General features: G+C 36.2%; 1 protein-coding gene across 3 annotated transcripts; it reads left to right on the forward strand.

The window, feature by feature from the left end:
* The first annotated feature begins 8,555 nt into the window (after nucleotides 1–8,555).
* Nucleotides 8,556–47,695, forward strand: SNX16 (sorting nexin 16). 3 transcript variants are annotated; one of them, XM_059901386.1, is made up of 9 exons: nucleotides 8,556–8,727; nucleotides 10,440–10,687; nucleotides 10,775–10,914; nucleotides 16,620–16,706; nucleotides 23,925–24,073; nucleotides 39,518–39,587; nucleotides 44,133–44,269; nucleotides 44,790–44,909; nucleotides 45,653–47,695. In XM_059901386.1, exons 2-9 carry the CDS (start codon nucleotides 10,540–10,542, stop codon nucleotides 45,747–45,749), a joined length of 948 nt encoding a protein of 315 aa, XP_059757369.1. In that variant the 5' UTR covers nucleotides 8,556–8,727; nucleotides 10,440–10,539; the 3' UTR covers nucleotides 45,750–47,695. The 3 variants fall into 3 exon arrangements, with proteins under 3 accessions (XP_059757369.1, XP_059757367.1, XP_059757368.1); XM_059901384.1 differs by having other exon boundaries at nucleotides 10,440–10,914; XM_059901385.1 differs by lacking the exon at nucleotides 8,556–8,727 and adding an exon at nucleotides 8,749–8,953 and having other exon boundaries at nucleotides 10,440–10,914.
* Nucleotides 47,696–63,637: the final 15,942 nt, after the last annotated feature.

Below are 63,637 nucleotides of genomic sequence, written 5' to 3' on the forward strand. Positions count from 1 at the left end.
CTCAGACGACCAACACAGCCGGCATGGGAAAGGATTCATCTGATTGGTAATGCCGAGGGCATGTTCTGTACCCTAGCTGCCATGGAGGCTGAGAAAGCAAGTATACAGCAATTCAGAATTTTATAGGGGGAAATGGGTTCTGACCTCTCACCCAGATTCATAAGACTGGCATTCCCTAGACTCAGAAAGACACTCAGAGAGTTGGCATCCAATAAGGTCCGCTGCAGAACTGTTACAGGAGCTTCTGCCAACTCAGCCACCCACATGGTATGGTGCTCCTTGGGGAAAAGAGGACTAGGTGAACAAAACTCAAAGGGCTTGCTTGTCAAACTGTGTAACACTTCAGTATTCAAGCAAAAGTGAAAGAAAGTTCTCCGTTTCAATTGGCAGCAGGCTGCTGTCCTGTGGGTCTCCAGTTCAACAGGGGCAGGTAGCATTGCTGGAAGATCTCCAGCTTGCATCCGTGGTGTAAGAGTTTGACTCAAGTGACACTGAATGTCTCAGCTCTGTTAGTGGAAAGACTAGTGTAGAGCTGTCAATGCAAGCATGACTCCATCAGTGGCAAAAGCAGTGACAGCAGCTCATCCAGCAATGGTGACAGGGAGCAATGACCAAAACAGATTCCCGGGAGCACAGAAGATATCTCTTGGGGAGTTTAAGGGTATGTAGAAAAGGAAAAACTTACAAGAGACTAGAACTCCTTAAAATGAAGTGGGAGCTTGAAATTAGCAAGATTTGGGTATTAATGTTAACATCCAATGTCTCAGAGACATATGGATCACATATGCAATTGGAGAAACATCTGGCATCTTACTTCCTGGAATTAGAATGAGTTCTTAGGAAAAGGAAAAGGGAGTGCTTTTGCTAACTGGTTTCCATTTTCCTCCTACAGAACATATGAAGCAGCTTTCCTAGAATGCTCTGCACCCCCCCATGTCTACAAAGTTGTTTTCTTCTAGACATTCATATTCTCAGAGAGGTCCGATTTGATGCCTCAATGGATAATTGCTGCACGTCCCCCTACCCCAGCCACTCTGATCATATTACTCTATTTTATTGTCGTCAAAGAATATAAACCTAGATAAATCCTTAAAACTTATTTCTTGTTATGTCTATTGTCTGTCCCCACGTAAACATTCACCAAATGTGAACTCCATGAGAAGAGTGGCTTTGCATATGTTGTTGCTGACAAATTCCTGGAGGCTTAGAACAATAACTGGAACATATGGTAGGCAGGCAAAAAATATTTGTTGAATGAAGAGGAAGATCTGGCTCCTCACAGAGTTGAGGTTATTTGATACCACCTAAAAATTAAAACTGTCTGCAAGTCTTTATTTCAATTCAAACAACGTTGTCTCTCATTATTAAGCAATCTCTACATAAAATCCTCTATACCTTTTCTACCTAGGATACTCCTTTTCCCAACCATACTCCTCGTTTCCCATCCAGACACATCCTTCACCTGGTTAATTCCTTCCCAATCTTTCTGGCCCATCCAGTCTTTCAATAAGGAAGATGAGAGAAGTGAGACCTCAGAACCAATATCAAAGAGCAAATCAGAATAACAGTAAAGCATCAGAGGACAGACCAGGCACAGGAGAACATCAGTTTATCAAGACAAATTATTTTAGGAGCCAAACCTAGGATGCATGAATTATACTAGAGCTAGGTAAGAGTCAAAGAGAAAAAAGAAATGAAATCATCTGAGCCAGCTATCATACTGTTAAATGAAGTGAGGAACCCAGGAGTTCCTGGAACTAAGTCCAAAGACTTTGTTTTCAATCTATGTCTTGCCAAGTATGGCCCTCTGAGGGTCTAGGTTCTACCCCCTGCAATGACAGAGACGGACTGGCGGAGGAGAAATCTGAGCTTGGGCTTCAGAGACAGACAGAACTGGGTTTGAGTCCTAACCTTTCTAAACAAGATAACTTCTCAGAGAATAACTTTTCGTGTATAAAGGGCAAGCTATTCGGCCTTTCAGAGACTCAATCTGTAAAGGATCAATTATGATAATAGTACCTGACTCGTGGGATTATTTTGAGGGTTAAATAAGTTAATGTACATAAAATCGATAGTGCAGTTCTCTGCTCATAGTTCATTCATTCATTCAACAAGTATCTACATACATTACTATTAATATTGTCTATCTTCTTAAAGTAGTTGACCTACCGAGTTGACTCAAGATAATAATAATAGCTATTGTTCATTTTGCCAGGCACTGTACTAAGCACTTACCAAGCAAGATCATTTTTTTTATTTTTCACAACAACTTTATGAGGAAGAACGATTATTGTCACATATTACAGATGAAAAAAGTCGGAAGCAATCCAAACAAAAGACCACAGCAAACCCAGATGATTTAAGCCCTCCCTGAAGAGGCTGATATCCCACATAGGAGATGAGCAGGAATCCTGGTATTGATGGATCAGAGACTTGCTACTTCTTCCAAGGCTATACTTTTTCCCCTGAAAACTTTTTTTTTTCTTTTTTGAAAGGACCTCTTGCACACTGGGATGTTGAAACCTGGCACTGGGACCTCAGAAACCAGAATTCCTTCTCTATGTTTATCCCAGAAGTTGCAGCATATCTCAAACTTAATTAAGACAAAGACTTAAATGTACAATAAAACCTGATCCATTGGTCTGTTTAATTTTGGTAGTTTAGCTTTTTTTGGTTTTCATTTTATTTTTCCTCTGCATAATGCCTTTTACAGATCTTAACCAGGTTGTGATACTTGTTTGGTTATCTCCTTAAGGTTTCAAACGATACACATAAACTCATAAAGCATTAGATCTGAAGTGGACCTTAGAAATCATCTATCTAGTCCAGTGATTTACAAATTACTCTGAGCAAATGAAGGAATTATTTCTCTTTAAGCAGAGTTGTTTCACATTGTTTCATAGAGCAAATTTCCCTTTAACGTCTCTTTGAAACCAAATTCCACTGAGAATGTTTGTATGTGTGTCTGTTTCTCTTAAACCACCAAGCTGATCCAATAAGAAAACTTTAGTCACCCATTTTCATTCATTTATTCAGTCTAGCCCCAACATACGCCAGAGGTTCTGTGAGCCAGTGGAGAAGAAAAAGACATGTCCTATGCCTCAAGGAGCACATGTTCTAGTCAGGAAGGCAGTCATATAGGGATAACCACATCCAGTGGGGGCAAGACCACAGCAGAAGCTTGTAGAGAGGACTGTGGGAACATGGTGAAGGGGATTCAGACAAGCCTTTGCAGAGCAGGTCACCTAGAGCTGAGCCTCAGAAATGGGACGAGAGGAGTAGAAAAGGCAAAAGCTACAAGAAATACTAGCAAGAGAAAAAAATGAAACGGTTAGACTGGGAAATAATTGATATAGCTGGACTTTGAGATTCATTGCATGTGATAGGTACTCAATAAATAGCTGATTAATTAATTTACTAATTAATTAATCTGTAGGAAATAGACCATAAAGGAGATAAAAGTCATTACACGAAGGGGCTCATGGGCCTACTCAAAAAATTTGGATTTTATTCTCTAAACTAGGAATTGAAAATGCAAAAGTCTAGAGGGATATTATAGGAAATGTGAATAAGTAAGATAGGCCAGGTATAAAAAAACAGTTATTATGGAGACTTTACATGAAGTACCTGACTTATTCAGGTATCATATAAAATGCTGTCAACACATGGATGTCCAATATATAATCCTGGCCCTTAGGCTGCACACTTAACAAAGTACTCAAAAATAATGTGATGATTGTCTCCATTCATGTACCAAATACAAATACAATGGGTTCATAGAGGCGGTGCTTACTTAATTCCATCCGAGGAAATCGGGAAGGTATTACTCATGAGATTATATTGGAGATGGACTTGAGGGATGAGTAGGAGCTCATATCGCTATTTCCAGCTACATCCAAAGACCCTTCAATCCAATCAGGTTGGTCTCCTCAGTGTCCCACAGCACCCCACATTGTTATGCCCTTTCTCAAGTTTTTGACTTTGCCTAGGGTGCCCTTCCTGCTTCCTTTACTTATTCAATTCCTAGCAATCCTTAAAGGTCCAATGCAGGCCTTCCTCATGCATAAAATCCATGAAGACTTCCCAGGTATCAAATGTTAACTGAGAATGTACCAGGGGCAAGACACTATTGTAAGGGTGAAAGATATTTAGGACATAACGAGTGCAAAAGTGCTCAGAAAAGGGCGTCTTACTATGCATGGTAAGAAGTTTACCAGTTTGGGAGTCAAGAGTTCACTGGCTCTGAGATTGATTACAGGCAGAACTTTTACCTTCTGTTTTCCTCAGTAGTCTTAGCTCTAAAATGGAGGCTTATCTTCATGACCATTATGGTCCCTTTCAGTTCTAAGACTGTAACTGTGATTTGGTGAAGGAATTTGGTCTCTCTGTTGTATTTCCAGTAGGATTTCCACACATGCTTTCAAAATCTTCCTTATGTAATATGATGAGTGGAAAATCACTAATCAATGGTAGCAGTATTGAAGTCTCTTCTTTGTGCCATTATAAATGTCATGTAATTCCTACCCTGGATTTAGGAAATTGCATAGGTCACAAATTCATTGTAATAAAGTTGGCTATCATGCTGCCCTGTTACAACTTTGGACACCTCCTGTTACTCTAAGAACAGATCACTTGTGGTTCTTTTTCTGAACTCTTACAATTTCATGGCAGGGAGAAAATAAAGGGCAGGTGGAGTACAGATCCTGAATATTAAGATTACAGAAACACTGCCTATGGAAAACAACATACATGAATTAGGGAATCCATGAATATATCAAAGTAATAATTGAAAAAGAGTCATTTTATGTTTTTTAGTTATTATAAATCATTGAGAAGGAATTGTTTGCATTTTATCAGCTTTTACTTTGCACCTTCAGTTTGCCTCATTCCAACTTGCTGTATTAGTTGTACTCTTGGTTATAAGCAAAATAACCAACTCTGGCTAGATTTAAGGAAAAAGCAAATCTATTGGAAGAACACTAAGTTACTCATGAACTCTAAGGAAAAGTGGAGAATGGGGAAGAACCAGATCAACTCCAGGGATCTCAGCCGTGGGACTTCATGGACCACAGAATTTCCCTTAGTCTGACTTTAGCTCCTGTGACTTCCAGCCTGTATCCACACCACCCGCCCTCAAAATAATTCCTAGAAGAGAGCATCATTTGAACACAACTTGGGTCAAATATCCTCTTCAGATACAATCAAGTATGACAAAAAACTTTTGTTATAAAAGTATCATATTACGAACACGGCCACGAGGGCCCCAGCCTTGTAGAAGAGGGACAAGCTTCAGAGAAGGGGGAAATGTTGGGATCTAGGAAGCTACCTCAAGAGATGTCTGCCAATTGCACATACTTTCTTCTGTTGTGTTTTTTTCTACCTTTCCTCTCCCCTGCCCCTTAAACCCACTACCACCAAGTACCATTATCTATATATCATTGTATAAAATAGTACCTTGAGTGGGCTCAATACATCCTGCTAGATATATATCTTTTATATAAAATTAAAATACTGAAAGGGCAGAAAAATGGTCTTTACAAATTAAAGACCTGTTACTTTACAAATTAAAATGTATGCAATTCAATTTGATTTTGTGCACTGTATAGAGGCATCCAAGCTTAACTATCAATAAAATATTCCATACATAGAGATTAGCCATTAGATGTTGTCTGTGATAATACAACTTTTACTCTGACAACCACAGGATATTCTTTCTTAATTATTAAGGATGTTCCAGAGGCCAGAAATAAACCCATGCATATGTGGTCAATTAATTTTCGACAAAGGGGCCAAGAATATATTATACAATGAGGAAAAGACAGTTTCTTCAATAAATGGTGTTGAGAAAACTGTACAGCCACATGCAAAAGAATGAAACTAAACTACTATCTTACCCCATACACAAAATCAACTCAAAATGGATTAAAGACTTGACTGTAAGACCTGAAACCATAAAACTCCTAGAAGAACACATGGGCAGTAAGTTCCCTGATGTCAGTCTTGGCAATGATTTTTTGGATCTGACTCCAAAAGCAAAAAAAACTAGTAAGAACTACATCAAACTAAAAACCTTCTACACAGCAAAAGAAACCATCAAGAAAATGAATGGGAGAAAATATTTGCAAATAATTTATCTGATAAGGGGTTAATATCCAAAATATATAAATAACTCATACAACTCAATAGCAAAAAAGCAAACAACCCAATTAAGAATGGGTAGAGGATCTAAACAGACATTTTTCCAAAGGAGACATACAGATGGCCAACAGGCACATGAAAAGATGCTCAATATCACTAATCCCCAGGGAAATGCAAATCAAAACCACAATGAGATATCACCTCACACCTGTTAGAATGACTATTATCAAAAAGACAAGAAATAACAAGTGTTGGTAAGGATGTGGAGAAAAGGGAACCCTCTTGCACTGTTGGTGGGAATGTAAATTGGTGCAGCCACTATGGAAAACAATATGGAGATTCCTTAAAAACTTAAAAATAGAACTATCATATGATCCAGCAATTCCATTTCTGGGTATTTATCCAACGAAAACAAAATACTAATTCAGAAAGATACAAGGCACTCCCAAGTTCACTGCAGCATTATTTACAATAGCTATTATATGGAAACAACCTAAGTGTCCATCTATAAATGAATGGATAAAGATGTGATACACACACACACACATACACACACACACACACACACTCATAAAATGGAACACTAGGCAGCCATAAAAAAATGAAACCTTCCCATTTGGGACAATATGGATGGACCTTGAAGGCATTATGCTAAGTGAAATAAGTCAGACAGGGAAAAACAAATACCATGTAATCTCACTTATATGTAGAATTAAAAACAAAACAAAACACCAAGCTCATCAATACAGAGAACAGACTGGGGTTTCCAGAGGTGGGAGGTGTGGGTGAAATGAGTGAAGGGGGTCACAAGGTACAAACTTCCAGTTATAAAATAAATCAGCCATGGGGATGTAATGTACAGCATGGTAACTATAGTTAATGAAACTATATTGCATATTTAAAAGTTGTTAAGAGAGTAAGTCTTAAAAGCCTTCATCACATGAGAAAAAAATTGTAACTATCACATGAGAAAAAAATTGTAATTGTATGGCGAGATATTAACTAGACTTACTGTGATGATCACTTCACAACATATACAAATATTGAATCATTACCCTGTACACTTGAAACTAATATGTTATATGTCAATTATATCTCTTTAAAATTATTTTTAAGAAATATTCAGTTCATTTTCTAAAAGTAAAATTTAGACATTCATCTATACCAGATATTCTGGAAGATAAAAGTTACATATAGTATGTATATTCTGTATGCTCCTTTCAATAATTAGTGAAGGAAGTTCTTTTTGGACAATTCCAATGATTTTTCCTAGATCTTTTTTCTCCTCCTAACTGGGATATCTCTATGTCTTTACTTCTTGAAAGTTTAATATTCCTCAGCTTCCTTGATATTAGATTATCAGATTTCCCACATCAGAAGTATCTTTTGCTACCACCTGCAGTCCTGACCACAAGTGAGGAAAATATTGCAAAGCTCCTTTTTCTTTTCTTTCTATACCTTTATTAACTTACAGAAATCATGGATATAACTGCCACCTCACAGCCAAGACTCCCAAGTCTGTCCTGAAAACTACCTCATGTTTTAGTCTACTGTTTCTACAGAATTCTCTTTTTATGTCTCATTCACACTGGAAGAGCAATATTATCAACTCAAAACCATTATTATGCCACAAGCCAGATTAGCTTCCTATGTGCATTTTGAAATTACGACTATCAATTTTTCCGAGTCTTCGTAATATTCCAAAGCCTTAGAAATCATGGAAAGATTTTTATATCAAATTGCTCAATTCTAATGATAAACAGACCTGCAGACTGGTCTGAATTTCAGTATTTTACTATCAAAGAACGACTTTCCTGATAATCTTCAGCTCTTTAAATGTGCATGTCTAACAAGCCTAATACCATATTATTTGAGATAAAATTGCTCTCGAGATAGTAAAAAAACAAACAAAAAAATCCACCACTAACACACAAGAATTTCAGCAGTTCTCTGCCAATGAGGAGTTCTGAATTATGTAGGACGAATAGGCTGTAGCGGAGCATTCTACCTTCTCACTCAGAATCAACTGTCATCCCTTAAAACGCTGTTAATTCTGGAAACTAATCTGTAACCTAGTAGAACCAGCCCAAACTGGTGATGACTACAAGTCCCATGATGCAGAGCAGAAGCCCGGGTCAATGTTGGCCGCAGTGCCTCCCGGGAATTGTAGTCTTCTCATCACCTGTGGGGCAAACTAGGCACCGTAGTCTCCATTTCTCAAAAGTTAACTTACAAAAATAAAGCTATGGAAAAGAAGGTAAAATTCTTACCACAAAACTAGTTTCAACCTAGGTGCCAAAGACCCCTAGCCCCCCAACTCCTGCCTGCGCCTTTGGGGGGCCGGCGCCCTTTCCGTGACGTCACTTCCTGGAGCGGCGGCCCCGCCCAGCCCCGTCCTCCACCTCGCCGGGATCCTGGGCCCTGCGGCCCGGGCGGAGGCGGGCAGAGGCAGGGAGCAGCTGTTTTCTGGAAGGGGGTCACGTGAGGCCTCTCGGTGTGGTGGGTGGAGACAGAAAGCTGCGGTTAAGTAGGGTCGGATTTAACCGTCCCAGGGAAGCGCGCCCGAGCTGGATCGCGGAGCGGGCTAAGGTAGGGACCGGGCAGCGGGCGCTCTCCTGGGCGCTCGTGCAGTGACACCTGCGCCCCCGCGGTTGGCTGGCGGCGGGCCGGCTCCCCAGGAGGGTGGGCGTACGCGGCAGGAGCTTCAGGCCAACCTCAGGCCACCGCCAACTCCGCCCGGCGTCTGGGAGGCGCTGGCTGCGCATTGGGCGGCTGAGGCAGGACCGTCTTGGGGCCCCAAGGAGCTCCGGGAGCGGTGAGTCTTGCCATTCACCGAGCCGAAGACCCTTGGCCTGATCAGACACCGACCAGACACTCCTGGGGTCGAGCTAAGCCCGGGCTTCTGCACTTTGCTCTCGCCACCGACTTCTCTCGCCCACCGTGTTGCTCAGGCTCGGGACACTTCACCTGCCCTTGGTTTTCCAGAGTAGCCCTGAGATGTTCGTCCTCAGAGCATGTCGATGCCAAGGCAAAAGTGGAGACACTCTTAATGAGCCCAGTACGTTTTTCTTACGTTTGGGTAGCGCTCACGTCCTTGCAATGTCAATGGCTGTATTGGTCTGAGCGCCCCCCGCTCCAGCCTTGCGGCCTCAGGTATTCGAATGGCTAGAGGCGGGGCGACCTTACAGGCGGTGAGGAGGTTGAGATTTCAGACTTTTATTTACTTCTTTTTGGGGAGGCCATCTGGCGGAACCGAGCAGCTCAAGTTTCCTGAATCTTTGATGATGGGGAAGGTATCCCAGAGCCACGTGCTGGGTTAAAAATTTTATTTCAGCATCTGTCAGAGCCTGAGCGGCTTGTTTCCTACCTTTCTCACCAGTCGGGTTGCGTAGATGTAATTGGATAGGCAGACCTCTTGTTATGTGCCATTTCCCCGGTCTGTAGTTATCGCCATTTCTTAGTTTATTAGTTAACTTAGTGGTAAAGCTTTTTTCTTTGTATCATTACGAAATTATTCTGAGGCAAGATAAACTCCTCCTTTTGACAACAGAGCTTACTGAGTATGAGTTTTGAAGATTTGTTACGTACCTGCACTTTATGGCGTAGCAGAATTAGTGATGATCTAGAAACTGAAGAATATTTAAACTTTTATTCATTTAATCTTTTTGGATATAAGTTTAATGTTCTTTGGGGTTTATTTGATTAATGTAATTTGACTAAGTTTTTTTTTAAATCCATTTGATCCTGGGTTTAATAAACCGTTGCTTTAAGAACTGTTATTATTTATCTTACAAGGTGTCTAAGCTTCTGGCTCACTATCATTACTCTGGGTAATTGTTCAGTTACGCTAATTAAATCAGAAGGAAATATGAATAATTCTTCTCCCTTTCTTTCCTTCCCTTTACCCTTCCCTCCCTGTACTGTATTTAGTAGTGTCAGGATCATAAGCAGAGAATAAAGTTTCCGGACGGTCTTTATCACTTTTCCTCTTTCCAACTCATATAGATGAGATCAGGTTACAATGGACGTTATAGAAATCCATCACGAAGAAATAAAATGGGTAAAAAAGGATCAAGGTCAAGAAAAAGGGTGTGAATACTTCTGCTCTCCTTACCTTAAAAACGGGAGTTGTTAGAGATGATATTTTGGGATTAAAGGAAGAGGTTTGGGGCATGTTTTCATTCCAAATAAAGTAATAGAGTGTCACGAAATTAAAAGAAATGGATATGAGCATTTTGGTTTTTTTTGGATAATGCTCCCGATTAAAGACTAATCTTTCAATATGTTCTTCTCATTTTTAGGTAGTGAATTCCTAAGAAGAAAATAATGGATTGCATATTACTTGTTCTCTAATTGTTTGAACTCAGAAGTGTGCAGGTTTGTTGCAAAAGCCAAAAGAAGATGGCAACTCCTTATGTCCCAGTTCCTATGCCAATAGGGAACTCTGCTTCCAGTTTTGCAACCAACAGGAACCAAAGAAGTTCTTCTTTTGGGAGTATCTCAACAAGCTCAAACTCTTCCAAAGGCCAGTTAGAAGACTCAAATATGGGTAATTGTAAACAGACAGGTGTACCTGATCAAATGGAAAGCACTTCATCTGTCTGTAGCAGTCCCCTCATTAGGACTAAATTTACAGGTGCAGATTCTTCCATTGAGTATTCTGCTAGACCAAGAGAAAGTGAAGAACAAAATCCTGAAACAGTGAATTTGGAAGATAGACCTTCTACACCTATTATCCTGGGTTATGAGGTGATGGAAGAAAGAGCTAAATTTACTGTGAGTATTGATTTTTGCTGTACATCAGTAGAAGATGAAAAATTGATTAACCTGTGTTCTAAACTTGTGTTAAGTGATGTTAGCCTATACGTGTAATTTCTTGAACATAAAATTCAGATGGTTTATACCCCTTAAGTTGTCCTGCCGTAGTGAACTTTTGCTTTACTTGAACGAATTTTCACAAACCAGTCACAGCTGTGAAACTAGCACACAAATCAGGAACAGACCATTACAACAGCCTAAAAGCCTCCCCCCATGCTCTCTGTCAGTCAATACCCACTCTCCTGATAGCCTAGATTAATTTTGCCTATTTTTGTACTTTATGTAAGTGGAATTACGGAGTATGTGCTCTTGGGTATGGTCTCTTCAGCATTATGTTTGTAAGATTCATCCTTGATTTTGCACGTAATTGTAGGCAGCTCATTTTTATTACTGATGCTATTCCTTTATGTGAATATACTACAATTTATCCATTCTACTGTTAAGGAGCAGCGTTTAGATAATTTCCAGTTTGGGACTCTTACAAATACTACTGCTGTGAACCTTTTAGTACTTGTCACTCAGTAAACACATGTACTCATTTCTTTTTGATAGCTCCCTAGGAGTAAAATTGCTGGATCATCTGCCCAGCTGTAGAAGATACTGATGAACAATGTACCAGAGTGGTTGTACTAAGTTATACTCCTTTAAGTAGTGTATGAGAGTTCCAGTTACTCCACGTCTTCCCAACATGTGGTATTTTTCTGTCTTTTTCACTTTAGCTATTCTAGTGGGTAGAATGATACCACATTGTGGTTTTAATTTGCATTTAAGACTGTTTTTTTGGCCATTTGGATATTCTCTTCTGAAGTGTCTGTTCAAGACCTTTGTTCATTTTTCTTTTGGAAAGCCTTTTCCACTTTGATTTGTAGTTTTCTATGCATTTTGGGCATAAGTTCTTTTTCAGAACGTGTATTGTGACTATCATCTCTCACTCTGTGGTTTGCCTTTGTTAATGGTGCATTTGATAATCAAGAGTTCTTAGTTTTAATATAGTCCAGTGTATTAAATTTCTTTTATGGTTAGCACTTTTTAAAATCTGCCTCGGGCTTCCCTGGTGGCTCAGTGATTAGGAAAACGCCTGCCAATGCCGGGGACACAGGTTCGAGCCCTGGTCCGGGAAGATCCCACATGCCGCGGAACAACTAAACCCGTGTGCCACAACTACTGAGCCTGTGCTCTAGAACCCACGTGCCGCAACTACTGAGCCTGCGAGCCTCAACTACTGAGGCTGCGAGCCACAACTACTGAAGCCCGTGCACCTAGAGCCCATGCTCCGCAAAAAGAGAAGCCACCGCAATGAGAAGCCCGCACACTGCAACGAAGAGTAGCCCCCACTCGCCACAACTAGGGAAAGCCCACACACAGCAGCGAAGACCCAACACAGCCAAAAATAAATAAATAAATTAAATAAATCTATAAAAAAAATAAAATAAAATAAAATCTGCCTCCTCTTAGGTTACAAATATGTTGTCCTATGTTTCCTTCTAAAAGCTTTATTGTTGGACCTTTCACAGTTAGATCTGTAAACCATCTGGAATTGCTTTTTGTCCGTGGTGTGAGGTCAGGGTCAAGACACATTTTTTTTCTCCCTAAAGTCAAATTTTTATTGAAAAGACAACTCTTTCACTTCTGCATTTACTCTGTTGCCTACGTCATAAGTCAGGTGACCATAAATGTATGGATCTGATTCTGTGTTCCATTTTTCCCTGCTTTACCAATTCCACACTGTCTTGATTACTAAAGCCTGATGATAGTCTTGACGTCTGGTAACTTAATTACTCTAGCTTTGCTGTTCTTCTTCGGGATTGTCTTGACCCTTTGCATTGGGATTGTATTGAATCTATCTAGGGAGAACTGACATATTTACGATACTAAGTCTTTGAATCTATGAACCTAACCCATTTACTTAAGTCTTTAACTTCTTTTAATAATATTTTGTAGTTTTCAGGGCAGACGTCTTACATCTTTTGGTAAGATTTATTTCTGGGTATGGATGTCGTTTGAGGTTCTTGACATAATGTTTTCTATTTGTTCCTTGCTAGTTTATATATTTTGGTCTCATATGTTATTATATATTTATGCATCCAGTGACCTTGCTAAATTAAATTCATTTATAAGCCTGTTCTTTCAAACTGTTAGTTTGTTCTTTCTCTTGGATTTTCTTGAAGTAATGATTTCCTATTTATTTCAACATTTCATGCTGTAAGTTTATGATAGTATGGAAGGACCACCAAGAAAAAAAATACTGAAATAATTTATGAAGAGGCAATCTTTAGAGTTCAAATATTGTAAGACTGATGATATGATGGGAAATCTGCATGGACCTGACTTTTCTGCAAGTGATTTTTGGAAATTATAATAAATTGGTGGCTCATTTCCTTACATTGACCTACCTTCCATACGAAGGAATGAGCATTCATTGTGGTGACATGTGTGAAAAGTTCATAGGCAAATTTAAGGCAGTGATATATAAATATAAACTCTTTCAAGACAATACAGAGGAAGAAATAAGTGGCAAATATGAAATTAGTCATAGTCGTTTATTTATTAATTTGACATTTTTGGAGTACCTGTTATGTGCCAGGCCCTCTTCCAGGTAATGTTGGGACAACAACTCGACTGAGTGAATGAAAGATAAGTTTTTTTTTTTTTTTAATGCTAGTATGTCACATGGTGATAAGTGCTATAGGAAGGAATAAAACAGGGGAAGGAAATAGAGAGTTTCTTGAAACTGGAGTTGCAATTTAAATAGTGTTGTCAGTCATGGCCTCACAGAAAAGGTGTTAGCACTAAGATTTTAGCATGGGAATATCTGGGGGGAAAGCTTTCCAGACAGGTGGCATAACTGCCAAGACCCTTGTGGCTGACAGGAGAATAAGTAATGGGAAGAAATGTACGAACTGAGGTAACAGGTAAAGGCAAGCGAGTGTGACACCCAGATCAAGTAGAGTACATAGACTTTATAAGGCCTTTAGATTTTACTGATTTTACTAATTAGTAAAATTTATGAAGTAAATTTATGATTTACTAATTTTACTAATTTTACTAATGAGATGGGAATCTTGAAAAGTTTTAAAAGGAAAACTCAGATGATCTGACTTAATTTTTTTAAAGGCTCATTCTGGCTGCTGAATTGAGATTAGATTTTTGTGGGGGAAGATTAGAGGCAGGAGGCAGTTAGGTTCCTGAAGTAATCCATGGGAGACATGATGGTGGCGTGGACCAGGTGGTGGAAGAGGCCCTAAGAAGTGATCAGATTCTGGATATATTTTGAAGGTAGAGCCTTGGGACGTGGTAGATGGAGAAATCAAAGGTGATCCCGAAGTTTTTGGTCTAAACAATGTGAAGAATAGAGTTGCCATTTAACTAGATGGCAAATTTTGAGGGGAAGATCAGGATTTGCTTTGGGAAGTGCTAGGTTTGAGATGTTTGTTAGACATCAAAATGGAGACGCCAGGTATGTGTATGTGCATGTGAGTGTGTACACACATATATGTATTTTATACCTCTATATATTCGGTATTGTGTTTAGGGTAGAAGTCTAAGCTGGAGTTACAAGCTTGGGAGTCTTAGGTTTGTAAAATAATTTTACCTTGGTATATTTCTTTAAATTGATCTCTTAACTGAAGAAAGTATTAGGACAAACTGGCAAGATCTTATATAGAGTGTCAAGCCTTTGAAAAGTGTTTAAAAACAAAAAGTGACTAGGAGGGGTGGTGAGTAGGATCGGGAAAGAGTCATGAGGTGGACTTCTTTGGTAATGTTTTGTTTCTTGCTCTTGGTACTAGTTACATGGTGTGTTTACTCTGTGAAAATTCATTAAGTTATATACTTAAGATTTTTGCTCTTTTCTGTATGTATCTTATGATTAGTGTATACATCTACATTTGTTGTTGTTTACTTAAAACAGGGAGTACATAACAAGATAGACAGTACAAAGTAGTACATACTAAGTTTCAAATAAAGAGTAGAGACAATAACTGCTATTAGAACATAGAGGAGGCAATGATCAATACTGTCCATAAAGTTTTCATTGAAAGCACTACTTAAACAAGTAGAAAAGTAGGAGAGCTTTCTAGAAAAGATAAAATGAAAACCTCTTTGTTTTTCCTAGAGAAGCAGGAGTGTTTAGGGACCACTGTAAAGAGTGGCTTAGTTAGAAAAGGGCTCATTTTTTAAAACAGGAAAATAAAGTTGGTATGTATTATGAATAGATAAACCTAATTATCATATGAAGTTGACTTGTATCACGCATCAGTTATTCATAGTCAAAAGTCTTGAAGTCAATTTATCCCTTTTGTTTGAATTAGTAACTCCTAAAAAGAATGTTTTATTTGTATCCCCTTCGTGACTATTTTTACATCAGGACTGTCTGGAGACTTTACAGGGTATCCAAATAATTTTCTTCCTCACCTTTAAATGTTATAAAGATAAATTACTTATGTTTTACTTCAAAACAAAGGGATTCATCCTAACCCTTGCTGACTCCCTTCAAAGCTGAAAAAGAAGTCTGTAAGGGAGAAAAATCAAATGGTAAGGATGATCTACAGTCCCTAAATAATGAATTGTCTCTAGATCATCCAGTAGGATTATGATGAGTCATATTTGTAATTTAAAATTTCCTAGTAGCCATGTTAAGAAAAAGTAAAAAGAAACTGGTGAAATTATTTTTAGTAATGTATTTTGTTTGACCTAATGTACGTAAAATATAATTTCAACATGTAACCAGTATATAATCATTTGAATGATGTATTTTTACATCTTTTTTCATACTAAGTCTTTGAAATCTGGTCTGTATTACACGCATAGTACCTGTCAATTTGGACTAGTCACATTTTGAGTGTTCTATAGCCACGTGTGGTTAGAATGCAGCTCTAGAGCTACAATTGAAAGTTACTGCACAGCAGACTTTAAGAAAAAAAGTTACTCTTTTTAAGAGAGTTTCACTCATTCAATAGATAGTTACTGAGTACTTTTTATATGTCATGTATATAGTTTAGCTCAAAACACTGTACCAAAAACTACCAGGAGATGTTTCTCTGAGATTGTTATAAATAGTACTTCCAAAATTATACTTATAAAAAATAGGATCTAGCTTTTTCTTATATGCTTTTTAAAATATTGACTTGCTTCAACCAAGTTTTCTATTCAATAGCCTAGATAATTGTACATAATTATATAAATGTAAACTTTTATCTAATATGGGTATTTTTTACCTTGTATTTCAGCCTTGAAGATTAAAACATCTAATTTATTTGAAAACTTTGCTTGGCAGTTACTGAGTTTAAAAATTAAATTGACTGTATAAGACAAGATTATTCAAAGTTTTTTCAAGTATGATTGATTCTTTTATTAATTTTAGAATATATTAGCATAAAATATACTTTGGAGGCTGATAAGTTTATTTATTATTAGTGTGCAGCAAAAAAGCATTTTGCCTCAAATATGTCAGTCATGTTTCTTAAGAAAAAATCTTGCTTTTGGTACCTACATTTGATTATTTGAACATTTGATGGTCTAAATAATTTCTGATATTTTTTATATATTAATTGTATGATCTGGGTTGTCAAATAAAAGTTTTAAAATTATTTGGTTTGAATATTTAAATATTTTTACATAAATATATTTTAAAACTCTCTCTGTTTCTCGCTGTCTCTGCATAGGTATATAAAATACTAGTAAAGAAGAGTCAAGAAGAAAGCTGGGTAGTTTTTAGAAGATACACTGACTTCTCTAGGCTTAATGATAAAGTAAGTACTTTAATAAATCTAAAACTGACTTTTCAGTTTTGAATTATCTGTTCCTGGAGTTCTGCTGTTATATTTGTGTTTTTTCTTCCTTGTTAATTATTTGAGCGAAGTCAAGTCTTTGCTATTTCCAAACAAAATTAACTGTTTCATTTAACTTTAATAGTTCGAAGTCCCGTCTCTATGCATAACTTCCTTTTATTGGAAACAAAAAATTATTTTTAATATTAAAAATGTGAAAACCTTAAAATTGGCAACAGAGATATAAGTGATTATTTATATAATCTTGTGAGTGTGAAAAGATGTATATGTATAATAAGACCCCCTAAATCATATGACTACAAAAGAATGAACAAGAAAGAAAAATTTAGCACATTGTGTTAGTTTTCTATTGCTGTATAACAAATTATCACAAACTGTGGCTTAAAACTTACCTGTTCATTATCTAGAGATTTGGACTGCTCAGCTGGGTTTGCTGCTTAAGATCAAACAAGGTCAAAATCAAGCTGTTGGCTTGACTGGCCTCTTACCTGGAGGGTCTGGAAAAGAATCAGCTTCCAGTATCATTCTGGTTGCTGGCAGAGTTTGGTTTCTTGTGGTTGTGAGACCAAGGTCCCTGTTTCCTTGCTAGTTGTCAGCCAAAAGTTGTTCTTGGCTCATAAAGACTGTTCTTCAGCCCTTGCACATGGCCCTTCCATTTTCAAAGTCAGGAAGAGACTGTCAAGTCCTTCTTGTGCTTTGAATATCTTTGACTTTCTCTTCTGTCACCAGCCAGGAACCTTTACCCTTATAGAGCTCATGTGATAAGATTAGGCTCACCTAGGTAATTTTCCTTTCTTAAGGTCAACTGAATAGTAACCCTAATTGCATCTACAGAATCTCTTTTCCTGTGTAAAAACAAAACACAGAGGCAACACCAGGGGCAAAGGTCATAGGGCCATCTAGAATTCTACCCACTGCATAGACAAAGACGATAATAATAAACCTCAGTACATTAAGTACCCTTAAAAATAAGTAACAAAAAAAAAAATATAGAAAATTCAGCAAATGATATGAATGGGGTAATCCACAGAAGAAATATAAATGACCAATAAGTTACTATCACAAGTACTCCAAGAAAAGAAAATTAAACAATTTTTCACCTGTCAAGTTGGCAGGCTTTAAATGGTATTATCCATTGTTGGAAACATGAGTCTTCCTAGAGGACACCCTAAAGCTGAGCATAATTTTGACACAATCACATTTCTGGGATTTATCCTATATAATAAATTATGGATATGAGCAAGATTTAGCCCTAAGGATACTTATCATGATGCTTTATGTACCGTTGTTTTGTTCATGTTTTATTTTGTTTTTAATAGTTAAAAACTTAGAACCAACCTAAATTTCCAACACTAGGGAATTCATTGAGTTAATTGCAGTAAGAGTTCAGTAGAAAAACAGCAGCTGAGGCGTTCACAGAGCTGGAGAGAAATCAGGTGGGGCAGGTGGGGGTAATTGGTATTTAAGAAACCAAGAGAAAGAGCATTTTTCCAAAAGAAGCAAGTGATTTATGATACTTCTGAGAGGCCAAGTAAGCTGAACTTGGACCACAAATTATTCCCTAATTTTGACATATGTTTAGTAGAGGAAACTTTACTGGTCCTATTCTTTCCCATCTGCCACCTCCCCCCACCTTCTTCCTGGACACTCAGAACTTCTCAAGTTGGTATATTCTTAAAATGTTTGGTGGTGGGAAACTCCATTTATGTGACTTTGCAACTGCCCGGATGCCAAAAAGTTTCTACCATTTCTGAAAACCTCAATTTGAATGAAAAGGTAAAATATAAAATGCTAAACTATTTTATCCTTGATTAAGGTATTGTTAAGATGACTTTTTGCAACATGTCAAAATACTTAAAAGTATTATTTCTAATATATTTCTACCATTATATGTAAATTTTATTTTCTGTTTCTGAGTTCTTCTTATATTCACGATTTAAAAACCTGTAATTCTTTACTTCTGTTTATTTTTTTTTTAATGATTAAACAAACAAGAAGACCAAAGTGATTCATGAAGTTACCAGATACTTAAGTGGAATTCTTAGCTTTTTTATGAAATTGTTATAATTTTTGTTCATACAGTTTCTAATAGTTTCAATTTTGAGCTATTTCATCCTTTATGACTTCTTATTTTTCTTTTTAAGACTCAAATATTACTTAGTGTTTACTTCCCTTTGTCTCTCTAGATTCATCTTTATTGCCAAAATATTTATCTTAGGCAAGCTGAGATTTAGATAGCTCTTAAGCTTTTGAAGAAAGATGTTAGTAGAAGTTTAATTTGAATCTAGTAAATATCTCCTTGATACTCTGAGTTGGGCACTTAAAATTGATAAGTGTCTGTGTCAGTCTTCTAGGTACCAGCAAGAGCTCCACCCATCACCTGATTTTACTGGCAAGAATCAAAAATGTGTGTCAAACACCAGCAGCCACACAGTTTAAATGGTAGTTATTATTTTTATAATTGTTAAAAATAAAGTAAAATCTTAGGATCTTTCATTTTATAAAACCAATCATGAAGTATTTGTGAAATGAGTAGTTTGAGTTCAGCACTGTGCTAGGAATTTAGTATTATATAGAAACTATTTAGATCTGATTTCTAACATTGAAGAGTTTATGTTTTCCATTTATCTATACTAGGAGGAAAAAAATAGTCAATTGACAATATGAAAATTATTTAACATAGTTAAAATAACACTGTTTAGAAAGAAAATTTTCTGTAGAACGCTAGTCTTTTTTTTATTTCTCTTTTTTTAATTTCCTGGGTTATAATCTGGCTTCAGCTTCTCTAGGAGTTTTTAAGAGCCTCTTCTGGGAAAGTGAGAGGGCAAAGTCATGAGCAAGATCTGGAACACATAGAGCTTTTCAGAGTTGAGACATCTGGCAGGGTTGTAGGGCAGGCTGGTGATGAATAATTTGCAGAAATATGGCCATGAGAGTAGGGTTTTCTCTATATTCTACTTAAAAGCTCGCTATTTTCTACTTCCAATTTGCAGAGTAGGTCAAAGCTGAGTATTTCTGTGAGGTAAAATGATCATTCTCAGTTGGAATTAGAATTCTCTTAGAATTCAGAACCATTATCAGATCACTGTCAAGACAAGCCAAGCTCATATGAAAATCTGGGCTAAGCTCAACCAAGCATTTGATCCTCTCATTAAAAAGAAATTCAGTGGTAATCCTCAACATGTCTGTCTCTTGGGTCACACTGTCCTGAACTGTCCTGAACTGATTGACATCAGGCAGTTCATAAGTAGTGTCCTAAGTTTGCCTTTTACTGTCTTTCTGGGGTTTTTTTCACTTTTTTCCTTTGTTGGATTTTATTTCCTTTATCTCATGTCTTCTTTCTTGAATTACTCTTTCCTTTTAGTAGAACTAATCCCCTAGTAGCTTTTTGAGGAAGATTACATGGGATGTGATGTCTTTCAGACCCCACATGTCTAAAAATATTCAGTTTTCATACTTGGTTGAAATGTGGGCTAGGTATAGAATTATAGATTGGAATTTTTTTTTCAGAATTTTCAAGACATTAAGCTATTTTCATTTTGCTTTTAGTGTTGAGTATTACCCTTGAGAAGCCCAAAGCTATTCTCACTCCTGATCATTTGTATGTCACCTGTTTTTTTCTTCTTTAGAAGTCTGTTGAATCTTCTCTGTGTAATCTGAAATTTCACAATGACTTTTTGTAAAGTTCTTTTCTTCTATTATCTTGTACACTCTGGGGGCAACCCATGTGTTTCAGATCAGAAAAATGTTTTTGAACTGCTTTATTAATGAATTCCTCCCTTCTGTGTTGTCAGTTCCCTCTTTCTGTAAACTTTCTTGTAAAACAGACATTTGGGCTGGTTCCAGATCTTTTCCTCCCCTTTCTTTACTACCTTTTTCTTTTTTGCTATTTGGAAGGAGATGTCCTTATTTCTTTCTAAAACCATCTTTTTATTCTCTGAATGTCCCTGTTTTTGGTCATTTTATTCTTATTTCTTGAATGTAGTATCTTAATCCATTGAGTGTATTAGTGATTTTTTTATTTGTATTTTTATTATTTTATGTTTTTTTCTCCTTGTGCTGTCTGTGTTCTCTGAGTTACTTTTTTCTGTTTGTCTTTGTCTTCCATGTTAAGTAATAGTATGTAGTAATTCTTTCTGGTTGTCTGGTCATGATTAAAAGTTGGGTACTAAATGCTGATTGGAATCTCTTACTCCACGGGTGAGGCTTATGTTGACTTTAAGATTCACTGTATAATGGGGAAGGTGGGCTGTGCTGGAGAACTTCTGATGTCAGGATCTTAAGGTCTTTCCTGTTGGATTGATCAGACTCTCCAGAGAAGTGTTTTCCAATCTCCTGCCTTGTGCTGCCAGTTTGTGAGCAATTTGAGGGCCCTGTAAGTATAAACCTGGTATAAATTTTTCTACACTTTGGGTTTTCTTCACTCTCCTGAGTCAAATTCTACTCTCCTCTCTACTTTTTGGTTTCCAGTATGTTGTTTTATGTTTTTTTCTCTTCACTGTAGTTTTAGCAGGGCTGCAGAAAGAATTAGATGAGTGTACTCAGTTCTCCAACTTAATCCAAAAATTACGTGCATTACTTTTTTAAAGGCTTTTTTATGGAAACATCAAATGCGTATTATGATGTCATTTCACAGGAAATCTATTAATGTTTAATGAAATATAAAAACTAGCCTTTACTAAAGTTATTTCAAGCTAATGGATAGTTCCCAAATTGTCCTTTGTTCAAAATAAAGTTATTGAGTAAGCACTCATAATATAAACACTTTGTGAGGGCTCAATTGTGGAACAACTCACTCTTTTCTGAGGATTATTTTTTTAGGGGAAAAAAGTCTAACCATGCATGTGGACATATGTGACATTTAAATTTTAAAGCTTGAAATTAATAAAAAGACTATTTTTATTTTCTCCTTATGGCTTTTATTACTTTCATTGCAAACACAGTAAACGACCAGACTCCAAGGCCAAAATTATCTGTTTACATCTTGAAATCAAATCAGGGTTTTCAGTAGAAAAATCTAGACAGAATTTATGTTCTATATTTTTATTTAGCATTTTACCCTGTGAATTTTCTCTTTTGCTGGTCTTTTTTCTTACGTTGTGATATTTTGTCTTATATTTAAGTATAGAAATTTGAACAGTACATGATTTCATATCATTCATTTACTGAACCATAGATTGTTGGCTGCTTGTAATGTAGCAGGCATTATGCTAGACACTGGGGGTGCAACTATGAATAAGACAATCATTACAATGTAAAACGATTCTAAGTCTTAGCTGTACTTTGGACACTCCTGGAAAACTTTTTAAACAAAGTGTCTATATGAGTTCTTACTCAGAGTTCCTTGGGTGATTCCAATGTGCAACCGAGGTTTAGAAGACTGGTCTGGTAGAAGAGTCCAAAATTAAATAAATGTTACTTAATTTACATCGTGATAAATGTCATTTAAAAAATAAATTAATGATTTGAGAATGTGTGGCAGATTGTCTTTTCTAAAAATGTTTGCAGCAATATTCTCAGTCCCATATGCTCTTCCAGAATCTTGCCTCTGACTATCAAGAAGTAGAATCTGTTTCCTCTCCCCCTTGAACGTGGGTGAGCTTGTGACTGATCTAACCAATAGAGGACAGTGGAACTGATGCTGTGGGATGATGAGGCTAGATCATAAGAAGCATACAGCTTCATCCTGGCTTTCTCTCTTGGGATGCTCCCCTTTGAAACCCAGACTTTATGCTGTAAGAAAGTCCAGGATACATGGAGAGGCCACGTTAGGCTTGTGACTGACAGCCCCAGGCAATGTCTCAGCCAACAAGCAGCATGATCCAGTATAAATATGTGGGAACGAACTTCAGTTGCTTCCAGCTCCCAACTTCAGGTTTCCAGCTGAGATTCTAATTCATTGTGGCAAGACAACCCATCCTCACCATTCCCTGTACGAATTACCAGCCCACAGAGTCCATGGCCTAATAAATGGTTATTTTACACCACTGAGTTTTGAGGTAACTTGTTATCCAGTTATAGTCACTTGATCAGAGTGTGTAAAGAGAAATCTAACCGAGCTTAAAAAGTAGAAAAGTCTTTCCTAAGAAAGTAAAATTTAAGCCAAATATGCAAAATTGATCATAAGCCAAAATGTAAAAGCTAAAACTATAAACATCTTAGGAAAAAACATGGAAGAAAATTTTTGTAACCATGGAGTGAGCAACGATTTCTTAGATAGTATCTAAAAAACCATAAACCATAAAAGAAAAAAATGGATGAATTAGGTAACATTAAAATTTTTTAAATGTACTCTGTTAAGACTGTTAACGTGAAAAATCAAGCCACAGTCTGGGAGAATATATTTGTCATACATATATCTGACAGAGAACTTCTATCTAGAATATATAAAGAACTCTGACAACTTAATCAAAAGACAAGTAACCCAGTTTTTTTAAAGCAGAGAGTTCAGAAGATTTTTTTTTTTTTTAAAGTAAACTAAAGAACCATTTTGGGTTTTTTTGTTGTTGTTTTTTATTTATTTATTTATTTATTTTTGACTGTGTTGGGTCTTCGTTTCTGTGTGAGGGCTTTCTCTAGTTGCAGTAAGCGGGGGCCACTCTTCATCGCGGTGCACCGGCCTCTCACTATCGTGGCCTCTCTTGTTGCGGAGCACAGGCTCCAGACGCGCAGGCTCAGTAGTTGTGGCTCACGGGCCTAGTTGCTCCGCGGCATGCGGGATCCTCCCAGACCAGGGCTCAAACCTGTGTCCCCTGCATTGGCAGGCAGATTCTCAAACCATTTCACCACCAGGGAAGCCCCAGAAGATTTAAATAGATAATTCACCAAAGAAGATATGCAGATCCAAGCACATGAGAAGATACTTAACACCATTTGTCAAGAGAGGAATGTAAATTAAAGCCACAATGAAATACTACTACACACCCAGTGGAATGGCTGACATTAAAAAGACAGGCAGTGCCATGTGTTAGCAGGGACAGGGAGCAACCGTAACTCCTATGCATACACAACTGGTAGAAATCAAGAAATAAAACAACCAAGGCATAAAAAGCATAGCTGAATTTAATTCTTTTATTGTAAGCTTGTTATGTGAATAGTTTCACATAGTCAACGGGATAGATTTTGTAGAATTCATATAATTGAGTTGAACATTGTATCTTCTTTTTTCTTCTTTTTCAGTTAAAAGAGATGTTTCCAGGCTTTCGATTAGCACTTCCACCAAAACGCTGGTTTAAAGATAATTACAATGCCGACTTTTTAGAAGATAGACAATTAGGATTACAAGCGTTTCTTCAAAATTTAGTAGCTCACAAGGACATTGCTAACTGGTATGTAACAAATTGAATAACAGGTTATAACTGCATTCCAATAACTGGTTTAAACTAAAGAATAAATCTAGGACCATATATATTCAAGCACAAAAATATAAGGTAGGCGTATTTATCTCTAATAAAGCACTAACTGTAATTTTCTTGCCTTTTTTCAGCAAGGACTTTATTTGGTGTTTGATTTATATTAACACCTCCAAAAAGTCAGCAGAGTTGAAAATTCAGTATGCCATATATTCAAACCATGCAGCTATAAACTTGATTTTAGAATTTTAGTAATAACTTAAACAGAGTGGCTCACATATTGGTAGATATTTAGTTAAATAACACTATATAATTTTGATGATAATATTTATATGTCTCCAAAGTAATGCAAAAATATGAAAATTGTGAAGTCAGGTTAATTTATACAGAGGGTAAAGTGAAAATACCAGAAATCATTAAAAAGGGAAAGAAAGGACCTATATGAGTTTTTTGTATCTGAATATATTTACAAGAAAATTGCTATATGATTTAATATCATCTGGGTATCTAATTTTGGAACTTACATTATCAGATAAATTAGAACCATTTTGAAAAAAATTATAGAGCATTTACAATGAAGCAATAGCATATTGTATGGACACCTGTGTCCGTAACTATCTTTAGCAATTTTTCACATAGGAATGGAAAACAAATAAGAAAACTGCCCTTACTTTTTTCACCCTTTTTTCTTAGTCTTTCTTTTATGTATATCACCTTATATTACACATGTACTATGCATATACATATTGCTTCTTTTTTTTGAATTTTATTTTATTTTTTATACAGCAGGTTCTTATTAGTTACCTATTTTATACCTATTAGTGTATACATGTCAATCCCAATCTCCCAATTCATCCCACCACCACCACCACCCCCGCCACTTTCCCCCCTTGATGTCCCTATGTTTGTTCTCTACATCTGTGTCTATTTCTGCCCTGCAAACCAGTTCCTCTGTACCATTTTTCTAGGTTCCACATATATGCGTTAATATACGATATTTGTTTTTCTCTTTCTGACTTACTTCACTCTGTATGACAGTCTCTGGATCCATCCACATCTCTACAAATGACCCAATTTCGTTCCTTTTTATGGCTGAGTAACATTCCATTGTATATATGCACCACATCTTCTTTATCCATTCATCTGTCGATGGGCATTTAGGTTGCTTCCATGTCCTGGCTATTGTAAATAGTGCTGCAATGAACATTGGGGTGCATGTGTCTTTTTGAATTATGGTTTTCTCTGGGTATATGCCCAGTAGTGGGATTGCTGGGTCATATGGTAATTCTATTTTTAGATTTTTAAGGAACCTCCATACCGTTCTCCATAGTGTCTGTATCAGTTTACATTCCCACCAACAGTGCAAGAGGGTTCCCTTTTCTCCACACCCTCTCCAGCATTTGTTTTTTGTAGATTTTCTCATGATGCCCATTCGAACTGGTGTGAGGTGATACCTCATTGTAGTTTTGATTTGCATTTCTCTAATAATTAGTGATGTTGAGCAGCTTTTCATGTGCCTCTTGGCCATATGTGTGTTTTCTTTGGAGAAATGTCTACTTAGGTCTTCTGCCCATTTTTTGATTGGGTTGTTTGTTTTTATAATATTGAGCTGCATGAGCTGTTTATATACTTTGGAGATTAATCCTTTGTCAGTTGTTTCATTTGCAAATATTTTCTCCCATTCTGCAGGTTGTCTTTTCGTCTTGTTTATAGTTTCCTTGACTGTGCAAAACCTTTTAAGTTTCATTAGGTCCCATTTGTTTATTTTTGTTTTTATTTCCATTACTCTAGGAGGTGGATCAAAAAAGATCTTGCTGTGATTTATGTCCAAGAGTGTTCCTCCTATGTTTTCCTCTAAGAGTTTTATAGTGTCCAGTCTTATATTTAGGTCTCTAATCCATTTTGAGTTTCTTTTTCTGTATGGTGTTAGGGAGTGTTCTAATTTCATTCTTTTACATGTAGCTGTCCAGTTTTCCCAGCACCACTTTTTGAAGAGACTGTCTTTTCTCCATTGTATATCCTTGCCTTCTTTGTCATAGATTAGTTGACCATAGGTGCGTGGGTTTATCTCTGGGCTTTCTATCCTGTTCCATTGATCTATATTTCTGTTTTTGTGCCAGTACCAGACTGTCTTGATTACTGTAGCTTTGTAGTATAGTCTGGAGTAAGGGAGCCTGATTCCTCCAGCTCCATTTTTCATTCTCAAGATTGCTTTGGCTATTTGGGGTCTTTTGTGTTTCCACACAAATTGGGAAATTTTTTGTTCTAGTTCTGTGAAAAATGCCAGTGGTAGTTTGATAGGGATTGCATTGAATCTGTAGATTGCTTTGGGTAGTAGAGTCATTTTCACAATGTTGATTCTTCTAATCCAAGAACATGGTATATCTCTCCATCTGTTTGTATCATCTTTAATTTCTTTCAGCAGTGTCTTATAATTTTCTGCATACAGGTCTTTTGTCTCCCTAGGTAGGTTTTTTTTTTTTTAACATCTTTATTGGAGTATAATTGCTTTACAATGGTGTGTTAGTTTCTGCTTTATAACAAAGTGAATCAGTTATACATATACATATGCTCCCATATCGCTTCCCTCTTGCATCTCCCTCCCTCCCACCCTCCCTATCCCACCCCTCTAGGTGGCCACAAAGCAATGAGCTGATCTCCCTGTGCTATGCAGTTGCTTCCCACTAGCTATCTATTTTACGTTTGGTAGTGTATATACGTCCATGCCACTCTCCCACTTTGTCACAGCTTACCCTTCCCCCTCCCCATATCCTCAAGTCCATTCTCTAGTAGGTCTGTGTCTTTATTCCCGTCTTTCCACTAGGTTCTTCATGACTTTTTTTTTTTTCCCTTAGATTCCATATATATGTGTTAGCATACTGTATTTGTTTTTCTCTTTCTGACTTACTTCACTCTGTATGACAGACTCTAACTCCATCCACCTCACTACAAATAACTGAATTTTGTTTCTTTTTATGGCTGAGTAATATTCCATTGTATATATGTGCCACATCTTCTTTATCCATTCATCCGATGATGGACACTTAGGTTGCTTCCATGTCCTGGCTATTGTAAATAGAGCTGCAGTGAACATTTTGGTACATGACTCTTTTTGAATTATGGTTTTCTCAGGGTATATGCCCAGTAGTGGGATTGCTGGGTCGTATGGTAGTTCTATTTTTAGTTTTTTAAGGAACCTCCATACTGTTCTCCGTAGTGGCTGTATCAATTTACATTCCCACCAACAGTGCAAGAGTGTTCCCTTTTCTCCACACCCTCTCCAGCATTTATTGTTTCTGGATTTGTTGATGATGGCCATTCTTACCAGTGTGAGATGATATCTCATTGTAGTTTTGATTTGCATTTCTCTAATGATTAATGATGTTGAGCATTCTTTCATGTGTTTGTTGGCAATCTGTATATCTTCTTTGGAGAAATGTCTATTTAGGTCTTCTGCCCATTTTTGGATTGGGTTGTTTGTTTTTTTGTTATTGAGCTGCATGAGCTGCTTAATGGTGAAAAACTGAAACCATTTCCACTAAGATCAGGAACAAGACAAGGTTGCCCACTCTCACCACTATTATTCAACATAGTTTTGGAAGTTTTAGCCACAGCAGTCAGAGAAGAAAAAGAAATAAAAGGAATCCAAATTGGAAAAGAAGAAGTAAAGCTGTCACTGTTTGCAGATGACATATACTATACTATACTATACTATACTATACTATACTATACTATGCTATACTATACATAGAGAATCCTAAAGATGCTCCCAGAAAACTACTAGAGCTAATCAATGAATTTGGTAAAGTTGCAGGATACAAAATTAATGCACAGAAATCTCTTGCATTCCTATACACTGATGATGAAAAATCTGAAAGTGAAATTAAGAAAACACTCCCATTTACCATTGCCACAAAAAGAATAAAATATCTAGGAATAAACCTACCTAAGGAGACAAAAGACCTGTATGCAGAAAATTATAAGACACTGATGAAAGAAATTAAAGATGATACCAATAGATGGAGAGATATATATACCATGTTCTTGGATTGGAAGAATCAACATTGTGAAAATGACTCTACTACCCAAAGCAATCTACAGATTCAATGCAATCCCTATCAAACTACCACTGGCATTTTTCACAGAACTAGAACAAAAAATTTCCCAATTTGTGTGGAAACACAAAAGACCCCAAATAGCCAAAGCAATCTTGAGAATGAAAAATGGAGCTGGAGGAATCAGGCTCCCTTACTTCAGACTATATTACAAAGCTACAGTAATCAAGACAGTCTGGTACTGGCACAAAAACAGAAATATAGATCAATGGAACAGGATAGAAAGCCCAGAGATAAACCCACGCACATATGGTCACCTTATCTTTGATAAAGGAGGCAAGAATATACAATGGAGAAAAGACAGTCTCTTCAATAAGTGGTGCTGGGAAAACTGGACAGGTACATGTAAAAGTATGAAATTAGAACACTCCCTAACACCATACACAAAAATAAACTCAAAATGGATTAAAGACCTAAATGTAAAGCCAGACACTATCAAACTCTTAGAGGAAAACATAGGCAGGACACTCTATGACATAAATCACAGCAAGATCCTTTTTGACCCAGCTCCTAGAGAAATGGAAATAAAAACAAAAATAAACAAATGGGACCTAATGAAACTTAAAAGCTTTTGCACAGCAAAGGCAACCATAAACAAGACCTAGGTAGGTTTATTCTTAGGTATTTTATTCTTTTTGTTACAATGGTAAATGGGAGTGTTTCCTTAATTTCTCCTTCAGATTTTTCATCATTCGTTTATAGGAATGCAAGAGATTTCTGTGCATTAATTTTGTATCCTGCAACTTTACCAAATTCATTGATTAGCTCTAGTAGTTTTCTGGGAGCATCTTTAGGATTCTCTATGTATAGTATCATGTCATCTGCAAACAGTGACAGTTTTACTTCTTCTTTTCCAATTTGCTTCTACATCTTGCTTCTTAATGTGTGCTAAGCTCAGTGACTGCTTAAGATCTCTGCCCATCCCCCCTCACTTTCCTCTAATAAAGGAACTATAAGCCAGACCCCTTTTCTCATCTCCAGTTTCACATCTGCAGTTGCCTCCTTGACATCTCCTTCAGACAAACCTCAAACCTAGGATAGACTTCAATGCTTACTCTCTGACTTTTCCCCCAATATTCAGCATCATCCTCTACCTAAAACCCACAAGTCATCTGGACACATCCCTGCCTTTATACTTTAAACACTACTCGAATCTGCCTACTTTTCTCCATTCCTGCCATCGCCACCTAGTCTAGCAGTTTTCTCTCACTTTAATTACTCCTTTCCCATCACTCATCTTCCTCATCCACTCTTATTTCTATAGTCCATTGGAGCCACAGTGATCTTTTGTAATGCAGTTTAAGTCATCCTTTCTGGTCCCTGACCACCTGCGTGTCTTTCCAACTTCATGTTTTCTTATTCCTCCCTGCCCCCATTCTCTGTACATCAGCCATATTGGTCTTGTAATTTTTCAAAGTCGCCCGCTCCTTTGTCCCTTAGGACCTTTCAATATGCTATTCCCTAGAAAGGCAACATTTCACACTACTACCCTTGCTCCCCCAGCCCCGGCCTAGATAACTCCTTCATGTTTCAACACAGACTTTTAGGTAACTGGCTGTCTGGACCAACCCCTCACCTACCACCACCACCAAAAACTAGGTCAGGTCTTCTCATAGTATCTTCTCTACTGGTTCTGAAAGTCAACTCCTAATGCCCTAAGACACCCATTGCATGTAATGAATTAACTTCTCATTACATACTTCTAGGATGCTACTAGCTATGTACCAGTCTTAAGAGAATGAGAAAATAGTCACTCACATCATTGTCAGCAGGGTTTAATCCTGTCATGGAATCCCAGCTGAGAAAGGCTGCTTGGTACTTTACTTTCACAACATCTCAGTTTGTAACTATTTGTGTGATTATTTGATTGTGTTCTCCTACCAGGCTGTAAGGTGCATACATAATAGTAGGTCATGTGGCTGGTTTACCCACCATTCAGTGTGCAGTGCTCAGCACAATTCAACACAGAGTCCATGCTCAATAAGTACTTGTTGAATGAATGGCAGAACTGTTGATATTTGCTGTTGTACTATTTATAAGAAAAAGAGACTGAAACAAATATGACAAAACTTAGCAACTGTGTGTTCCAGCCTGGGTGGTAGGGAGGTGGATGCTCCCTACTTTTCTATAATTTTTTACATCTCTCCAAAGAAAAAAGAAAAAAAAAAAATGTTAGTGTTAATTCAGATACACAAAGCAGGAATAGAAACCAACAAAGTCTAAAATCATAGAGAAAGCCTTTGAAGAAAATATATTTTATACCATACCATAAAAGAAGACTTTTACACCTAAGAAGTCAAAACATCATATCCCCTTTCTCTTATTCCTTATTCAGTAAACCTTTATGTCTCTATATTGCAAATATGGTAAATTAAAATCAAATTTATTCTATAAATGACTATACTCTTTTTATTTAATGAAATATTAAATAGTATGAACCACGTTGATGAACTCATCTTGTGATTTCTTGATTTTTTTAAACATTAAAAGCGTATCTTAGTTGAGATGTATCTTTTTTTTTTAATTATTGATAATAGATCTGTGTCTGTATGGTAAACATTCAAGATCCTGTTTCTAAAATTGCAGTCCTTAGAACAGTGATAATGATCGTGTTCAATTTATAAATAGGTGTTTCAGGGAAAGAAAGATTTCTTGGTCAAATAAGTTGGGGAAAGGTTTCATTTGACATTCCTAGAATATTAAAGGTTCTAAAAAGTGTTGCATGAAAACCTCTATTGTGCCTCACATTTACTTGCTTACTTATTTTTGTCATATATCTCAGACATTTAAGGAATACAAGTAAGATAACTTAAATACAACTCTAAATAAGGTTTGTATACCTTGTTTGTTCTAGGGTACTATATTTTTTGCGAGTGATGAATAGCATTTTTTATTTCACAATTTAAGCAGTTTCTTAATAAATTACTGTTTAAAACATGACTTGGCAGAGGGAAAAGTTTTTAATCTGTATCCTAAGCATTTGCCCTTTGTCATACTAAGAAGGGTAAAAAGGAAGCTGAGGGTATACTTACTGAACTTAATTCATTTGAAGAAATTAAGCTTCTGTTTGAATGAAATAATGGAGTTTATGAAGTCCTACTTGGCATGATACAGATTATAAAAGTAAAAGGAATTCAGAGAAGGGGAAGATCAGTCCTGTTTGCAGTGAATCAAGCAATACTGAAGTAGGGAGTGGGGTTTGAGAATCTTGAACAATAGATTAAGATTATGGGTGGGAGGACAAATAATTAGAGAATATCCAGAAAGTCTGAGGTTGTCAAACAGCCATTTATGAATTCTTATAAGGGAGGAAAGGATAAAGACAAAATCCCAATACACATGAAACTACATATTTAAGAATCACTACTTAGAATATCAGTGAGTTTACATTACCTATTGGTATACCTGTTAGCATCCTGTTACAGTTGGAACGGCAGCATAGAAAATTACTATGTTTATATGGCCAAGTAATTATCTGATATTAATTCTTTATACAGTTCTTTCACTTTCTGTTTTGATTCCTTAGCACTTCATGACACAGTTATTTGTTAACCTTCATTTTGGCTAAGAGCTTGCCAGTACACAACTGGCAGCTCTTAATATTACAACTTCTCTAACTATAACAAAACAGAAGTGAAGTAAGAACTGAAGGGATGTTAAGAATTGTTGGTTTAAATGTTTTAAGCGAATGTTATTTTCAGATGCATTTAGAGAATACAAAGTAAGAAAACAGATTAAAATGTTAATATTTTTATGATAAAGGATTTATTATTGGTTTTTGTTTGATAAATGTTTATTTAGGTCTTACTATATATAAGGTATTACAGCTACACGAAGGTGCATTAGATGCTAATCCTTTATTCAAGAAAACCGAATAGGAAGAAGACACACCCAAAAGAACTATAATGGATAGAGCTCCATCTCTTTCAGAAGAGGAAGAGAGGGAACTTTTGACTGGGAGAATTAGAGGAGGCTTCCTAGAGGGTGATATTTCAGCTGGATTTTAAAGAATGAATACTATTTGAACCGACAAAGAGAAAGTAAAGAAGGACTTTCCAAATGAGAGGGAATATTATATCAAAATGCAGAAGCAAGCAGGCAAAGTCCTGTACCCGAAATAGCATGTAACTCAGCTTGTCAAGGTGAAGGATGTGTAAAGATGGATAGAGGGGGAAGTTCTCATATTGCATAATCTGTTATAGTTAAAATTTAGCTATTTATTGTTTTATTCTGGTTTGTGCTACTTTGAAATAATTACATCATTTAATCAGCACACCAAATATCTTACTATTCTCTGTTTTCAGAATTACTACACATATATCCTGATATACCACATTTTTCTTCTTAATTCTTTAAAATACAAGGGTTAAAAGTACATATTTTTCCTTATATTACCATTCATCTATAAGGAGTTCCATGCCAAAATTCAGTGTTTTAAATTCTACATCTGTTAAAAGAAAAAAAGTGCAGATAGATCTGGATTAACAGCAGTTCATGGTTTAAAAAATATATACTGTAGTATATAGTATCCAGACATTTACATGAGGAAACAATTGAAAGAAATAAGAATTTACCCTTTGAAAAAAAAAAAGTACTTGGAAGGACATGATAACCATCTTCACGTATTTGAAAGATTGTGATGGGGAAAAGAATTAATCAAATGATATTTAGCTTTAAAGCGGTGCTTCTCCAGCTATAGTGTGCATCTTGTTCAAATGCACGTCCTGAATTAGCAAAGTCTGGAGTGGAGATTCTGCATTTCTAACAGGTTTCTAGGTGATGCTGTTGCTGCCGGCCTAGGGACCTCATTTTGAATAGCAAGACTAACGTGTAGAACTAGGAATAAGTGAACAATTAGAGGAAGCCCCCATCAGCTCAGATAAAAAAGAGCTACATGTCATTTTAAGCTGTCTGGTATAAAAGTGTTCTGCCTTTTGAGAAAGTGAGTTTACCTTAAGCATCAGTATTTGAAGAGACTAGGATAGATAACTATCAGTGGTATTAAAGAGGGAATTATTTACATGAGATATATTGGATTAAATGACTTCTTAGGTCTCTTCTAGTTGTAAAATTCAATAAATCTATAATTTTTGAACAAGAATATGTAAAGAAACTATTTTTTATACATTTTCACATCTTCTCACAGGAAATTTTATTAATGTGTAAGTAGTTTTTATATGTGAAGATACTGTCAAGAGAGGTTGAGTTAGTCTTAGTATTTTTATAAAATGAAAGAATTCAGTTATATATGCAATAGTTTATATAATGACAGCGCATGAGAATGAACACATTATTGCTAAGGTTGGTTGGATGATTTTTACCACAAAATATTAGTTTGGTAGACCTTCAGTTATGGACAGTTTTTTTAATGTAATAAAGCTAAATATTTTGTATTCAGATACACGTAAACTCTTAACTTATTAAATTAGGTCTCAAAGACCTTATGCAAAATTCAGTTTTCTGGGCTTAGTAGTGAAATAATTTTAGGCAATTACTTAACTGACTTTTTTTAAACGTATGCATTTATTTTTTATATATTTATTTTATTTATTTACTTTTGGCTTTGTTGCTGCGTGCGGGCTTTCTCTAGCTGCGGTGAGCAGAGGCTACTCTTCGTTGCGGTGCACAGGCTTCTCATTGCGGTGGCTTGTCTTGTTGTGGAGCACGGGCTCTAGGTGCCCCGACTTCAGTAGTTGTGGCTTGCAGGTCTAGAGCGCAGGCTCAGTAGTTGTGGTGCATGGGCTTAGTTGCTCCGTGGCATGTGGGATCTTCCCAGACCAGGTCTCGAACCCGTGTCCCCTGCGTTGGCAGGCGGATTCTTAACCACTGTGCCACCAGGGAAGCCCTACTTAACTGATTTTAATTAGTGTTTCCAATTAGAAAATGAAGTAATTGGACTAAATGTTCTCTAAAAATCCTTTTTCAGCTCTAAGTTTCTCATATGCTATTCCTTTCATTGTGCTTCTTTATAAATCTTGAAGACATACCATCAGAAACAGCCAGATTCTAACCTTCTTTTAACTCTTAAGACATTTGGTCTTACATGTTGCTGTCCTAAGCTTACTCCCTCGTCAAACTAGGCATATCTATTAAAAACTAAACTCCATCCCAAATTTGAGAGTTGTGCTGTATTATTTATCTACAACAGTGGATAGAAATTTGTTCTGATGCTCTTAATAGTTTCATTAATTTTTTTAAGAGCAATTAGCATAGCTCTTACAAATAAATTCATTATTTTTTGAATATTTATTCTGTGCTATGCTAATTTATTCAGATTCTGTACAGCCCTTGAACTTGTCACCTACTTTTTGTTGAAGCAGACTGCTTGGTAAACAGAAAATACTAATAATACAGTGTAGTAAGTCCTATGAAAGGGATCTCTTCAAGGTGGTGTAGTAATGCATATAAGAGTACTGAACCGAGTAGAGTGTAGGGGAGGGGGATTTAGTCAGAGAAGATTCTATGAGGAGATAATAGATGAGCTAAGTCATGAATATGAAGTCTGAGTTAGCCAGCTGAAGGTGGGAAGGATGGGCCAGGATGACAGCAGCAAGCATGAAACAACATGATAGACATGAGGATGTACTATTACTGAAGTGTCAAATAAGAAAGGCAGTAAAAGCTTGAATGTACACAGGTGTTTTATGCCAACGCCAAGACCTTGGCTTTGTTCCCTCTTGTTAGAGGAGGCACAGATGGGTTTTAAGCTGGGCTTGACATAAAACATTTGTTTTTGAAGTATTTTTTGTATTAGAAGGAATAAAACTGAATGTAGGGACACAAGTGGACTAAAAGTAACTAGGTGAGAGATAATCAAGATATAAACTAGGCCCACAGCCTCACCTGCACATCCACCCCAGGAGGGTAAACGTGAGCCCTTCAGCTTCACACCCACCAACCCGTCTCCCTCACCGTGACCCTCACTGTCACCAGCCTTGATCCCTGAGTCCCTATCCTCGGGGTTGTATTTAATGTCAAATTTTTGTTATTTTCTTTTTACTGGTAGAGAATACTGAAAGAAATAGTAACTGATAAAACATTTCTATCTGAAATCCCTCAATTAATATTTTCATGCAGTGACTTTTTGTGCTTAATTTGGTTTTGACAGAAGTAGTATCTAGTATTTTTAGTACTTTTTTTACATAGTTCTTTATTGACCTTTTAATGAATTGTAGGCATTAGTTTTAGCTTTTTGTTAATATAAATTTTGAGATAAAGAGCTCATTTAGCTATTAAATTACTGGTCTTTTAAAATCATATCTACATACATTAATTTGTATTTTCTTACAAAGTTATCTCTGAGTGTGTGATGATATAATATTAACTTAATAGTCACATTTAATCGTTCGACATATTTGGAGAGAAGCTAAGGATTATCCATACTGTTAGATTAGTTATTTTTGAAATTATGTCAAAAATACTTACCAATGTATACATTAATACATTGGTAAACATACAATACAAAAACATACCCATGAAAGAAAAAAAGGAAGGTATATTATGAAATAAAAGGTGAAGATTCACTGGATGAAATAGTTTTTTAAGAAGTTTGAAAATTACAGTAAAACTCTTTTAAAGAAAACTTTTTCAAGAGACTCAAAGGAAGAGTTTAAGCTATAGGGCAAATTTGCTCTTATAAAAACAATGCTGAAGGGTACCATCTCTGGTTTCCTTATATTCAGGCAAGTTAAGTCAACAACTGATCACAATTTTTTTTTTTTTTTTAAATTTATTTATTTTTGCTGTGTTGGGTCTTCGTTTCTGTGCGAGGGTTTTCTCTAGTTGCGGCAAGTGGGGGCCACTCTTCATCGCGGTGCGCAGGCCTCTCACTGTCGCGGCCTCTCTTGTTGCGGAGCACAGGCTCCAGACGCGCAGGCTCAGTAGCTGCGGCTCACGGGCCCAGTTGCTCCGCGGCATGTGGGATCTTCCCAGACCAGGGCTCGAACCCGTGTCCCCTGCATTGGCAGGCAGATTCTCAACCACTGCGCAACCAGGGAAGCCCTGATCACAATTTTAAAGTAGAGATTTCCCAACCACAGTAAGAAGTTACTCTACGTGATAAAGAGAACAGAAAGATAGTCTTTCCATACCTTTCAATTCCAGATTGTTGGATTTTCTCTTAGATGGGTTTCTCTCCTAATTCTGATGTTTTTCTTACCTTCATTATCATGGTCAAATGGACACAAAAGTATTAAAGATCAAATACAGAAGAGAGATTAGGAGGTTGTATTGAACCTATCAGTGAACAAGTAAATAAATAATATTTTTTTTTAATTGACTTCTATTTAATCCATAGACCATTTAATAATATAGACTCTTTGGTACTTACACTTTATTTGAATTTACTTGATTTGTTTATAGATTGTACATTGATAATATATAAGAAATCACTGAGCAGAGCCATGGCACACGTAGGCAGTCAAATATTTATCTAATCTAAATAAAGTTCTCTAGTCAGTGATTCTCAAGAAGGGGTAAAGGCTTCCTTTTCTAGGGGGGAGAAAAGGTACCCGAATTTTTGAGAAAGAAATTGTCTTCTCAAACACTACCATCTGCCAAGACATTCTTGTGTGTCTCTTTCCTTGGATGGGAAAAGAGCTTAAGAGTATTAACTTTCTTCTTCCATCAACTCAGTCCTATTGAAACAGAAGAAATGTATTGAACCCCTGAAAAAAGTGTTTTGTAAATCACAGTTGTAGTGCCAGTTTTAAATTTCATTCTTATGCTACAGATTAAACAAAGTAGGGCATGGAATATAACCTTGGAACTGTAGTGAAAAGAAATTTAGAGAATCCATTGGATTTCATTTGAGTAGAACTCTAGTGAGCCATAAATCATAAAGATTTTTAGGGGAGGAGAATGAAATGGAATAACTACTCTAAAAAAACTTTCCTACAACTAGGTACATTGTCAACATCACTGTGGATCTTGGGCTATAAACCAAAGGTATAAAAAGAATTTCTGCTATAAACCAAAGGTATAAAAAGAAATACATATATCCCTTTACCCCCTTTTTCTTTCCTAGCAGCAGCATTCCAATAATTAGAGTAATGGTGAATATAAAAATGTTACTAATGAATGAGGAAATCTGAGTATAAACTTATAAGAAATAATGTCACACATTAAGTTGTCATACACTGAAAGTATTAAAAAGACTCTTCCATAAACTTCTTAGCACTTTCCTTTTCATCCTTAAAGGCTGTTCTCTCAGCGTTTCATCCAAACTTTTGACCTGTCAATCCCAAGATCAGTTTATTTCTTGTGCCTCATTCTGCCTAATAGTTGGTTTTCCGATATAAATAGTGGGTGGATAGAAAGTACAATATCTAAACCAAAAGAACGTATGGTGGACCTGTTCTTCTCTATACTATTAGACCAACTGCAGTATTCTAGAGACTTTGATTAGAGAAAGATACAGAAAAATTGAATGTGGTCAGAAAGAAGTGATCAGCAAGGGGAAAGAATCCAAATGAACCAAAACATAAGAGAAAAGAGTTTAAAGGAGAAAAAGGCACATATTTATACTCAGAAGACAGATTTAAGGTCCAGCTCTACCACTTGCACTGATGACCTTGGGTGGGTCATTTTACCTCTCTGAACTTTATTATCACTTGTAAAATGGAGGTATAATGCCTATCCTCACCTCACATGATTGTTGTGGAAATTGAATAAAGTAGGATATGTGAAAGCCCTGTGTGTGTAATGTACTTTGAAAATGTTAGACATGGTAACCATGTGAGGTGATAGATATGTTAATTAGTTTGATTGTACTTCATATTTCATAATGTATTTATATATCAAGTCAAGTTATATACCTTAAATATATATAATTTTTAATTGTCAATTATATTTCAGTAAAACTGGAAAAAAATGTTGGCTCCATGAATGCAGAAGACCATATAGGCTTTAAGTACTCAGTAAATTTTGTTACATGAAAAAAGAAAAGGAAATGTCAGTGTGTTAGTATTGCTTGTTAGAGGTATAAGGTTAGAGTAAACATAACATTCTTGACATATTTTTAGGGTTATCATGTGAAAGAAGACTTAGACTTACCTGAAAGGGCCCCAGAAAGCCAAACTAAAGACTCATGAATAGAAGCTTCAGTGAGAAAAATCCAGCTCAGTGAAGAAATAATTTTCTAGTTGTCTGTGTTATTCAAACTTAGGATGGTTTATTTTAAGAGATGATTATAGTCCCTATTTCTGGAGGTGTTTAGACATATTCTTGGCTGAACATATAAAAGCGATAATATAAGCAGCATACTATGGATAGTTCTACTAGATCACATTTATGATCTCTTCCATCTCTATTATTTCATGATTATGAATACTCAAGTTTTATCTCAGTTTCCCTGAGTGTTATGTTTTTTTATTATCTATATTATCAAGATTTTATAATCCAGAAACTTGCTCCTCTTTTTTTCTATTTTTGGGATCTTCTGGATTACTTTCTTAACACCACTTCTCTATATTCATTTTTTCCTTTGGAAAGATTTTACTAAAAATCCCATTTATCTCCTTATCACCACCCCCTTCATCATCATCCTTTAAGTTTCCACATTTTTGTTTTAACATACATATAGAGCTGTCTCTCAATCCAAGATTACTTTTTAGAAAGAGGAGTATTTTGTAACAAGGAAGTTCAGTTTTCTACCTTCTTAACCTGTTTCTGATAATTGAAAAGTATAACAATATCATATTATTTCATTATTATGAACTTTATGGTAATTCAGAAATGGGATGATCAGAATTCTTTCTCTTGAATTCTCTAGGGAAAATACTTAAGTAAATTAATATAATAAACATGATTACAAGAAAAATCTTTAACTTGTTTCATAGTAAATACTTTTTAGTTACTTTAGAATCATCTCCTGAAGAAGAAACAAATGAAGTATAAATTAGAAATTGTATTTCTTCATAAAAAGATAATGACTTTTTTAGACTAGTTCAAATTAATATTTCTTTGAAAATAATACTGTCTTTTCACCATTTACTTTGGTTTCCTATACCATTTCTGATTTATGTTTTATGTTGTGTAGTTTATATGTAACATAAATTCACAATCTATTTATGTTCATAAGATCTTAGAAATAACCTAAAATCTTTGTATCTTCTATAGATTTTATATTTGTATTTTGTTACTTGTGTGAAAACACATACTCCATCTTGCTTATTTTCATTTATCAGCAGAACCAACTTGCTTAAAACACTATAGCTAGCTTCAGAGTAACTTTTGCTTTCTGCTATCTTGCTATCTTTTGTAAACTTATTTGTACCCCAGCTAATTTTTTTTTTTCCTTTGAAAGCCTTGCAGTGAGAGAATTTCTTTGTCTGGATGATCCACCAGGTCCATTTGATAGCCTAGAAGAAAGCAGGGTAAGTGCTGTATTATATATCACATGAAAAAGAGGAACAAATAATACCATACAATAACTACATTGTTTCTTGAATGGAACAATAAACAGCAAAGTTATAATTTCAGACCATGGTAGTTTTGCACAGAAAGCTTTTAATGTTTGAGTCAAAGCTTTCTTTCATTGAAATACATGAACGTAATTCAGTGAAAAAATAAAAATTCATACATGTCCTATAGTCTATGAAGCCCTAAAATTAAATTCTACATTTATTCTCTTTATTTATACCGTTTCAGAAAAAAGAAAATTACTTGGAAATTTATTTTACATTTAAAAGTAACATTTGCATGCTGAGTTTTCTTCCATCTAAGTATCAAAGTAAAGAACCTACAGTTAAAATCAAATTTAAAAAACCAATCTTCAGAAGTAGAAGTCATTGTCTTGTTATCAATTCAGCTCAAGCTTAAGGCTACTCAAATTACGCTACTTGACGTGTTAAAGTAGCCTACTTCTTGAAGCAATTGGCTAGATTCAGCTAGGATTAGCTAGGATTTATGCAAGTTTTTCTTCCAAATGTTTAATAGTGTTTAAATGGAACAGATTTAATTGGTAGATTTGTAATGTTTTCAGTTAAACTGAGTCAGTTCTTTGTGTTAGAGGAATGCGATAGCTTTTTTTTAAACAGCTTTATTGAAGTAAAATTTTCATCCATAAAATTTGCTATTTGATATTTCATTGTAAATGTACAATTTAATAACTTTCAGTAAATTTGTAGAGTTGTGTCTCCATTACCATAATGCAGTTTTAGAAAATTCCATCACCTCAAAAAAAATTCTACAAGCCATTTTGCAGCCATTCCACACTCCCAGCCCCAGACAACTACTGATCTGCTCTCAGTCTCTGCAAATTTGTCTTTTCTGGATATTTCATATAAATAGAATCATACTGTGTGTGTGTATATATATGTGCATATAAGTGTATATGTGTGCCTATATATATATAATCTCATATATACAATATGCATAATATTGTATATGCATAGTATATACAATATGCAATAGTATACAGTATATATAATCTTTGCATCTAGTTTCATTCACTTAACATAATGTTTTTGAGCATCATCCATGTTATAGTCTCTCTCAGTATTTCATTACTTTTATTATTGAATGGTTTTCTGTTGTGCATATATACCACATTTTGTTTATCCAGTCACCAGCTGAGGGATATTTGGATTGTTTCCAATTTTGTGTTATTATGAATAATGCTGCTATGAACAATTTCAGAGAAGGCTTTTTGTGGACATATGTTTTCATTTCTCTTGGGTTGATCCCTAAGAATAGAATGTTTGGCTATATGGTAAATTATGTTTAACTTTTTTAAGAGACTTACAAAGAGTTTTCCCAAGTGGCTATGCCATTTTACATTCCCACCAGTAGTGTATGAGAGTTCCAGTTTCTCCATGTCCTCACAAACATTTGATATTATCTGTCTGTTGGATTATGGCCATTCTTGTAGGTGTGAAATGGTATTTCATTATAGTTTTAATTTGTATACCCATAATGATTTTTATGTTAATCGCTTTTTCATGTGCTTTTTTGCCATTTGTATGTTTTCTCTGACGAATTGTCTGTTTGAGCCTTTGGCTTATTTTTTTAGTTGGGTTGTTTGTCTTACTGAGTTGTAAGAATTCATTATTTTGGATACAGGTCCTTTATCAAATATATGATTTGCAAATATTTTCTCATAGTCTGTATGTGTCTTTTTATCTTCTTAATGGTACCTTTTGAAGTGCTAATGTTTTTAATTATAATGAAGGTCATTTTATCACATCCTTTATGGCTTATGCTTTTGGTATTGTATCATAAGAACTCTTTGCCTAACACAGGGCCACCAGGATTTTCTCCTATTTTTTTTTTCTAGAAGTTTTATAGTTTTAACTCTTACATCCATACTGAGCTAATTTTGTATAAGGTGTGAAGTGAGGATCTTAAGTTTCTATAGATATTAAAATGTGTCGGTACCCTGTGTTGAATTGTATTGGCACCTTTATCAAAAGTCAAATGAACATGAAAGGAAGGGTTTGCTTCTGCACTCTTCTCTTTCACTGATCGCATTACCTAGCCTTATGCCAATACTGCACAGTAGAAATGAGTATAGAGTAGATGAATATAGCGAGATGTTGATGAGGCAGTGGGGGAGGAGGAGAAGGGGAAAGTGGGAAAGACTGGGTTACCTGGGTCATAGAAAGTAGCGAAATGCAGTGATCTAAGATGTTTGCCTGGTGGCTTTGATGGTGAGGTGGTAGAGCAGATATTCCGTTGGGAGTGCATTTTGACTTACCATTGGTACATACAGTTGAAGGGGACCAATAGGCATATGAATGATATCTGTGTACTCAGGAAAGGTCTGGGCTGGAGATGAACAGAAAAAACAATTGGAAGTCGATAGCAAATAGTATAGGTTATAGTTGAAGTGATAACAGTAATTGCCCAAGGATGAGATACAGAGCAAGAGAATATATAATCAAGGACAAAACTCTGATGAATGCCCACATGCAAAGAACAAGTAGAAATCTAAGAAGTAACTGTAAAGTTAGGGGAACCAGGAAGTTTCACAGAGGACAATAAAAGAGGATTCCATTAATTTTTTTTTTTTTTTTTTTTTTTTTTTTACTTTTTAAGTCAGTAGTGACATGCTATGAAGTTGAGAAAAACAGTACTTTGGGTTTGACAGTTAGAAGTCATTGTTAGCATTTGCCTGGGTATAATTAGTAGAGAAAAGAGAGTAAAACTAATGATTTTAGCCATGAATGGGGAGGCTAAATTTGGATGATAAAAACTTTTTTCCTGGAAATCTTTTTTATTTTGAAAAGAACAAGATGAGTTAGTAGCTAGAGAGACTCCTATCAAGGGAGTGGTGGATATGACTTTTTTTTTTTTTTTTTTTTTTCACACACACACACTGTATTTTATTTTTACAAGAGTAAATAGACTGACACCAAGCATTGTACATGGATGACCACAACAAAAGCAACAATGATTGCAATTACCAAACATGAAACACACTCATACTATGTCATAATATTGACATTCAGTCCAGTAATCCTCCACTGTAACAGCTCCTTTACTTTGCAGTGAAAATTGATTTGTATATTCTTTGCCTCTGAGTCCTTGTGGGATTTTTTTTTTTTAATTCAGACAGAAAGTCACAAAAATTATACTCATCCTCATCAGTTCACTCAGTCCCATGTAATTAATTTTTTTTTCATCTTGATCTTTTGTTAGCACTTTTATGAGTTCATCAGTTTTTCATTAGAGTTCTGAAAATGCTGATTCATTCAGTTCAGCAGTACAGTCAGTTACCAGAAACCTGTACTTGTCAGAGTCTTTTCCATGAATTTCTTGAAGATGAAACCCTTTTATAGGAACATATTTGCAAAATCATCAGAGTACACCCAGAACTGTCTGTAAATGACAAAAGACTTAAAAATGACCACGGTTAAAGATTTGATGAAAGTTCATAATAATGCAGTTGTTTTTATGTGGAGAGATTTTTAGGGTTTGCTTAATCAACTTCAGTCAAATTGATTAAATAAACCTAAGGGCCAAAAGAGAGGGAAAGGTTGAAAATTTAAGAGAGGGTATATGGGATAGGGCAGGCTTCCAAAGGAGATTGGGCTTAACTTGAAGAGGCACATATTCTTGAGGACAAGAACGGAATGCAAATGTAGGTAGGATTCTGGGAGAGTAACTTTTTTTTTCTGGTATAGGAATAAAGATCATCTGCTGGGCTTGGGCTCACCAGTAGTAACATATTGTAGGGGATTTGCCAGGGGTGAAGTTTTAACGTAGTCACAAAGGAGACAGGGAACGATAGATAACTAGGAACAATTAAAAGAATTGATCAGCAACACTGAAAGCCTCATCAAGGTAAGTGACCCAGATTTTTTTCATGACATCATTCTTCATGGCAATATGATTTTGTTTTTTGTTTTAATCTATTTCAGTAGTGTTTAGCTTCCTGGGTATAAAGGATAGAATGTCTTTGAGTGAATATAGTAAAAGGATAAGCAAGGGAAAATAATATTGAAGGCACTATGAAGGAAATCGTTATTATAGGATGTGTCTTCTGAGCTAATACAAATGGAATCAATAGCCGCAGTTTTCTTTTTTTTTATTTTTTTTTCTTTAAAGTATAATCATCTAGGACTGGGCAAAAACAGGCTAAGGAGAATAGAAGCTAAAACAGTGGTTATTAGTAACTTTTTTCCCAGTTATACACTAGAGAGATATCACATATTCATTTCAGGCACCCTGGCTTACTACTTAATAATTCTCAAGAAAAGGGACTTATATTTATTTATAAGTTCCCCAGTAGGTACTAAAGTAGCAGAGACCTAAGAAGATGAGGGTGGAGAACAAATCATCTGGGTTGTATACACATTATTTTGGTTACCTATGTTCTTTGACTCTTCAGTTATGCCCTTGAGAAAGGTACTGCGTAAGTAATTAATGTTATTCTCTTTCTGCATATGTTTTTTATTTGCTGTTTGTTTGTTTTTAAGGCTTTCTGTGAAACTTTAGAAGAGACAAACTACCGTTTTCAAAAAGAACTACTTGAAAAACAAAAAGAGTTGGAATCACTGAAGAAACTGCTCTGTGAGAAGCAACTTCTTATAGACACGCTAGAAAACAGAATCAGGTGTGTTGTGATGCTTGCATTTTCAGTCTAATTCAGCTCGGTACTCTGGGCTAAATGCCCTTTGTACGTTACAATTTAGGAAATTTATGACTCCAAAAGTCTTAGACTCATGGTGTACATCCTTGTAGATTGGGAAAATTGTCTTTTTGATTATTTATTTAGAAGCCTGAAAATTTGAAGGACGGGAAATATCAGGAAAATAAAGCTCTAGCTGTTCACCAAGACAAACATTATTTTAACCTGTTTAAATAGTATCTTTGTTTCTAGGCATTTATGCCAACTTTTCACATATGAAAGTTCTAGTTTGCCTTCTTGTCAGCATATATCGAATTGATGTTAAAATCATTTTAAATTAATCATAAGTACTGATTTCACTGTTGACACCCAGAGTCAACAGTTTATTAGGTATATGACTACACTTAGAACAGCTGAAGGCTACTAAAGCTACATGCATTCAGAACAATAAATATATACCTATTTTATTCATAGAAAATAACTTGTTGCTGTACTTTACCTTTAGGAACTTATGTTTAGAACCTGAAGAATCACTGCTCGTGTCAGGAACAGAAGGTGAACAGATCCTAAAGGTGGAGTCCTCTGCACTTGAGGTTGATCAAGATGTCTTAGATGAAGAATCTAGGTATATAATGTTTGGTTTATTATAGCCTAATCATCTGAATAATTCGAGAGAAACAGTCATAATACTCTGTAGAGTATGTTTTTTTGAACTCAGTGTTATTGTATCATGAATCTGATGAGCAAACAGAGGAAGACTATAGATATTCTAGGCTGTCCCTAAAAATGAATCTTTGTCATCCAGCCTATAAATTTCATTACTTATTTTGAAGATATGTCTGAATTAACTGGGCTGTGACTCAGTTAATTCATTAATTTTGTAACCTTGACAAATTACTTTAATCTCTCTCAATGTCAGTCTTTTCCATGCAAAAAGTGGGACACTGTAATAGCAACCACCCTGTCTACCTAATAGGAATGATGAAAAGATGGTATATTTGAACACACATAGAATTTTTATTACATATAAATCCAAGGTCACCATTAATACATTAGTGATAGTGGTTAAGCTATAATTATGAGAACAAATTTTCTGTTGGTTAAAGGTCATTACAAACTAGATTCTTATTGAAAAGTGGTAGTTCAGAGAACTGAAAGAGTTAAAAATATATCTCCAAAGGTGTTATCTGGCAATGACAACTTTGAAATATTAAATTTCTGATTGAATATTTAAACGTTCTTTTTCATTAAATATTTTTCCATTAAATATTTAAATATTCTTTACATGACTTTAAAAATGTTTAAGGTAATAGTGAAGTGAAATAGCATGCATCCAGTCTCTTCATTGTGTTTCTCTTTTTTTTGCAGAGCTGATAGTAAGCAATGCTCAAGTTTTAGTGAACCTGAAAATTCCATATCAGACATAGAAGTGGCAGAAGTGGCATATAATGTGGAAGACTACTAATGCATCTCAAGTGGTTCCTTCCATTTTTACGTTCCTGCAGATTTAGAATAGAGTAGCAGATATTTAAAAAAAAAAAAAAGACTGAAGCATTTACAGAAAACAGCAAGATTGCACATGTATAAAGTTTACATAAAGAAAAATTTAAGTTATTGGTATAGGAACTATATTCACTGTTGCTTTACATTGTCTTTTAGCCAAACTTTGTATTTAACACACTAAAAAAAAATCTAGAGTTCTGTCATCAAGGCCCACATCCTGAAATACTGTGCATAAATTATTTTGTTGTTTTGCCAATATATTGCTCCAGACTAACGTGGGTGTGCACACTTTGTGTGTGTGTGTGTGTGTGTGTGTGTGTTTAAATCACCAGTTACATTAGTTAAGTGGACATAAATTGCATGTTGCTGTCTGTTGGTTATATACTTCCTTGTGTCTCAGACATGATATATTTTCATTAATGGTTTTAAATAAATGGTAAAGATGAATTGAGTTTTAAATGTTGACATGTTTATCATCTCTAAATAAAAGTTGCTTATCTGGAATGTTACTATTTAAAAGAAGAAAACTTTCTAGTACCAAAGGAGAACTCTTTGAAAGAGCTGTAATAACATAGCTAAAGTGATAAAATAGCCTTGATTTTAAAAGCAAATTCACTAATATCAAAATACTAAAATAAATGTTGTACCAGTGTATTATATGTTATACTTGTATATTTTCCACATAATCTTTATCTTAAATCTCTTCCCAAAGAATCAGTGGGTTTGCCTTTGTCAGAACACTACCTCTTTTTGCTAATCAAGGCATACCCTTTTGAAAATATACATTGTAAGCAAATAGGCAGTTATACAAAAAAATAAAAGAGAAAAAGCCATATATCCTGCAAAGTTCCTATGTCAACTCCTGGCATTGCATTTTTATTTCTGTATATGTGAATATGTTGCTATAATGTATTGATGCTGATTTTCTTCTTAATATATTTAGCCAAGTGATGCACTTTATGACAATTAAACTCTTGTGCCAAGTTTAATTGGTGAATTTCTTTAGTAAGTGGAGTTAGGAAAAAGAATTATGTAGTGCCTTCACTATTTCACTCTTTACAGAAGTCTCCTACAGTCTTTGAGTCCGCGTTATGAAAAAAATGTTTATCTCAGCTTTGCATATAGTTGTTGAAAGTGCCTTGTTTAATTTTTATAGTATGAAGTTATTTATTTTACATTTCTATTGTTTTGCATATTGCTGTTAATAAGCACTGTAATAATGTTGGCGTTTTGAAATCCCAGTTGGTATATTGAACTGCATATGCTTTCTAAAAACTGAAGGAAACTTATTGGGGAAAGAATAACAGTCTCCATTTTTTTCTTTCACTAGCTAAAAGCTTATCAGTATCTTGATGTACATATTAAGATGTGGTTGTTTAAAATTCTACGGACGTAGATTAATAGATACAATGGCTGTTGTCAACCTTTGATCTAAAAAGGAGACTGCTTTTTACCAAAGTACCAAAATTTTTTAAAGTCTTCATCAAAATGGACAGGTATGCTCTATCTCAATATTTTCCACAAACTGTATTAGAAATGTGTGTGCTGTCCGGGGAGACAGAAAGAGTATAATAAAATGGTCTACTTGTTCATTTCAAAATATTATTCTAGGCTTTAAAAAGGTTTAAAAAAGAACAATCATTTAAATTAATCAATATCATTTTTAGTCTAATAAAACAAGATGATAAATTCCAGATATTGTAGTGCTACATACATGTCTGTTTTAAAGTGAACCCTACACTTTCAAAATCTGGCCTTTCAGAAGATTGTATTTAAAACTTTGAATGGGTGAAGAAAAACTCTTGTTAATTAGGGAAACCACTATTGTTTATATTTAGAATTTACTTTTATAATGCATCTTATTCCCAGTGTTATACTCATTTAATAAATTATTTTTTCAGTACAACAGTAACTGTGTTGTTCAGATCTTGAATACTATTTTTCTCCTCCAGTTTCTATGTTCTTCTTCCTATCCCTTACGATTATTGTAAATTTAATTACAGTTAACTGCTGCATTTCACAGATGTGGAATGAGTCTGTGATTTTCTTTTTAAGTTTACACTTTATATTACTGATCATTTTAAGTCTTTGTAAATAGGTGCAGTGCATTTCAAATGTAACCAGTATTGATTAAAAATTTGAACATAACTGAAACAGAATTTTGTGGATAATCTTTTAACTTAACCTTTTGAAAATTAAGTCCACGTATAAAAAGTACAACCATAAAATTCAGCATTTTAGAATGTGTTCTATCTACTATACTTAGATTAGCCATTTAAAGCACATTTATTTAGAAAACCATGGTCCTCAGATAAATCATGTAGTCTACTTCACCTGTCTGTGAGATTAGAAAGGAACAGTGGCCTTAGGTCTAAGAATAATTAGTCTGGTTTTGAAATGGATTTGTATTACTTATAGGAATAGAGGAAGTTTTAGATGTTGTTAAAACAAGTTTGTATTCCCAACTAGAAAGAGAAAGGAATCTAAGTTTTATATTCTAGGAGACTTTCAAAGAGCTACATATTTGATCCACATTTTGATTCTTCATAGAATTAGCTTTACTCCATTGCAATTTGCTTCTATGCTGTTAGCTTCTACTAGCAAAAACAATCATCAAAACTTGTATTTTCAATACATGTGTTTTTAAAGCTGATGCATTCTCTATCACATTGTGTACCATTTATGAGAACTCATGGGAGAAAATTCTCGTAGGTCTCAGTTCCAGTAAAACCTGTGCGTCTCCTAAACAACTGATTTGTTTTTATCTTAAAGACTGTATTACTGTCATTCTCTTTTTTGTTTTGTTTTCTGGGGAGCTCTAAGCCAAATTGTGGTTCACCTGTAGCTACTGTATAGAACCTTATAAGTTATTGTTTTGTATAGTAAAGATGACTTTATTTTTCCCCTCTTATTTTCTCTTAACTGCAATTTTCTTCCCTATTTAAGTTCTTCAATTAGAACAGATGTATTTTTGTTCTGGTAAAGTCTCTGATTTTAATGATGTTTTAGACTACATTAGGTAAGAACTTGTCATAGCCTGTACTAAAACAGTTACTGCATCATGAAGTGATGCCAGTAATTATACAAATTATTTTAAAAGATGCCTTTAGTAAAATCAGTGAACATGAAATGCAAATTTAGAAATGCTGGCTAGTGGTAAGCTATTGGTAGGTTCTCGGCCAGAACACAATAAACTCAAATTATGGCTTTAACCATTGCCTCAAATTAGAGCAGACCCTACTTGCCACTTTCTTATATTTATCATTGATGGAAAAGTAGAACAGTGTTAATATCTCCACACAAAACAAACAACAATAAAAAAAAAATACAGCCAATGTATACTCAATAGATGAAAGGTAGTGTTTTAGATACAGGGAAGACTAGGTACAGACTTCAAATACCCTAGTGTAATGTTAGCAGCCCAGCTAATTGTAATCAAAGAGGCATTAGTGTTAGTCAGATGGTGGCTAAAGTCCTTTGCTACAGTGTGAAATATAAAGCCCACCTTGTGGTGATTAATCTCATGACAGGAAGACTCTTCTAGAATGAGCTGATCTGCCAGTCCAGTCTTCCGGTTCCCTCTATAGCACACACCATTCATTGACAAACCTGACAGATGCTTGCATTCCTCATCTCCTTTGCCACCTCCAAAATAAGAATTGGAGAAACTTAATACTTGTTTTCTCAGCTCCCCTTGCAGCTAGGTTTGAGCCTGTGACACATTATGGCCAGTAACACAAGTGGAAGTCTGCTGGTAGCTTCTGGGAAATCTCTTGCTTTTCCTGTAAGAAGGTAAACATGCTACTGACCCATCCTCTCCCCCCTTCCTCTTGTTTTGACCTCAGATGGTATCCAGAGGTACTATGAAAGCCATCTTGCAAACATGAGGTGTGACAAGCATGGGGGAAGAGTAAGAGAATCACAGAGACTAGCCACTTGTTAAACCACTCTAAATTATAGTTTTTTGTTAATTGTACCAAGATAAAAGCTATCTTAAATTTGGATTGTGGATTATAAGCTTAAAGAGAAAATAAAAGGCCTTTCTTCCTGTGATGATGTTGTATATTGGCAAAGAAAAATAAAGGAGAAAAAAAACTTTTTGAAAGCTAAAGGGGAGAGAAGCATCTATTAGACATATCCAAGGTCACTTTACATTTGAGGCTGCTTTTGACAAATCAAATATGAAAGAGAAAATCTAGTATTCTACATATAGGTATTAGTCTGGTGGGGCTACTATAACAAAATACCACAAACTGGATGGCTTAGACAATAAATTTACTCTCTCACAGTTCTGGAGGCTGGGTGCCAAGATCAAGGTGCCAGCAGGGTTGGTATCTGCTGAAGACTCCCTGGTTGCAGACAGCTTCTCGCTGTGTGCTCACGTGGCCCTTCCTCAGTGCACGTGCGTGTGGAGAGCAAGCTCTCTGGTATCTCTCGTAAGGACAGTAGTCCCATTGGATCAGGGCCCCACCCACGTGACCTCATTTAACCTTAATTACTCTCTTAGAGGCTCCATTTCCATATACAGCCACACTCGGGAGTTAGGGCTTCAACGTAGGAATTTGGGGGGGACACGAACATTCAGTCCATAACAGTATGGAATGAATATGACATCATTAAATGCTTGCAAAGATTTTTCTCAGTTCAAAAGATAAAAGTAGATAGCCTTAAAAAATATAGCATATTCTTTCATTTATTCATTCAACAAACACTGAGTATCTACTGTGTGTCTGCTCTGGGTTATAAAAATTATTGAGAGGCACATGATCCCTTCAAGGAGTTCAGAGTGATACGATTTTTTATGATCTCTATGTGGTGCGGCATTGAGGTAGATGTGGTGATATTCTTGATGAATTATGAGAATGAGAGGAATGGAAAGGGGGGCGAAGACTGGCAAGCATTAGAAGTCTAGTGCTTTAGCTGCTTCTTAAAGTGGAATGTGAAGGGCACACCAAGCCGAAGAGTCAGCTCCAGCCTATGCAGGTGACAAGTATAATTATCCATAATTCTTTTTCCCTTATCCTGTACATTAGTTATAGCTACAAAATGCAGAAGTCCACTTACCTGATGTGATAGATCAGAGACACATACTATGATACACATCTTAAACATATTATTTTAACTTAATGCACATAAGTGTATATTCATTTACCAATGTTCTAATAGAGGTTCAAGGCTTTTCTTTAGTATAGTTTCACTAGTGAGAGTTTCTGGTTCTCTCTCTTGCTAAGCCATATCCCTAATGCATTTTCTAAATCTTAGCTTTGGTTTCTGCAGAATGAAGACACGTATGAAGGAATCTGCGACAGGAAGCACATTTCTTACGGTTTTCTTTTTCAATCCTGTACTGCTATCTTACATACACTTTTACCAAGTATCATCTGACCTAATTTTTCCTCGAAATGATAATTTATTCTCCTATTTCACTGTTTTATATACTATTAATAAATTTATTTAAAATTAGTCTAAGTACAGCTGATACAATTTTGGAAACAAAACTGATGCTTGGTAATCACACAGCCCTCTTAGGAGGGAACAGGAGTGTGCAGGTGTTCTAAGAAGGATCCAACCAGCCACGAGCATCCAGCGTATCATGGGTGTCAATGAGCCCATTCTCTAGAGAAGATGGAAAACTTCAGCGGGTAAATTATGTATTCTAAATTTGGGGGTGGCGGGGAGATGGCTTACCTCATACCTTGAATTTATCCAATTCTCTTCATCTCCACTGCCATCTCCCTGGTCCAAACCACAAAAATATCTCAGGTGAACTACTGTGAGAATCTATCAACTGATCTCCCTGCTTCCATCTTTGCCCCACTATAATCTAGTCTCCCATAGTTGCCATAGTGTTCTTTTTGAAAAATGTAAATCACATAATGTTTTTATCTGTACTTAAAAACTTTCAAAGATTTCCTATCATGTTTAGTATTGTAACATTCAAACTCCTTTATGTGGCCTCCAAACATGGTTTTACCCTGCCAACTCCTCTCCCTAACACCAGCCCACATGGCCACCTTTCTGTTCCTTGAGTCTGTTAAGGTCTTCTGCCACCTAACCTTTCCATATCCCCTGTCTAGAATGCTGTATCCAGAATCCTAACTGTCTGGCTCTTCTCCAGATTTTAAGTTAAATGTTATCTTTTTAGGCAACCTCAAATAGTCCTCAAGACAGTCACTTCAACTGCAGATTTCTTACTTTCTTATTGTCTGTTTCAGAGCTTCCTCCAAAAGGAAGCTCTGAAGCTTTGTCTACTTTCTTCTAACCCTTGCCTGCCCCCACCACTACCAAGCTTAGAAAGATATGGCACATAGTAGGTGCTCAAAAATATTTATTGAATAATTAAAGACCTAAATTAGGGAACTAGTAGAGAAAATAGAGGTATTTGAAAGGAAAATTTAAGTCTTGGGGATTGACACTCTCTGTGGATTGTTGTGCTACCAACTGAGGAAGAGAGTGACGCAGGGAGGAGAAGGTTTAGGGAGGGGGGCGTAGATTCAGTTTGGGACACGCTGAGTTTGAAATACTATAGGTTATCCAAGTGGAGCTCTCCAGCAGGCATTTGGATACAATCCTCCAAAATTCAGGGGAACGGTGTGCCTTGTGGAACTCAAGTCAGGTTAATTAGGATTAATTGTTTTTCATATCCCTTGCCCATTGTACATTAGTCTAAAACCTATCAGGGACTCATATGTTTTAGTACTAAAATGAAGACCAGAAATGCATGACTCCGTGTGTACTATGGTGACAAGCATCACGGAAATATACCTAATGGGCCCAGGTGTCTCATTCAGTTAATTTGTTTCTCATCCCAAAAGTAATTTGTTATCAGAGAAGATCATGTTTTTCTTCTTCCTTCAGAGGGGATACAATAATGGCACAATATCACAGTTTTGTCTTGTTTTGGGCTAATTTTAATATTTAGTATTTAAAGCAAAGGTTAAGAAAAAGAAGAAATTCAAATATATAATAAAATGAGAAAAGTTTGACCTCACTAATCAAAAATAGTTGCTATATATATGTATATGTATATATTTTTTTAATGGTATTTTTACTAGAGTTGGAGAAATGAAGTCTGTGTATTGCTGGTGGCAGTGGGAATTGGTTTAAGAATAATATTTCTGGAGCTGATCTGACTACATACAGCAAAACTATTAAAAATGTTCATAGCCTTCAACCTAGGAATTACACTTCTAGGAACTTAAACCAAGGAAATATATGTGATATTTAAAGATCTTGCTTAAGGGATATGCGTCGCATTTATCTCAAACACTTCAACCAAAATTTCCACTGCTAAGGTGATTTATTAAATATTTTATAATAGATAAAAAGGTAGACTCTTTTGTACCCAATAAAGCAAGGTTGCAGAAGATTTAAAGATGTACATGAAATACCACTACTTGAAAGAAGCAGATTTCAAGACAGTATGGTCTCACTTTTATAAGGAAAAAAGGTATACATTTATGCATTGGTATACAGAAAGAATAAATATGTAAAATATAAGAATAATTAAAGATTAAATAAAGAATAAATATGTAAAATCATAGCCATGGTTATCTACTCGATGGAATTACAAAGGAATTTTATTTCCTTCCTTTCATGAATCTGTATTCTCTCACTTTTCTACATTAAGCATGCATTACTTTGTAGTTTTTTAAAATTATTTTTAAACTAATGGTAACTGATATGTGTTTAACACCACCATCTACGGTGTGTTTGACTCATGGCAAATTCCTCAACCTACCTGTCTCCTGTAAAAGAAAGATAGTGCCATTCAAACTATAGCACTGTGGAGGCCTAAATGGAGTGTGAAAACTCAGTCTATCACATAGTAGGCACTTATAAATGAACAGACTCTGACATCCAACCCTGTGTACCATCATTGTTGGCCATTCAGGTGCATACCCGTAAACCTGAAATACAGTGGAAATCCTTCATTAAACTGATATTGGTGGACAGACCGAATGTCATTCATTAACCATGTTATTCCATCATTTACCCTATATTTCACATTTTGAAGGCTTGAATAGGCTCTGTCTGGTTTACAAATGGTTTTTGTTCTAACCATACTTCCACGTGACCCATTTCGTAGGCGATGGTTTATCAAATTAAGCTTAAAATGCTTTTTTAATCTATAAGATAATGGAAATCTGTAAAATGTTTGCAATGGGGTAAATGTTTGCAATGGGGCAAAATGGTTTTGAACTGGTGATTAAACAAGAATAATTTAACAACAAATATTTATGTGGACATACAGGGCTTGAGGGAAACAGTTTGATTAGAGATGAAAGGTACGTGGAGACTTTTTTTATTGGAGTAAAATTGCTTTACAATGTTGTGTTAGTTTCTGCTGTACAATGAACTGAAGCAGCTGTATGTATACCTATATCCCCTCGCTCTTGGACCTCCCTCCCACTGCCCACCCCGCCATCCCACCCATCTAGGTCGTCGCAGAGCACCGAGCTGAGCTCGCTATGCTTTACAGCAGGTTCCCACTAGCTATCTATTTTACACATGGTAGTGTATTTATGTCAAAACTAATCTCCCAATTCGTCCCACCTTCCTCTTCCCCCCACTGTGTCCACATGTCCGTTCTGTATGTCTACGTTTCTATTCCATATGTGTGGAATCTAGAATAATGGTACAGATGAACCTAAGTGGAGACTTTTGTAAAGAATCTAATGGGAGATTTCAAAGAGAGCCAGGCCAAACACAAAGAGATGATACAGATTTGTAGTCTGCTCAAAAATGACAACTCTGACCACCTCAACTAAATAGCCCACCAAAGCCAACAGTGCAAAAGATTTGCCATAAGGATACAAAAATGGCTCTCCAAATTCTCCCAGGTTTCTCATGGAGGCCAACCTCTAGTTTGGTGACTCACGCAGCACACATGGGGCACAAGGTCACGGAAGCAAAGTAACCACTGGCTCCCTCCCTGCCTTCTGTACATTAGCTAGAGTGAAGCCATGTCAGCCCTAAAGGCCCACCTACTGCCATACAAGGTAACCCCTTTCAGTGCCATAATTATCTGACAATTAATTCTATTTTTAGTGTCTTCATGCATTCATGTTTCACAAAAGGCTATCAATCACCGGCTCTAATTTTATGCTCATTAATCAAAATAAGGGCTGTGTTTTTGCTTAGAATAGATTAATGATTTCCTTGTGATAAATGAACAGGAATTGGAAGACAGAGGAAGAAGTGAGAGATGGCCTATAGTTGAAATAATTAAAGTATGCATGATAAAAGAAGAACAAGTTACAACATTTGGGCTCATGCCCCGGAAATGAAGGAAAGAAGACCAGACAAATATGAATACATTGGACAAAGCTGGGACAGACAAAAGCAGAGGGGCTTTCCGTCTAGGAGGCTGATAATTCACTATGTCAGACTTCAATCCTTCAGAAACTCAATGATTTATTTGGTAGGGTCTTGGAGAAACTGTTTTTATAGTATATGAACAACTTTATGTTCAAAATAAGACTTTTACTGTATGTGCTGAAAGACATAAATACATTTAGAAATGTCTTTCACTTTTTAGCTAGGTAATACATTAATTCCTCAATAAAGGTTGATATAGATAACATGGATATATTTACAATGTCTTCCTCAAAGTATTTTGTAAAAACCTGTTGGGTTTACTTTTCTGAACATTTCATATCTACAAGATATTTCCTAATTATCTCCAGTTCTTGGAGCCCCAGAACCTTCCAAGTTCACTTACCTCTTAATCCAATACTAGTTAAGAATATACTTTAAGATTTAACAGACTTAAGTTTGAGTTTTGGCTCTGCTTCTTACCAAGTGGAGCAAGTTACTTTGCCTCTCTGAGCCTCAGTGCTCATTTAAAATGGAGATAATGATAGTGTTCACCAATTTGGTTTGTTGAAAGGAGGACATGTGAAAGGGTGTGTCAAGTGTGCAGCTGTGGACCTGGCATCTCCCATGGCCTGGAAATATCACCATAGCCCCGGGGCAGCATGGGTGTGGCATAGGTGCTAAGAATGCTCTTCTGTGCACAGGTAAAGCTGTGTGTCAGTCAGGCATTTCTGCCTCACCCAGTGCCCACCAAGCTGTGTTATAAAAAGGTCACAATTCAGTCACAGTCTGGAGACTTAAGAGGAGAAGAGAAAGCTACCTGCAGTCCTGGACTATCCATATTCCTACCTTTTATAGTTTTACTTGGTGATAGTGGGATCTCTGTGTGAATAGATATTTTCATGGAAATACACGTTTAATGCACTCAAGTTGACAATCAGTTGGAGCTCACCTCTCAAGGTCATCTATCACTCTGCTTCTCATTTCCTAGAGTTATATTAGCCTTTTTCAGCTTCTGGAGTGTTCTGCTTTCCTACCCCCTTACCTTCACACACAACATTATCTCCACATTTTCTTTCAATAGAAGCATAAAGCCAAAACTTAAGATATCTCAACTTCCTGCTTCTGCTGTTTTTCCAATAAGTTTTGTTTCATGAGTGATGCTTACAAATTGTTCTATAAACACTGAAAGTTAAAATGAATTGTCCAGTGTAAATGCATAAGGCAAATAGAGCATATTATTTAAGGACACAAAGAAATAGGGAAATGAAGGAAGTTGATCTATTTGTTGTCAGACATCAAATTCCCTCAGACTTATTCTTGGAAGCATTTTTCTTTTGGTTTAGTCTCACCTTTCAAATATGTCAGAGGAATAATATTGATTTAGTGCACTGTCAAGGCATAAAATCTGATATGATAGTCACTTCCTAAATTTATTTTCAGGGTACAGAATGGTCATCATGACTAAACAGACTGTATGCCTTGTGCCTTGGTAGGTTCCTTATTTTATTACATAGGGCGTTTTCAACTTAAAAATGTTTGAAAATAAATATTATTTGAATAACGTTATTCCATTCTTTTTTCACAAGCTTCTGCTGGTATGAGAAGAGATGTAGTCTAAGAAATTTGTATTTTGAGATACAGAAATAAGAATTTCCTTAAATTTAACCAATTTGAGATTCCTGCCCATGTCCATGGAATTTCTGGAAAAATGACAGCAACAAAGACACAATCTATGCTGGCCTTAGGTTCTGTCTAGGGAAATATTGCAGAAACTTTTTAGACATTGCTCTCAGTTACGCAGCACTTTGTAATCTGTATGAGTTCAGGCATTTAATCCACAAACAGTACTGGCCGTTTGCGTGGTAGAGCCTGTTCTTGACATGTGCTGCAATGAACAAGGCCCTTCCTGACCCAGCTACTTCTCCAGGCCCTCAACTCCAGACACGGTGAGCCCTCTGTGAGTCCTCAACTCCAGACATGCCATCTTCCAGCTCTGCATGGCATATTGCCACTGGGATGCCCAGGAAGCTGAACCCCTAGCACCTTGTACATTCCTCTAGTGGAGTACTTACTGCTTTGGGCTGTACATTTAAGTCCATTCCCCACGTAGACACTAATCATATGCATGCCAGAGGCTATATGGATATTTGTGGCATGTGAAAGGATTGTGACCAATCTTGGAAATTAAAAATAAGGTATTTGGACCTCAGCCAATTAATACTTTATCAACAACTCACAAGTAATATAGATTCAGAGAGTCTATTATAACTAGAAGTACTTTAGAAATTACCTGGTTTAAACTGATCCTCGGGCACAAATCCCATAGGTAACAAAGCTGCCTTTCCCCCAGAAGCGACTGTGATTTAGACAGCTCTCCTGCAGCGGTTGTGGCATGGAAGTTTGCAGACAGACTCTACTTCTCTAGATTCCAGTCCTAGAATGTTTATGCCTGAAGGAGCCTGTCAAGTCTTCTGCTTCAAATCCCTCATCTTACAGGTAAAAAGTCAAACCAGAAAGATTACCTGAATGCAGTGACTGAGTGGTAGAGCGTCATGGAAAACAAGTCTTTTTGGCTTCCAGTCTAGTGCTGCTTTATTGCATACAAACCTCTCCTGTGTTGGGTTATATCCGTAAAGACGACATGGATGATAGACCATAGCCATTATCTATGTGTTAACTTTCCCACAACTACTGGAGGGAGAGTTCTCAATTTTGTCCCTGATTCCAGGTTCCAGTTCTACCTTGTAGGCTTATGTTGACAGAAGAGGTTGGTGAAGAAGGGTCATGTGTCCCATTTTAATACCAACAAACAGGAGTCAACAACTTCCAGCCTGAGCCTGGCTGCACGCGTCCTATCCTCCTCCCTGACGTCTTTGAAAATCGGTGCCCATTCCAATGCCTGGAAGCTCATAGATAAGGAGAGCTGTTTCTCCGCCGAATTTACTGGAATGTTGAGCCCCTCAGGCGCTGCTGCAATCATGCAGTCCTGGTTCCTTTGTGCGAGTGAGCAGTGAAAACCCTGCTCCTCTGAGCTGCTTGTTAGAGAAGTTACCTCAATTGCGTGCATGGCTGAGCAAGGTTGTTGGGTCTTATCAATTCCTTGAGCAGCAGTCAACCAAGGCATCTCCCAGTTAGCACAGTACCAAGCCACCGGTGCTCGGGGAAGAGAGGGCCACCCCAGGCATCACTGCAAACTTGATGCTGTCACTGGCAGCCTCACCTTACTGGTGCCCAAGATGCCCCGGAGTGTGAGATGAAGCAGGAGGAGGGATTCCAAAGACGACTTACTTTCAGGCTCAGTTAAACCATATGGCATGCCTTGTTGCCTAGTTTATAAAGAAGCATTTATCAGTTCTAAAGTTTCAATGAATAAAATGCAAACTATTAGCGATTTTCCACGAACCGAGCTGCCTATCGCAGATTTTAGCCGGCGGCTTATCCTCGGCTTGACGATGAGCTTGGAGTGCCGCCTAGTGGGAACGATGCGTGGTAGCACTTGATAGCCTCGCATTCTGCGGAGGAAAAAACTATCAGAGGAGATGTCAGAGAGGCTACAAATTGAAGATCTTGGCGTCTGGCTGTTGTTTTACGGGTTGGCCAGACCTAAAGGAGATACATCCTAAGGAGATTTATCTTGAGAGACTATCTCATCTAAGAAAATATACTATCCGAATGAGTGAACTCATCCCAGCTAGATCTCAAATAGCCTACAGAGGAATGTATTTCATTTACCGTAGAATTTTTGGGGAATTTTTACCTTTATCTTCATAAAGTAAGAACATAAAATTGACCCTTGCCTTACCCATTTTTATATCTGAAATGCTAAAAGTCATTATCAACTATTTTTTAGTTGTAATAAACTTTGCAATGTATCCATTTCTATTAGTTTACCTATTTTTCACTTAGGATGCCAGCTACACAATGTTGAAAGGTGCCTGTCTCTAAACATTTTTAATAATTCTACTCCCAATATCACCCTTTTCATTTTTTCACATTCTCTTTATTCCTTTATCAAAACTTTTCTTGTGCTTTAATTCCTTTTACAGCTAGTTTTCTAAAAGTGGTATGTTTGAAAACTTTTTGTCACCTTATTTTGAAAAAATAAAATTCTTCCTCTTTTCTCCATATCTTCCGTTTGAGGGAGAGTTTGATTTTTGAAGAGAAGTGGCTTTGCTCAAATAATTGAAAGATGGAAAGCTGCTTCTTGGAAATAGGAATTTTTCCATTCTGTCAAAATATGTCACAGAAGCTAAAAAAACCTCCTGGATTTTCCATGTATCCCGTTCCTTCCTCAGTTGCAATTTCCACTAACTGGCTATTAGCCAGTCCTCTTCCACTCCACCCTCTTCTCTCTACGGCTGCAGTTTGCTGACTCCAAACTCTGACTCTTGTACAGATTACCCTCTGCACTCCAGCCCTGAAATCATCAATGGGCACTAAACATCTCAGCGTTGATGTCCAAAACCAAACTGATCCCCTTCCTCCCACCCAGGTCAGATCCACCTTCTGATATCCCTATTTCATAGAAAATGGCACAACCATCTGCTGAGCCTCTCAAACCAGTAATTGAGGGTATCTATGACCCCTCATCTAAACCCCATTGCGGTGCTCTCAGTTCACACCTCGCAGTGGGTCTTTCTGTGTTCACCTCACCTGTCTCCAATCTAGTCTTTATTTTTGTGGTAGACTGGACTTTGTAAAATGCAAGCTCATCAACACTTAAAAATCCTTCCTTGACTCCCCAGTACCTTCAGCATAAATCCAAATCCTATACTAGGATATTTGAGACCTCCATCACCTGGCTCCTATCAGCCTCATCTCTCCCCACCCTCTGTCTTACACCCAGTGTTCTGGCCATCCTAGACCCCAGCACAATCTTTTACAATGCCCTGCCTTAGCCACTGGCCGCCAGTTCCTTACTAGACCCTTCAGTCCTCAACTCAAGCAACAGCTTGTCCGGAAGACCAGCCTAAGGCATCCAAGCAACAATAGAACACTTATCACATCACATTGCACTGTCTTTTGATGTGCCAGCCCTCCCCCAACCAGACTTCTTGAGGGCAGGAATTGTGGTTACCCATTTTTGAAAACCTAATGCTCTAGAGAGTAGTTGTTTTACTTATTGGAGAAGTTGTGAACAAGATGACAATGGAGAATCTTTGTGACTTCTCATGTGCCAGGCACAACGTGGTTGTTACCTGTATGGTTATATTTAATCTTAATTTTGACCTTATAAAGATATTTTTAAATACTTATTTTACACATGAAGAAAACAAGGGTCAACAAAGTTAAATTATCTAAGGTGACTGTGGTGGAAGCTATAATGTACCTTCCACGTCCCCTTCAAGATATTACTGACTTTCTCATCTCCTTGAAGTGTTGTCTGTGGCCCTCCTCACCCCAAGACTATGCCTTTTTTCAAGGCAGCCACATTCAATAACCGATCGCCATGGGGGATTGCCTCCACTCAGATACCACTTCTTAGTGTCTCACAGGGTTAGCTAAGGCCTCCGTTTAGATTGCATTGCAGCTCAGCTTCTCCTTCTATCTAATCCTTTCCTTGGGTATTGATGCCAAAAGTACCCCTTATTAAACTTCCTGTGTTCTTTTCCATCTCAGAGTCAGCTTCTTAGGGAACCTGGCTGGTAATAGTCATACAGCTAGTAAATGATGGAGCCAACACCTGGACCAGATCAGCAGCCTACATCAGGAGCTGTGCTCGTGATCCGTTAGACTACGCCACCTCCTACGATAAACAAGCCTTGCTTATCTTTGTATCCCTAGTACTAAGCATAGGTACTCAACAAATATTTGTCAATTCACCTTTTTATCTGTTTTTTTGGCTTGGTTGGTTAGGGTTATTTGTTTACAGTTCTTGCCCTCAGGAACCTCACAATCTAGTCTATTGCCACAAAGGGGCGGGCAAATTATATTCTAAAGTTCATGATTTTAGGATCAGGTCAATAAATGATCAATTTAATTGCTTCAAACAGTATGAAAGCACTCTAATTTTAGACTTTGTTTTATTTATCAATGCTTTTAGAAACTCAAAAATTTAGCAATTATATTTCTACCCCTTAAATACAAGCCTGATCCAAGTCTTATTGATGTTATTTTAGTAAATACCTTTAAGGCCATTAAAAAGTGAAACATTTTAAGAGAAGGAGAGAGAAGAACTCACAGGCACGTAATGACCCTTGGGTCTACCAGGAGTGTTCATGTCACACATTTAGCTCTCCTGCACTTTACAGTCTGCTCTGAGTGACTTCAAGCATTGCAGTCATCTGAAACCTTTAGCTATGGCAGAATGCTCCAGATCCTGTCAGGAAAGAAATCAGAGTAAAAACAACTCAAATTCCTTTGAACCTTAGTTTTTTGGTTTTTTCCTTTTTTAAAAAACTTTTATTGGAGTATAGGTGTTTTACAATGTTGTGTTAGCTTCTGCTGTACAGCAAAGTGAATCAGTTATACATATATCCACTCTTTTTTAGATTTCCTACCCATTTAGGTCACCAGAGAGCACTGAGTAGAGTTCCCTGTGCTATGCAGTAGGTTCTCATTAGTTATCTATTTTATATATAGTGCTGTGTATATGTTAATCCCAATCTCCCAATTTGAACCTTAGTTTTAAAACATGGTCTTGAACTTGTCGATCTTGACTAAGAACTACAAATGGGTTAACTTTTCCAATAGGGACTGAGGGGAGCCAGTGTTTGAACTGTTCGTAGCTCAATCTTTTCAGCTGAAGTTTGCTTTCTTTCTCTGCCAAAAGCATAATTGTTCTTTAAAATAAAAAATTAAAACTCTGTCAGAAAAACAAATAAACAATTAACTAATTAATTAGAAATGCAACCAATCTGGCCCAGTTTCCCAGGAGTTTATTACACAGTTTTAGGCTTATGTAATTTTGCATTGTCCGAAGTAAAATAAACTTCTAGGAGAAATACCAGTATGACGCACTCACCCTTTTCACAGTCTGGATTTCTACAGCCAAGGAAAGACAAGGAATGGTCCTTTCTTAGGTTCTACTGGTCTGGAACTATTTTCTTAAGGATTTTATGCCTGTGTCATCTTGTGAGAGAAGCACCGGTATCAGCAGAAGTACAGGGAAGAGGTTAAGGATATAGGTATTGAACTAAAGGAGAACTGAATTCAAATTCTTAGTCTTAATTTAGCAATTGTGTGTCCTCAGGAAGTTGCTTCATCTCTTTGAGCCACTTTCAAGTTTATTATTAATGACTACTTATATTAATTAATTAATAATTAATTCATAGCCATGTTTTACAAACTAATGTAACATTGAATAAGACTATTGCACTCAGTTGGCATAGAGATAGCACATGACAGATGGTGATAATTGTTACCTAAAGTGTCTCTGTTGCTTTGAGAATTGACAACAGGAGGAAGAAAGTATTTATTAAGCATTAATTTTGTACCAGGAACTGTACTAGTTTTACATACATATTCCCATTTAATTCTCATGATAATCCAGTGATATCAAGGATAGTGTTCCTATTATACCATAGAAGAATTTCATCCTCAGAGAAATTAAGAAACTTTCCCAAGGTCAAGAGCTAGACTGTGACCTACCTAAGAGCAGCATCTGTGTCTTGCTTAAATTCACAATATCTATCATCAAGTAGTCTTTCATGAAAAAATATATGAACAAATGTATAATTTGGGAATGCGTAAACTAAATGTAAGCCTTATTTCCCATGTAGTGCAGACTGCGCATATGTCACATTCAAGGAAACAGGAGTCTTACTGAAATTTTAACAAATCATGTAGACTGTTATTATGCATTCATAAAAGGTACAGAGAGTGGTACACACCACTTTATGCAGAATATTTTGTTTTATACAGCATACTTTATTTCCAGGTACTTAAGGAAATCTGTATTCAGTTATTAGCTGACCACTAATGAAACAGAGACTTCAATGGACACACACAACAAAGACTACAGACTTTAAAAAACTAGTAACTAAGCAAGCAAACAAGTTCAAGAAACAACAAAAAACACTAAGGTATGGATTATAATATTTGAATATATGATATTCAAAATATCCTGTTTTCAACAACAAAAATAATATGATGAGACATACAAAGAAACAAGACAGTATGGTCCAAACACAGGGGGAAAAAAGCAATCAATAAAAACTATACCTAAAAAAGCCCAGATGTTGGACCTATTAGATAAAGACTTTAAATTGACCATTTTAAATGTGTTCAAACAGCTAAAACAAACAATTTCTAGAGTACTAAAGGAAAGCATGAGAACAATTTCTCACCAAATAGGAAATATTCATAAGGAGAAAGAATTTCTAAATAAGACCTAAATAGAAATTCTGAAGTTGAAAAATATAACAACTGAAATGAAAATTCACTAGGGATAATCAGCAGCAAACTTAATCAGGCAGAGAAAGAATCAGTGGACTTGAAGGTAGATCAACTAAGATTATCTAGTCTGAAAAGCAAAAAGAAAAAATGAAAAAAAAATAAAAAGAACAGAGCCTAAAAGACCCATCTGAT

Source organism: Balaenoptera ricei, chromosome 17 (genome assembly GCF_028023285.1).
Source record: "Balaenoptera ricei isolate mBalRic1 chromosome 17, mBalRic1.hap2, whole genome shotgun sequence".
Classification (NCBI taxonomy): Eukaryota; Metazoa; Chordata; class Mammalia; order Artiodactyla; family Balaenopteridae; genus Balaenoptera; species Balaenoptera ricei.

Bases quoted from the DNA above. Each gene is read 5' to 3' on its own strand.
- SNX16 (XM_059901384.1), top strand. From the start codon at position 10,540: ATGGCAACTCCTTATGTCCCAGTTCCTATGCCAATAGGGAACTCTGCT. The intron at 10,915-16,619 runs GTGAGTATTGAT...GTCTCTGCATAG, and splicing joins AAGAAAGAGCTAAATTTACT to GTATATAAAATACTAGTAAA. The intron at 39,588-44,132 runs GTAAGTGCTGTA...TTTGTTTTTAAG, and splicing joins ATAGCCTAGAAGAAAGCAGG to GCTTTCTGTGAAACTTTAGA.